At 38.2% G+C, this 58694-nt stretch overlaps 1 protein-coding gene and 1 pseudogene across 3 annotated transcripts; both read right to left on the reverse strand.

The window, feature by feature from the left end:
* Nucleotides 1-8898: 8898 nt before the first annotated feature.
* On the reverse strand, nt 8899-25257 carry LOC127935624 (glycogen synthase kinase-3 beta-like; annotated as a pseudogene).
* Nucleotides 25258-26063: 806 nt separating this feature from the next.
* LOC127935103 (protein capicua homolog) lies at nt 26064-50553 on the reverse strand. 3 transcript variants are annotated; one of them, XM_052532706.1, is made up of 20 exons: nt 50315-50553; nt 43358-47087; nt 42294-42425; nt 41992-42172; nt 40970-41063; nt 40513-40695; nt 39526-39658; nt 39125-39412; nt 37195-37292; nt 34479-35319; nt 33255-33394; nt 33006-33166; nt 31706-31893; nt 31242-31622; nt 30600-30775; nt 30371-30495; nt 29655-29806; nt 29225-29356; nt 29008-29133; nt 26064-28701 (listed from the first exon to the last, which is right to left on the reverse strand). In XM_052532706.1, exons 2-20 carry the CDS (start codon nt 46914-46916, stop codon nt 28430-28432), a joined length of 7362 nt encoding a protein of 2453 aa, XP_052388666.1. In that variant the 5' UTR covers nt 46917-47087; nt 50315-50553; the 3' UTR covers nt 26064-28429. The 3 variants fall into 3 exon arrangements, with proteins under 3 accessions (XP_052388666.1, XP_052388665.1, XP_052388667.1); XM_052532705.1 differs by lacking the exon at nt 50315-50553 and adding an exon at nt 47364-47743; XM_052532707.1 differs by lacking the exon at nt 50315-50553 and adding an exon at nt 47364-47736 and having other exon boundaries at nt 41992-42142.
* Nucleotides 50554-58694: the final 8141 nt, after the last annotated feature.

The following is a 58694-nucleotide window of genomic DNA, read 5'->3' on the forward strand; positions in this document are numbered from 1 at the left end:
GTTAGATGTAGGGTTGGTGAAGGGCCATAGAATATACAGTTTGTACAGTATAAAACCAATACACCTATGGGATGTCCCCACTTTTCACAAATTGTGTGTGTGCAAATTAACAGACGTACGTTTATCCCCACTCCAGAGAATGAACAAATGAAATGCATTCTTTACCAGTCACAATGGTGACAAGGAAAAAAAAAAAAAAAAATTCACTGAAAGTCTGGGGTTCCGCTTCATAAACGAGCCAAACCAATCAGGCCCTGCCTTTTTCTTCTCTGGCTTATGACAAGGACTCCTCCTGCTCCCTGGGGAAGACCTGGTGAGGACTGTAGTATCCTACACGAGGAAGGTCCCTCAATCCCTGGTCTTTCAGTTCTTTATATTTCTGCCAATATCTGTTCAAGTTTACATGGCAGATTCCGTGGGATTTTTGCCACTGCCCTAACACACTTTCCTTTCCTAACTTTCTCTGCTGCTCTTTTTAAAAGACTAGCATCGACTCCAATATCTATTTTTCCCAACCAAGTTCTAGGCAGGGGCGTGTCTAGGGGGAGGCTGGGAGAGGCAGTGCCTCTCCTAGGATAAGCCCTGCCTCCCCGAGAAACGGACTGTCCCTCTGATGATAAATAAACATTTAAAAGTTGATTGTTTTGTGCATTTTTTTCCATCAGTAGCAGATAAGTCTGACCCATAGAAAATCCTGTTTGGCGCTGTTTGACAGTGCGCGCGCGCGCTTCAGGCTTATGGGCTCAGAAAAAGTGCATCATGTGAGAATAGAACGTCAATGAAATGTTTACCTGGCAGAGCCTTCGAGCAGTGGCGTGTCCACAAGGGTGGCACAAATGAGCTTTTCCACTCCAGTTGCCGTCCCAAAACAGCGTATGGGATCGAAGTGCATTGAGAGCGGAACATCGTGATTTTGACTGAAACAGGGTTTTTTGAAAGTCAGAGAATTCTGCGACTTGCGACTGCGATTTCTGCCGAGGGTAGTATATTAATATTTTTGGTTGTGGACGATAAAAATGTCTCCACGATCTGCTTTTGAAGAAATATTGTTGTATTGTGCCGCAGCGCACATTTTGGGGGGGCAACATAAACAACTGAAAAAATTGAGCGCAAGATTAAGCGGTACTCTTTACTTAGCGGTACTCTCACAGGATACTGCACTTATTCACATTTTTTTTAATCCTTACTGCTTATTTAAAAGTTTTATTCGTGTGCTTTTCTGACATTCGGTTTTTCTAAGCACAAAGCGCGACACGAAAACGAAAAAGCCCTTCAAACTGTGCCTGATTACTAAGTTATGTTCTGTTCTAATACTGTCGAAACACACAAGGTTTATGTATTGACTAAGTTGGATATGTCTATAATGAAAGTAAACAACTGAAAGAGGATGGATGTATGTATGCATACATGTCTTAAAGGGACAGTAGGCAGTACATGCTGCCGTGTGAATTAAAGGGATAGTTCCCCCTAAAATTGAATTTCTGTCATTGTTTATACACTCACATGTTGTCCAAAACCTATATTAACTTCTTTCTTGTGCTGAACACAAAATAAGATATTTTGAAGAATCTGTGTAACCAAACTGTTGCTGGTCCACATTGACTTTGATAGTAACATACTCTGGAAGTCACTGTGAACCAGCAACTGTTTGGTTTTCTACCTTCAAAATAACGCTTATGTTTAGCAGAAGAAGGAAACTCATTCAGGTTTTTTTCTTCACTGTCAAAATTTTTAGGGGAGTTATTCCTTTAATGTTAATAAAACACAAAACCCACAGAGAAAAATCACTCAATACTCTTGACTGAAAAAAAAAAAACTTTAATACAGTTGCTTTAGGAATTAGTGTATATAGTGTTTTATTTTTATATTTGTTCATTATTATTTTTTTAATGCTCCTGCTAAATACATCTCTTGTACCTGAAAATAAAACAGTTTGTTTGTATAATATCTGTATTTTTAATGTGTATCTTTGTTCTCATTTTTTAATAACTAAGATAAAATAATGACAAAGATTTCTATCTTCACCCATGCACTTTGGCCTAAATATCCCCCATACTTTTTCATATTTTGTTACCTTAAAATGCTTTATAATAGGGAAATTAGTTTGGCTGTGATGCTCAAACAGCTTGCAAAATAGAAAAACCAACATGACAAAGAATCAGGATAAAATCATGATTTCTAAAAAAAAACAGACTTATTAGATTTTTATTATATCACCCACCCCTAGCTGAGGGAGAACAAACCCATACAGACTCCACAGCCCCGTAAAATAATTATTACATTTGCCTATGGCAAGCACCACTAATCATAAATAAAATTAAATAAACAAATAAAATAAAAATAAAACCATGTTTAAAAATAGTTATGTTGCCTCTGCTAATGACATCATAAACTCAATTCTTATAGTTTCACAAAAATAGCTTTTATTTCAACTCTTCTTACCCCCTGTATAGCCTAATATGTTTTCTTTTATCTAGGCCTACATGTTTATATTTATTCATTTAGCGGACACTTTTATCCCAAGCCACTTACAACCAGAGAATACCATTCAAATACTGTTCTCATACTGTTCAAATGAGCATATGCATTTTTTTTTAACTGGGGCCTCATTCACAAAGAAACTTAGAGGCTAAAAATGCCCCCCCAAACATGACATCCTGGTAACCCCTCTGGTTCTAGGTATTCTGTAGTGTTGTTAAAATCACAAAAATGTTATTGGTTGTATGTAAGGGGATGGTTGTAACACTTTCAAAACACGTGTTACAACCTACCCCTTCACTGTCACCCATTGTTTAGCTAGCTGTATTAGCATGGTGCTTTGAAATTGGCAGAAGGTTGATACACCATTCTTTACTAGAGAAACTACAGTTTGACCTGATATAACTCATACAACATTATCTACAACGGTAGAAGTACTAAACAAAATATTATCTTGTTATTTTGTTTTACTTTCTAACCTCAGAATTAGATTTTCTGCTGTAGCTTCAGGAGAGATAGCAACACAGACTGGAAAACCTCCATGTGGGATTGTAAAGGAAGCCTGATGAAACTGAAATTGTCACATGACTCCTATCTTGTCCCTGATTCATGGAATTGGTAGTGTTACAACTCTCCCCGTGTTACAACCATCCCCGGTCTCCCCTACAGTAACTAAGTAAAGCTACTCCGTTACTGTCCACCACTGTTGAAATCCAGCAGACAGTCTGTTTTCACAAGCACCTAGCCATAACAACCAAACAAGACACAATTAAAACACTTTTAAGATAAACATACATCACAGAAAGCTTCATTTGACTCAACAGAATATATGCGCACACACACACACACACACATTTCTGTGTGCTTACTTAAAAACTATCAAACTAACCTTGACTGACATTTTTCTCTGCAATGTCTTATATCTTATGATATGCTTTGATTTAAAATTCAGAACTTTGCTTTCAAATGTAAATGTTCCATTGTAAACAACAACATTAGAGCTCTACTGATGATTAAGTCTAGAGTGTGTCCACCTTTGTGTGTGGGTCCATGTACATGCTGAATCGACAGTTAAAAAAAAAAAAGCCTCAAGTCCAAATATTCATTTATCACCAATTAACTGTTTGACAAACACTTCCTGCTCCGATGTCCAGATCTGAATTTAAAAAAATCTCAAACAGGCTCCGAAGTCCCGATCTGAATCAGCCGAGTCCCGAACAGGCTCCGAAGTGCCGATCTGAATCAACCGAGTCGCGAACAGGCTCCGAAGTGCCGATCTGAATCAACCGAGTCGCGAACAGGATCCGAAGTGCCGATCTGAATCAACCGAGTCGCGAACAGGCTCCGAAGTGCCGATCTGAATCAACCGAGTCGCGAACAGGCTCCGAAGTCCGAAGTGCCGATCTGAATCAACCGAGTCTTGAACAGGCTCCGAAGTGCCGATCTGAATCAACCGAGTCGCGAACAGGCTCCGAAGTGCCGATCTGAATCAACCGAGTCGCGAACAGGCTCCGAAGTGCCGATCTGAATCAACAGAGTCGCGAACAGGCTCCGAAGTCTCGATCTGAATCAACAGAGTCACGAACAGGCTCCGAAGTGCCGATCTGAAAACTTCGACCAAAGAATGTAAAAAACAACTTTATTTCTCTAATAACTCCACTCTAATAACTCTACAAATCTATGAAAGACTCAGGTCACGTATCTAAAAAATAAATTGCTATAGTAAAAGAGAAATAATAAGAGGAGTGATTCCTGAGGAGTGATTCCTCACGCGAATCTGACGCTTCGCGGCACGTCTCCGCCCCTCACACGCGCGTTTACAGCGCTAAATTAATCATCTTTGCTAATTATTATACATTTACTTCATTGTCAGCTTCAGGTACTTCATTTATTATTGTTCAATTAACTATTTGAAACAAAAAAAGGTAGTATTTCAGTAATAATTCTAAATTATCAAAATAGAATATATAAAATAATGGTTTCTATTTTAATATCCTTTAAAATATAATCTATTTGCTGTATTTTCAGCATCATTCCTCCAGTCTTCAGTGTCACATGATCTTTAGAAATCATGAAAATATGATGATTTATTATTAGAACTATTAATAGTTGTGCTACCAAATATTATTTTGGTATCTGTGATACTTTTTTCAGGATTCTTTGATAAATAAAAAGTTAAAATTAAATAAATAAACTTGAGTAAAAGTACAGATACGTATAATTAAATATTACTACAGTAAAAGTACTCCTTTTTCAAATTTACTCAAGTGAAAGTACAAAAGTACTCAATTTGTTATGTACTTAAGTAAAAAAGTACTGAAAGATAGATGTTTGCAATTTTATATAGGCTAATTTAATTTTATATTAGCACTTTTTTTATTTTTTTATAATCCTACTGCTCAAAATACCTGGGATTTTTTCCAAAATAACTATATGGAGTCAAGATATATTTTTGTTGCTGATATGGACTTGTGTTTTAAAGTGTTTTAAAGTTTGTGGTTTTACAGAAAATCAGTTATATATGACATGATATTAAGGCCTGAAGTTAGGAAGAACATTTTAAGGAAAATATAATTATATTTTCATAATGATTTTTTCCTTCTCAAACCTTGTCTGTGGTGTAAAAACACACCTGGCCAAACGGGGTGCATCTCTTCCCCTCTTTGATAATTACTGTAGTTACCATGTTCTGAACATCACATCCTTTCTTTTTGTCCCTAGATGTAATCTAGATACATATACATATATATATATATATATATATATAGGTGGTTGAATAAAAATATTTGGACATTATTTATCAAAATTACCTCAAGTTAGCACCAACAAGCTTGTTAGCTAGACATTTGAATAAAACTGTTAATATTACGGTAGCGGGGAATTTGGACATGCATGAGTTATTTTATTTAATCTGTGTTAGTTTAAGGATATTTTATTTTATTTAACCTAAAACACAGAGACGCTGATTGATGTGTCTGCATCGTTTGCACTGGAACATTTCAGTGGGCTTAAACAGATCACTCTTTACAGCGGATTTAGCTCCCAAACAACTGACAATTTTGACCCAAATATGATTTTCAGTTACAATAATCAATCCTAAATTTCGACATTAATAACTTAATTTTAGCAACATCAGACGCACGCACGCTCACAAGATCTGCCGGTTCTTACTTCTGGAGACTCGCACTAAACGGTTCATTTGAATCAGTGAGTGGTCGACTCCAGAACAGCTGCAATCGGATCATTCTAATTCGTAAACGAATCGTTTGGTGTGATTCGCGATCCGATTAAAGTTTATTTTGAAAAGACTCAGTTCGTTCATGATGAATCAGACGAATTCTGCGTGTCGGAGCACGTGATATATTATAGGGATTAACGATATGTTTTATGAAATGTAGTGAAGTTAAAAGTACGATCTTATGCTTTGGAATGTAGTGAAGTAAAAGTTACTCAAAATAAAACTACTCCAGTAAAGTACAGATACTTGAAAAAATGTACTTAAGTAGGGGAGACCTGGGATGGTTGTAACACTTTTTTCTTTAGCGCCTAAAATGACCTTTTTCTTTTGGCTACGTCTAAAACTTCTAGGCAAAGTACCCACATGTTTATACTACAAATGGCAACAATTTAAATTTATTCATCTATATCACAGACTTTGTGAGATGATGACAAATACAAGGTGGTCCTTTGTTACACTATGGACACTATGAATGCAAATAAAAATTTCAGTCAATTAACCTATAATTTTCAATGAAAAGCAAAGATGTCTGAAACGCATATGGAAATACTCAATAATAACCCACTCAATTATAATAAGCATGACATTTTAAAAATAACACTATAACAACAGCAACATGTCACTTTGGGCCTTACTGTATGTGCCAATACTGGGAGGCCCATCTTACCCCAAAATTCTATTTTATCCTTCTTCTTCAATCAAATGCTTGGCCCTAATCCTCTTCCGTAATTTTCAAAAAAAAAAAAAAAAAAAAAAAAAATAATAATAATAATATATATATATATATATATAGTACAATAACATCAGCATAAACAGAATACAGACTGAATGCATAGTAGAATTCCCTGATGTCCGCATGCTTACTCAGAGCTCACAGTATTAAACGGTGGAAGAGAGTATCAGATGCATGATGGGTCAGTGCTGTCAGTAATGGCCAACAGCTGAGAGCTGGACACGGATAGAAACACAGATACAAATGTGAAAAAGGGCCGTTTCCCCCGGGAAGCTGAAACTTTCCCTGGCTTTCCATTCATTTAAACTGACACCACCTAGACAAGCACCAGCGAGTCGATCTTTCGGAACAAATTACACTGAATTATTGGAAATGTTGCCAATTAATGTGCAGGTTGTTTCCTGGCAACAGTCTCTTAAGGCTCGCGCACATCAGACAGTGATAATCTGGAAGAGCCAGAGGTGGCTGAAATTATTAACACAATCAGCGTTGCATGCTAATGCGTGCGGTGAGGCCAAGATTTGATGTGCTCGACGGCGCATCAGACTGGCAAAGTTCCTCAAAAATCATCTCCATAAACAGAATTGAATGGAAGCATGTTTATTGTTGACTCTTTCCTACATTTGTGCGATGATGCCCTCTGGTGCATGCTTGTTTTTATTGCTCATTTACAAAAATCTGTTTTGAAAATGTTTTAGGCTGGAAGGTGAAACAAAAATATTTTTAAACTCTTTGTATTGGAAACGGAAGAAGGCTTTGCTTTATCGATTAAAGGCATATTTCAATATTTTTTATTTTTTAAGTCAAAATTTACTCTGATTCAAACCTGTATGATTTTCAAGTTACAAAAAAATAGATGGATTACACAAAAGACCACCATATGTGGAAATTATAATGAGATTATAGAGGTTTTAAGGTCCTGGTTTGCTTGTATTATCTGTGGGAGACTCACAAAATTCTCATTTTGTTCTCCTCAGAGGAAAGAAAATCATGCATGTTTGGAAAGACATGACGGTTTATGGACGATAACAGGTTTTAGTGACACTAGCTTTAGAAATAAGGTCCTGTCTAGTATGTAATGTCCTCACCCTCTGCAACAAACCGCACATGGAAAATCTGACACAAAATAATACTGTGAAATACTGTACTCACCGTTTTTAATTCCCTTGAGGATATTCCTTCACACCAGGTCACTTCCAGACTGCCGGTCCTGTATTAAAAGCTGCTTTGGGCAAGAAAGTATCTGCTAAATGACAAACAACCCTTTTAAAATTAAAAACTAATTAAAAATTTACCAAATACATATTTCAGGGACGGCAAGAATATACATTCTGCATGGTTCAAAAGATTAAGAACAGAATTAAAAATGTATCCGTTTTGCATTTATGTATTATGTATTCCCATTAGCAAACATAGAATTTAAAATTATGATAACTATAAGTTCAACACCACTTTTGCATGTAGTTTCCATTACAAAATAGATTTGGAATTATGTAAATTACATTAATAATTTAAAAATCTGTATTTATTTGAAAAGTCAGACTAAAATTCTAAATAAACTTTTAAAGCAAACAGATTTTGCATTGCACGTTTTCAACGTAGTCTCACACTTCGGGACCCACCAGAAATGTATTCAAATAGATGGTAAATTAAGTCATGCTAAACAGAAACGAATGTAAAAATGAACTTCCAGCAAACACACACTCAGCACTGCCTCTGAAACGTTTCTGAAATGAGCTCAATTTATTCTGACAAGCTCTCTCCATTCATCTCTCTGTCTCAGGACACGATTCCCCTGGGCCAGAACGTTGAGGCAGAAAGTTTTAAGGTTATAGGAAGATACTTTGCAGACTGGTCTCAATTCATTAAACAAGCCTTAAAGGGGATATCATATTTTTCTAACAGTACATGCACTGTACATGATGCCTTGGGTTTGATTGACAGTTGTCATATTAAAGAATAAACACATTCCACTGTCTTTGAGGCTTCAAGCCAAATTGGCAAAACTGCCACAAAGTAGCTGATTCAGACCGGACTGTTCTTTTCATGAAAAACAGAGCATATGAGCATGAAGGCACCTTTGCAAAAATATGCTTAAAAATGTCAGGTAGAGAACAAAGCCTGACCCTGTCGGACATGCACCTCAAGTTTTATTAAAACATTTAAACCTTCACCGATCAAGTGCTGAGCTTATGAACTGACATACAGTACGCTAAACATACACACAAAAAAAGACAGAGCTACGAGAAAAAAAGTGCCCAAGAGAAAGATGAAGGGAGAGAAAGACATCAATGAAAACACAAAAGTGGTACAGCGTCGATATTTACATCTTACACAGGGCTCCAAAACTGAAGTATATTTACATACAGGTGTGTGAGAAACCTGGTCAAACCACACCAACTGAACAACATGAAAAAGAACAGGAGAATAGCACGAGCATAACAGAAGATTGGAAGGAGGGGTAGAGGGTTTATTGAGAGGCTAACATATGTTCTCAAGAAAAACAAAAGATATCAGTCATTTCGGACAGTTTATGAATTGATACAGTTGACTGAGAACATTTGACGTTACAATTTTCAACTCGTGTGCAGATTCACAAACACATTCTAGAACTGTTCTACCACAAATCCTTAGGAGTAGCTTAATCTACTGTAAAAATGGCATAGACAGGAATGTTTAAACTGGAAAGAATAAACAAAAACATACTGAAACACTCAAATATGACGCATGGGTCAGTCTTCAGACCTGACATCATCTAAAAAGTGAGACTGAACGAATGAAGACTAATCTCACAAGCATAAATTAAGCCTAGACCCAGAGCATCATCAACAGTTAATGAGAAATAAATACCTGGGAATATAAAGTCACTTCAGTTCAGTACAACAATAGGCTATTATCTTGCATACCTCTTTCCTTTTCTTATGGTCAACAAGAGCTTTTTTTTACCTTTTCCATACTGGCTTCTCTTCACTGGAAACAACTGCAGATGCTTTCTCAAAAGTCCATTCAATTCATCATCTTAAAAGAATAAATATATTTACTGGAAGGTAAAAGCAAGATATTATTCTCGTTTTTTTTTTAAATACAATAAAACAGTATAAAACCACCACAGTTAGTCTCGCATCTTTTCCTTGACATTTATAACAAGATACACCATTTACCGTGACTGCTTGTTCCCTACGAAATGTATTTTACCTCTGATAGGAATATTGAGAGGGATGAGAGTGTTTCTTCTATACAAGTCAAGGGAAAACATCCACTGATAACTTTGATTTAAATAAATTAAGAAAAAACAAGAAAAAAAGAGAGAGAGACAGAGGACCTGCCCCTAGCTACTGAACCAATCATAATTGACCTCCAAACACGTGTGGTGTTGCATTATGGGTGCAAGGGAGCTTTACTACGGATGTAGGCAGCCAGAGATGACTACCACTATTATCTGAAGCAAATACTAGCAGTATAACTTTGTTGTTGTTTGTTGCAAGGAAGTGTGTCGGAGTGTGTGTGTCCTGTATGTTTCTCAGTAGACTGAAAGTTTGTTTAACAGTCAGCAAACTAACATCGGGTTTCTGCAAAGCGTGGCCCCAGAATCAGTCGGTGAATAGGGTGGAGAGGCCGTGTATGAGGTAAAGAGTGTGTGTTGGTCAGAGGGAGAGATGTGCGCGGAGATGGCTCAGATGCTGTGGTGTGTAAGCTTGTTTTCTGAGTCTCAGCCTCAGGTGCTGTTGGTCAGAGTGGATCCGGGCTGTACAGAACCTTCAGAGCCATCTGGCAGAGAAGAGAGAGAGAGGACCAGACAAAAAGACGACATAGAAAAATGACATTCGTCAGAGTGATCAGCAAACACAAGACATAGACCAACGCTACTTTTGCGTCATCTAAGGGTAACGCCCCTTTTCGGGGGAAAACTAACGGATTCCTGATACAGAACTCGCTCCAGGGACCTTTTGTTTTTCATTGTTTCTGATGTGTACAGGCCTTTCAGACACAATTTCAAACAGATATGGTTTAGTCCTAGCCTGCGAATATTTCAAACGTAAAATCAGTGAACAGCCAAGGTAGCGTTCCTAATGAGAGCTAACGTTAATGACGTAGCTGCTAGCAGCTTCGTATTTCTAACTAGTATAGCTAGTCGACAACAAAACTGTCAATAGCTTAAATCAAGTGAAATATGATCCAAGTAAGCCACCGACTCCTCTTGACATGGCCTCATCGTCTAGTTTATCATACTGTGAGTATGTTAATGACAAAAATAGGTTACTTGGTGATTCCACGAGATAATGGTAACGTTAGATGTCCATATTTGGCCACTGCGTGGGGTTATTAATCCAGTTTTCGACCATTTCAAAGGGAAACCTCTGCAAACACCGTATCCAGTGGCTTCATTAAATACCTCTCACGGTCCTCGGCCGGCAAAGAGAGTGTGTGTGTTTCTGCCATTTTTTCTATCAAGAAACTAGAGCGAGTTCTGTATCAGGGGAATGCGTTTGTTTTCCCCCAAAAAAGGGGCGTTAACCTTCGATGACGCAAAAGTAGCGCTGGTCTATACAAACACTAAATATGTTACAGTCTTTAAAAGCTTGGGGACAGTACTTTGCACTAAACTGATCAAAGGTGATGGTAAAAACATTTATTATGTTACAAAAAGTACTCTCTCAAATAAATACTGTTCATTTCTATTCATCAGAGAATCCTGATTTTTTTTTTAAACCACAATTTTAAACCCAGTTCCAAAAAATATTATGCACCATATTAGTAGGATTTCTGAAAGATCATATGAAACCGAAGAGTGGAGTAAAAGGGCCTTTCGCACCGCTTTAGTTCCAGAACTAAATGTACAGTATTACAGTACTGGGACGATTTTGCACAAACTATTTCCCAGTACCATTTGAAGGGTTGCATTCGCACTGGACGTGTGTACTAGGACGTGATGTAATCCGGTCGACAGCGATGTCATTTGTGCGTAACGTTCAACAATATTAACAAAGAAGAAGAACGTTAACAACAGGAGGATGGAGGACGCTGTGATCGGAGCGGTGTTATTGTTGGGTTTTCGCGGGTTTATCAATAATGGACATGAAATGTCGACGTATATGTAAAGCGACTTAAAGAACGGAATTGAGGATTAACAATCTCCAATGACAACTGGCAGTGCTACATTTGCTACAAGTGCCTACACTTCAGCGTCCGTATATTTAATCGCTGTTCATCATAATTGCAAAATAAGTTGGCACAATGTTTACAATATGTTACACAGTGTTTTAAATCATGACGGGTGAGGGTGTTTCCAAGCGCGTCTGGCCAATCAATGTCTACTTACATCCCAGTTATTACCAGTTTAGCTGGTTAGACCCTAACGATGCTGAAAATTCTGCTTTGCATTACAGGAATAAATTCAATTTTAAAATCCATTACAATAGAAAGCTGTTATTTTAAATTGTAATGATACAAGTTTTTAATCTATTTTGGGTTACATAAATGCAGCCTTGGTGAGCATCAGAGAATTTTCCAAAAAATAAATATATATATTTTTTTTGTATTGAATTGTAGTTTAACAGCAGTTAAATGAATACCCAGGAAGGGCGTTACTAGATCAGAAAAGTAATTTAAGAAGCAGGGAAAGTTATTATCTATGAAAGATAATGAAACGAAGCATTATCCTCATGAATAATTGTGCACTATAAAGAACAGGAAGGCTTTATAAACTTTAACTTAATAAAGTGAGCTTTGATTTAATGTTTTAACAGAGCAATCAGTGAGAAGGATCACAGCATTACCGTTGGATGAAGCTACGGTCTGAGAGCGGGCATGAGGTGGAATGAGAGAGGAATTGAGCTGCGGCTGAATCATCAGCTCTGAAATAAAGAGAAACACACTCTGCTGACAGACCTCGAAGAAGAACAAACATCATATTTTAAGAGCAGCAACATTTCACACAAACTATCTCTTATAAAATAATACATAAACGTCCAAGTACTGCTCCAATAAGCAATAGCAGAGAAAACCAAACCCATAAAAGAAAGAAAAGCAACAGGATATTTTGGAGGGACTAAGTAGAGTGCTGCTAGTCTCCTCTCAATCGCTTCTGTTCTGTAGGATTTCATTTTCTTCCCTGAAGTTCAATTATGTTAGTCAAGGTTTCTAGCATCAAACCTCATTGTAATTTAGCATTACATGATTATTTGCTGCCCTCTCTCTCTAAACCCCAGAATTAAAGGAATGGTTCATCCATAAATTAAAATTCTGTCATAATTTATGCACACTCATGCCTTTCCAAATTTGTATTACTTTATTTCTTCTGCAGATCACAAAAAGAGATTTGTACTAATGCAATTAATTTCCATTAAGCTGTCAAGCTTCAGAAAAGAATGTAAAAGTATCAAAATGATTATGAAGTGCTCCACAGGACTCCCTCTGAAGTCATACAGCATTTGAAACTGAAATCATTATTCTGATCAAAAGTGTCCAGAACAACGTCATACACAAACATGATGGTGAGCATTCAATGACACATCTTTTTTTATTTTATTTAGATACGCCACCTTTAAAAGTCTGGGGTCACCCAACAGTAATATTAAAACTTTTTACAATTTTATTTTGACATTTTAAAATGAAATTAATTCCAATGATGCAAAGCTGAATTTTCAGCACCATTACTCCAGTCTTCAGTGTCACATGATCCTTCAGAAATCATTCTGATATGCTGATTTGCTGCTCAAGAGACATTTATTATTAGTATCAATATTCAAAACAGTTAAGCTGCTTATTATATTTGTAGAAATAAATGTAGAATATAATTTTTTTCAGGATTTTATCAATAAAAGGTTCAAAAGAATAGCATTTATTTGAAACTGAAATCTCTGTGGCATTACGAATGTCTTTATTGTCACTTTAAGACCCCAAACTTATGAATGGTAGTGTATGTAAATAATTGGCTAACCTCTACAGACTGGGGTGTATACGCTCATTCATCATGGCAGGCGTGGATGAGGTAGTTTTATCTTACTGTGTGACTGCTTCAACTCTGTACAAGCTGTTCCTGTAGAGCAGTTTTAATAAATGGTCTGAGTGCACTAGGGAGGGATTTCTGATGTCTCCAATAAATGATTCTCACAGCTGAACTTACAGTAAAGGCGGGTTAAATACCGATCTAGATCCTTGTTCTGAGATGGAATAACATCAGGCTAAAACTGACTCTAATCCCACAGACATCAGTTTTGTTGAGATGACATCTGGCCGCAATCATTGAGAAGTTTATTGCAAAGGATACGCATGAAAGGCTCCTGTGCCTCACCTGTGGTGCTGAAGTTGAAGAGCGGAGGCAGCTCTCGACCGCTGGGCAGACGGGTGCCAGGCTGGCGCAGCTCGTCAAAGAAGGCATGAGCGCAAGCCTGGAGCGGAGTCAGTCGTGTCACTGGTGTGTACTCTAACAGCCGAGAGCACAGAGCGATCGCCTCAGGCGGAGTTCGGGGTTTAAACACCTGTGGAGGAATGACATAAGAAAGAGAAATGTTCAACGAAAAGAAACGGATCTTAAGTTATCAGACAGCTGTTGGACATCTTTTGAACAATCTCCAGTTGAATGCGGTCTATCAAAACATCAGCCAGTTGCTTCAGAGATGTTGAATGGGCTTCTCACTCTTCTCTTCAAAACGGTCCACACTGGTTTGATAAAATGCAAGTCAGGCGATTAGTCAAAATTCATACTGGTGCTGCACCGGTCCAGGTTTTCTGATCACGGCACCATATTATTCATATTTTGCATTGGCATCTGTGATTAAAGAGCACCTATTATTCCCCTTTTTACAAGCTGTTATATTAACCTTATGGCTCATCTGAATGTGCCTGTGAAGTTTCAGCTAAAAACACCGTACAGATCGTGTTGAAAAGTGTAATTTTTGGGGCGGGTCTAAAAAGCGGTGTGTTCATTTACATGAAAATGAGCTGCAACTTCCTGTCTGACTCCAGAAGGGGATGGAGCCTAGACATTTCCGCTTTGCGTATGGCAATAAACAGAGAGGAGAAGCAACATGAGCGAGATGACCAGTATTCAGCTGTACATGTACGAACCGGACAGCAGAAGAAACCGTATTTAACTCATTTGAGATCAAGCACCGATTCAAATGAACCAGAAGGTCTCGAAATGGTAGTCTGAATCATTTATGTACTTGGATATAATATACTTGTATACTTGTGAAACAGCCGGTCGCACACAGACAAAATGGCAGACGTGGCACAACACTGAGAGCTGAGGATATGGTAATACGTGCCTGTCAGTCAATAGCAGTGGGCGGGGCTACCACAATATGATGTCATATTGCAAACATGATCGAAACCACTCGTTTTTTGAGCCTGGTTTGGTTTTATGAAGACTCCTTGTAAAAGTGGATTTTGCATCATAAATGAGCCCTAATTGCAGCTCTTTTTATTGACGCTGGCTTTGTGGATTTCTCTGTTGGTTTTTTGAAACAGGATCTTGAAAAGTGAATACTGAGGTTTGCTGTCACTTTACTGCAGTAAATTTGTGTCGTTTAGACACAAACCTTCATAGTGTTTGATGGTCCCTATCATTCACCTTCAGTTTTTGTGCTCTATCCCTCTTCTCGGATGATGTCTTGCCATGTTTTGTGTACACAGTCAATCATGAAGACTGTTCTTAAAACACCAAACAATTGGACTGTTAACGTTTAAAGGTGCCATGCGCAAAAATTGAGGTAAAAAGATCCAAAAAATTACCTACACGCATCAAAAGAATGAGAAGAAATATGGGCGATGTCATTAAGAAAAATGTCAAGTTATAGTGCTGCAGAGATATCAACCTTAATTAGCATTAGCATTACTAGCCACGGCCCAACAGGTGTCGTAATACCAGTTTCGGCCATAGGAGGCGGTATACGGGCAACATAACCACCAGCCAACCTGTAATACACGAATAACTCGCACGGCTTGTGGGCGTACTTGAACTTGATGTCAATCGTGTGGAAAGTACAGACCAGTACTTCATTTCAGTTCAGGGAAGAGAGAGGAAGGATGGCTGAAGCCCTTGGCAAAAGACCAGTACCCGCTACAGGGAAACAACCGCTTGGAATCACAAATCAAATCCGATAAGAAAAGGAGCCGAACCAGAGTAAACATCGGCACTGCTTTCAATCGCTGGAGACAACTGATGGACCTGAAAGAATTGAGGTTCGACTCCGAACTTGCAACATTTCTTTTGGATTGGTAAGTTAGATGCTGTTAGTATTTCGCTAAAAGTTTGTTTTATATGTTTGTGTATTTTTTTTCGGGAAGTTATAACAGAAATGTATCAAAGTCGGTTCGATAAACGTGCTAATGTTAGCAATGGCTAACCGTAGCTGCGTTTGATAATTAGCTAGCTATAACTTACCAATTTTTTTTATATCATAACTAACCTGCTCTGTCTAGTATGTTGGTCTCAGTGTCCTCTTTGCTTCGTGGTTTTTCTGTGCGTGAGAAAATTGATGTGTGGCATGAAAGCGTGTGAAAAGAGTCAATTGCGTGTGTCTCACGGTGAATGCTTGAGAGTTGGCAGCTCTGGTTACGTTGGTTGGCGCTAGCTTTGATCAGCTGTCTGATGTTTACCAATGATGTTGACAGAATGCTGTCTGTCAAATTAATTTAATTCAAATAATGTGTATATACAACTCAAAATGTAATATGAACAAAACGAATATGAACATATTCACTGGTAAAGGTGAAGAGGAGTAGCGTGAAGATGTCATGTTTCAAAATCACTTGACATCACCCAACGTTCCTCTGGAGGCAAAACGTCCTCTTAGGCTTCGGCTATGGCTGTAGTGTTGTTGTGAAGGTAGGGGCGGAGCATAAAGACTATGCCGTTTCTCGTTTGTTACTCTAGAGTAGACCAATTCACTTTATTGAGGCATACTGCCCCCATCTGGTATGGACTGTGGAGTATGACTTGATTTTTTTGCCAGACATGACAGATGGCACCTTCAAAGTTGATACTGCAAAACGTCCTTTTTGGATGTTTGACAAGTCAGCCATTTTCTTCACTGCTTATACAAAACATTGCTTAACATAACTTAAGACTACACCGATATAGAAACTACAGAATATACACAAAGATAAGATAAATAAACATTAACTGCGACTGCTGAATTTGGTAAATTTAATGCAAGACATTCAAACCGTTCCCTTACATGTCAGTCATGTGATGGTTTCTTTCTGTCTCTTGGACGGAACAAGCAGTAAACTTGCAGACTGTCAAAAGTTTTTATAAGCCAGTTTTGTAACACTGATAACCGATACCGCATTGCTTTGGCTGTAGATGCGAGTCACATATTTGTGAGAGATTTTACCTTGGTCCATGGATGTGCTTTGATCTGTGGGAATTTGAACTCCGTGTAGTTCGGGTTCATTTCACGGATCTGTTCTCTTGTGGGTGTTCCAAGTATCTGAGCGGACACACAGAAACAACTGTGAGGAATGATGGGTTAAGGTAAAAAAAATAAAATGTATGATAATAATAATTTTTATTAAGAAACTTTATGATTGATAAAAAAAAAAAAAAACTAGCATGGATTTTTTGGGTTTTTAAAAGAAGTCTGTTCTGCTCACCAATGCTGCAGTTATTTGATCAAAAAAAAAAAAAAAAAAAAAAAAGGGCAATTGTGAAATATTGTTACCATTTCAAATAACTTTTCTATTTGAATATATTATATAATGTAATTTATTCCTTTAATGAAAAGCTGAATTTTCAAGCTAAAAATCATTCTAATATACTGTTTCGTTGCTCAAGAAACATCTTATTATCAAGGTTGAAAACATTTGTGCTTCCTATTATTGAAGAACCTTTGATACGATTTAGGATGCATTTGTAAGTAGAAAGAACTGCATTCATATTCACTTTTTAAAAATCTTGCTGACCCCAAACTTTTGAACAGTAGCCTAAATAAACTCAGTTTGATGCTGATTAAGTAAAACTAAGCCTTTGGGGACATCATAAATCTTCTTGCCTAACAGTGTGGAACTGAATCTAAAAGTACATCTCAAAAGTAAAGGGTCACTTTTACCTTTATGATCTCCACTAGCTGGTCCACACCGCTGTCTCCAGGGAAGATGGGCTGTCCCAGCAGCAGTTCGGCCAACACACATCCGGCCGACCAGACGTCAATGTTAGAGGTGTAGTCGGTCGCACCAAAGATGAGCTCAGGGGCGCGATAGTATCGTGAGCAGATATAAGAGACATTGGGCTCACCCCTCACCAGCTGCTTTGCACTGAGTGAGACAGATTTGAATTACAAGAAAAACTTTAATCAGACAGTCAGTATGAAACAAATAACAGATTTATACTTCCTCAATAAAACAAGTACTTAATATAGCTCAACACCATAAAAATCTCCCTCCATCCCAGTACAAAAGAGAGTATTTCACCACTATTATTCAAAAGTTTCTGTATTTAATTTTAATTTTAATTTTTAAATAAAGCGGGTAAAAATGAATGGACTAAAAAACTTCTGAATCAAATAACTGCAGGGAAAACAGCTTCTAAATTCAAAACAGCTGTTTCACTTTCAAACAGAGTGATGTGCATCTCTCCACTCCAAATAACCAAATAACCATTTTCAAGCCTTTGAGTTGCCAAATTATTCACTTTTTACAGACACAAAATGCAGTATTCATGATCCCTCAAAAGAAAGCATGAATGCCATCAAGAACCTTACATAATCACAAATTAAATACTAATGTGGTCTGGATTACAGTGCTAGACATGTCTGCCAATCATCCAACGGTTCAAGTGGTTCTCATAAAAACAGCTCTGAAAAAAAGACGGAGCAGCTTTTTTGAGTTTGGCCTGGAGGACAAAGGATCACATCAAAGAGACCATCAGATCGGCATCATCAACATCTGGATGCATATTACTTTTGTCAATGAGCCGTGGACAAGAACAATGGCATTTGCTAACATATTTAACAATGCACTATCAAAAAACAAACATGATTTACAAAGGCCGAAGGCAGGGTGAGATAATGCATCCCCAATTCACATCAAATCTAGACACCAACTAAGGCCCACACTTACAAAATATAATGACTATTATAGTGTAACACCCATTAAAACTGAACATAATGTGGAGTGGTGGACAGGAGGACACATTAGAGAAGCCATCAAATCCACCCGCTCTCTCGCTCTCTCTCAGCACTGACCTGCCAAAGTCACAGAGCTTGAGAACAGCTGTTTCTGGGTCCACCAGAAGGTTCTGTGGTTTGATGTCTCTGTGACACACACCCTGGGAATGGATGTAGGCCAAACTGCGGAAAAGCTGATACATATACACCTAAGAGAAAACAAGAACAACAAGCATAAATCTCTTTATATTAAAGAAAAAGGCTAAATCTTAATCAGCCTCCATTGTTATATTATTATTCATTAATATGTACATTAAACATTATTATTCACTAATTCAGTAATATTCTGACATTCTGGCAAATTTAAAAATACATTAAAAAAATTTTCAAAATCAGAATATTAAGCGGGAATAATGTATGGTGGGTTGTGGGACTTTAATTTATCCATCATGACTTGACCGGACTTGTCGAACAAAGGATGTAATTTTTTTTTAATCTAATATTTATTTCCTGTCCATATGGTTATGTCAGCAAAAACAAAAGTTTGCTCAGAGGTGTGAAAAGTTATTATTAAAGCAATAAACCTTAAGAGGCTGTGTTGATAAAAGACACAATAAAAGAAATATAATAAAAAAGCAGACAATAAAATTTATTTAAAAATTACAATATTTTATTGTTTAAAATTTACATTTATTTACCATGATCGAATTAATTATTCTGCCAACTAATACAATTCTAACTGAAGTAACTTTTGCCTAACTGGACGCTGCTTGTGTTTGCATATCAATCCACACATTGTAAATATAGTTCACCAACAGCATTGTGGATTATAAGACTAAAACATTTTATAGTGAATAAAACTGGTAAGTTTTGATTTGTGTTGCCTTGTCGAAATGTCAAGAATTTAAGTATGTTTGTTCAGTCAACTTTACCTTCACAAAAAAGATAGGAATAATGGTTTTAGCTTTGCTGAATTGTCGTGCCACCCTGTAGACCGTCTCAGGCACATAGTCCAGCACCAGATTGAGGTAAACCTCGTCCTTCTGTGGAAAAAAAGACACATGAGCCTCTGTAGCTTATGACAAACAAAGACCTCCTCAAAATACACTACGTGTCCAGAACTATTGGAAGGAAAATCCTTGTATCCATATTTCAACATTTAACCAAAATACTTCCCAGAAGTGTGGAAGCAGTTATAGCAGGACAAACTCATTATCAATGTCCATACATTCAACAAGCACATACTTCTGTCCATAGAACAGTCTATCAGAATGGAAAGAGTCACCGTTATTAACTACAACAATCTGAACCTAATTCAGCAGATATTCTCATGACATTAGGGATTTAACAATTATCGCCAGTTGACAATCGATTCAAATATGTGACTGTTCAAATCGGTTGAGATGCTAAACAAATCGTGATTTAACTAGGGATAAGAGTTTATATTAATATATATCTGAGGGGAACTTACGCTCTTTAGAAAAGTTTCGATGGTATTTTTTCTTTGCATCTTGCCTCTGTATAACGCATATTAAAGTTAATAAGTGCAGCGCTGCTTTGTTTACAGCAGAAACCAAAGGAAACGCTTTAAGCTCCACCTGCTGGCAGAGAGTGAATCTGCATCTCATTTAGCTCGTTTGCCGTTTCTGTTTCATGCAGATATTTATGTATAGTTTCACAAAACTGAAGTCAAACCAATCTGTTTTTGCTTCAGATTTTGAAATGAAACAATCTAATTTCGATTAAAATCTGCTCATGTTGCGTGTATGCAGCATCTTTGTTTGGATCATGTTTAAAATGCAGTGATTGTCTCTCATTTGAAATGGAAAGAGCACAGACAAAACTTTTGCTTATATGAAGAGATTTATTTTATTTGTGTTATTTATTTATGATTTGGGGCTTGTTTTAAAATTTCTATTTCGTTTTGTTATTTACATCTAAATTATATTTAAATGTTGTTATTTAGCAGACGCTTTTTATCCAAAGCGACTTACAAATGAGGACAACAGAAGCAATCAAAACTGACAAAAGAGCAATAATATGCAAGTGCTATATTAATATATTTCTATAGTGTTATATCTCAATTTCACAAAGAAATGTGTAGCATTTTGTCCAAGCAATAATAAAAGGACACATTTAATTTATAATCAGTCTTAAATCTCATTTTGTAAAAAAAATAAAAATAAATATCGAACCATGAAATCCATAAAGTTTAATGAATCGTTACATCACTACATGACATAATTGACTGTTCAAAAGTTTAGAGGTCACAAGTTGTTTCTGAAAGAAGTCTCTTGTGCTTAAGGCTGCAATAATAAAAAAAAATAACAATACTGTAAAAAAAATAAAAAAAAATAATTATTACTATTAAAAATAAATGTTTTATATTTATACATTATAAACTTTTGAACAGTAATGTATATGTTGATTTCACTTTAAAGTCACAATATAGATCAACAGATGCAACAAATGTCACAGTTCCTTTACCTTCTCTCCACTGCAATAGAAGAAATAGCGCAGCCTCACTATATTGCAGTGGTCCAATTTTCTCATGACCTGAAGTTCTCGATTCTTCATGAACAGAGAAGAAAGACTGTTAAGCACATCTCAAGAATAAGAGAAGTCACAATATTTACAAGCAAGTAGTCACGACAGTACAACTCCCCTACAGCAGCCTGTGTTAAAGTGCCTCATTCGAGGGCACAGTGTTTGCTTTGGTAGTGGACAGCACATGTGGGTCATGGAAATGGAAACAGATGGTGTTGTTGGTCGTATAACATTCTGGTGAGATATTCAAATCAGAATACAGAGTGAAAAGGTCTCTTAACCCAAGACTGCTACCAATTACTATAAAGCATCAGTTGACTGTCAGGTAACATAAAAATAAATGGATTTTAAGTAATCTTTACATATACGACTAGTGGATCACAATAAGTGTTAAAGGGTTAGTTCATACAAAAATTAAAATGATGTCATCAATGACTCACCCTCATGTCGTTCCAACCAAATTGTTTTTTCGATGCTTCAACAAACTCTAACTGACCCTCTGATGTCACATGGACTACTTTGATGATGTTTTTATTACCTTCCTGGATATGGACAGTAGACCGTTTACACGGTTTCAATGGATTTGGTTGGTTTCTGTATTCATTTTAATTTTAGTTTAAGTTTTAGTATTTTGCTATGTGCTTTTGTAATGTCATTATAGAAAATACTTTTCTATAGCTTTCATTTTTAATTCAGTTTTAGTCATTTAAGTATTTCAACTTAAATTTCAGTCAGTTCCCAAGACTACCAAATGTTTGAAAAATATTTTTAGTTAGCTTTTAAAAATTACCCATATACCTAAATATCTAATGCTTAACTGTGTACATGTAAGTGTACAGTGAGTCTCTTTGCTAATTACATTAACTGCAAATAATTTGCTTTTGACAGTTAATATGATGTTTATGCAATGAAAAAAATTAGTTTGTGAGCTAGTTGATATTTAGTTTAATTCAGTTTCAGTTGCAATTAGATTAATTTGTGTGATGCAAAATCAAAATGTAAAGAACTATTAACTTAGAAGTTACTTACTACCTCACTTTGAGTTTTCCTAACTTAAGGTTTACAGTGCTTTATTTAATTTTTTTGGTAGACTAGAAGTTTTGCAGGAAAATACATATTGAATTTGGTACCAAGTAACGCAATTAGGTAGTTATGATTCACTACACAGGAATAACTCTTAAAAAAAAAATGTAATTAAGGAATAACTGACGACGGGCCGTTGAATTATAAAAAAAAATAATGCCCACTACTATGGTTACCACACCTCAAGACATCGATCTGATGAAATATTTAAAAGGATTTGTCTGGTTTTCATACTTAAAGGTAGGATTATTTCTTCCGCATCTCATCCAACGCCTCTTTTGCTGGTTCTAAAAAGTAATTTTAAAGCTGGTAATGGATGATAGCATTCTAATGCATTTATTAATGAAGTTATTAGAAAGAGAGCGAGAGTGACAGAGACACAGAGAAAGAGAAAGAGAGAGAGCTTGTGTGAATCAGGCTTCCTCTGTGTGTCCCTCAACAGTCTTCCGCAGCAGCGTCTCTAAACAGCGCTGTTATTACCTCGCTAGTGAGAGATGTCATGTGTATTTACTTTCGTCTGACAAAGTCATAGTCTGTCATGTTGTTGTTTTTGTTAGTCCTGTAATTTCAGTTATTACGGTTTTACTATGTGAAGTGATATGGAACTGTAATGCGGTCAAGAGAGCGGTCTTGAACTATGAACTACGCCGTGCATTTCCTAGCAAACCTCAGAACTTTCATCAGCCAATCAGATTCAAGCATTCAAAGGCCCTGTAGTATAGACGTTTTCATCGGGCGCACACGCCTGGACCTAAGTTAACTTCCGGTCTGTGTTGTGTATATCGGCCTGGCTGCGGTGCCTTCTACAAACGCAGTTGTCTCTGGTTAAAGTCAATGTGTGGAGTAGACTGAAGTTGGGCTCAGGTGGTTGTGCTGCGAGATGTGTTTTCCATACATTTATTTATTTTTGGAGACTCGCCACAATTTTAAAACTGATCGATTTTCAAAAAGGCTTCGTTGAATAAACATGAGTAACGTTACGTACTGCCCGTTTAATAATAATAATTCCTTACATTTATATGCTTAAATATGAAAACAAGGCACAGGTGTTTTTATATCGCTGTATTTCTGAAAGAAAGACTTGCATGTTATATGCCTGATAAAGCAGCGTGAGAGCGTACCAGCTCTGGTTGTTTACAGCTGTTACTGGGGAAACATCTATTTCTCGTGCTTTTTGTCTATGCTTTAAAACATCTCCTACTGGCAAAGAATGAATTTGCATTTTCATTAAGTCCGCCTGATCCACACAGAAAACATATTTTGTTTGTTATCAAAAAACATCTACTCTAGAGGGACTTGGCTGTTGTTATTGATTCTATTTGGAGTCTACCGGAAGTTAAGTTAGGTCCACAAAAGCGGGCATGCGCAGTAACGTTTGTTTATGTTGTTGCCGTTGAAACCGTCTATAGCAAGTATTTATATGCTTGTGTGTGTAGGACTGTGTCATACCTTAAATCGCTTATCCTGAAGTACCTTCTTGATGGCCACCCACTCCTGACTGTCAATGAGACGTGCCTGATACACCACCCCAAAGGAGCCATTTCCAATCACCTTGATATCGGTGTAGGACACCTCCTGTGGACGGTCCGGGCCCTGGCCTGGGGTGGCAACCACTGTGGTCACCTTCCCACTGTCTCCTACAAAACATTTGATACATTAGATCTGATTAGATCCCTGTGTGTAAACGAACATATATGCGGCAGGACATTTCTGAGGGTGACAATGTTCTCTCATCATCTATATTCATTCAGAGAGTGATGCTGTTCTGTAAAATAAACAGATTCCTACCTAGTACTTGGCATTTACAGGGTTTATTGGTTCAAAACAATGTTAAGAAAATATACGCATATATTTTGACTAAAAAGGTTATTTATTTGTACGCATCACGGTGACTACAAGGTTTCTAGTGGTACAAATGCTGTAGACTGATATGCATATTGAACATAAACTTAAAGAAAAGTCTCATGCAAGTGTACTTAACAGTGTATTAGTGAATCCAAAAGGAAACAGGGCATGTATATCACTAAATGTGCACCTGACCTGTCCTTCACACAGAACATTATGACAGCGAGTGTGTCAGGAAAGGTAGTTACCACCTATTCAACATGCCCTGCAACCTAATAAATTGCCTAGTAAAGCATTTAAACAATCACTTTAATAACAGACACTTGAAGAAACATTGCTGTCAACCAGTTATACTTAGAAGTTTATGACACCTTTTCGAATCCTAGTGTGCTGCCTACTTAGGCAACATTATAAACATTCACACTTAACAACTAACTAGGGTACTATTATGTTTTTAGACATCTTACCATGCTAATATCATGTTATTTTTAGTTTGGGATAACTGTAATACTATTTCATTTGTCAGCACCATGGTATTATTTTAAATATCTGTAAATAACAATTCACATCAATACAGAAATCAGTACCATGTTATATAAAAGTACCATAGTATTAGCATCACTGTACTATGGTAACGCCGTAGGATTTTCTGTAAATGTCCTCTAACGTTACTGGTTTTGAAGCACAGTCAGTTTTTCTGGGTTTATAATTTAAATCAGAATTGCGAACATTTTCCTAGGTTAGCATAGGCTAGTTTCGTTAAGATGACATAACTGTCAGCATCAAGAAAATATGGGTGCGTTGTTTAATTACATACACGATATGTGCATTAAACAGTCATAACTAAGATAACTTGGATTAACGTTATATACTCACTAGAAAGTTTTAAATTTGCGCAAGCAGATGAACTGTCCGCCGAGGCCTGGGAGACCCCGGGCTTTCCTGCGTTGCTCCCCACGACAGCGGCGGATCCGGCGGATGCCGCAGCGGCTCCGGACGCCCCCTGAGGCTCAGCGAACGAGGTCGTCCTGGGCCGCCCGCTGCCGCTCATATCTGACTGAAAGTGAGGCTGTGTGGCGAGGATCAGCGGTTCCCTCGTCGACGTGGCCAGGTGCGGGGTGAAACATTGGGTTAAAAACGAAAGGATGACAAACCTTTTTGTCGCGACCCTCAGCGTTCACCCACTCACTCACGCGCTGAGAACGCGCGCAGCCTCCTGTGAAATGCAGTTCGGGCGCGCTTTATTGATCCGGATTCAGACCTACAGGATCAGGAGTCACACCTGATGAGAGGGACACTGTCTGCCTTTAACTTTATCATGCACGATTAGTTATTTTTGTATGATGAAGAGGATGATGATACTAATAATGTTTTAGTAATAGTAAAGAAATAACTAAAAATAAATATTTAAAAATGAATTGACTTAAAATGCATTTTAATATAGATATATAGATAGATAGATAATATTAAGGAAAAGAGCTATTCATTATTACATATAACATATCATTAATCTGACAAATGTAATAAATAAATATTAAAATAGATAATATAATAATAAAATGCTTTTTCAAAATGCCTTTAATTTTAATGAACATAATAATGAAGAAATAACTCGATATCGAAAAGGGAATCTAATTTGAATTAAAAAATTCAAGATCAACACTGTATATCAATATGCTTTATTCTCTCTCTCTCTCTCTCTGTGTGTGTGTGTGTGTTTATTCATCTAAGCATATTGAGAACCTTCTAAAACTTGAAGAATAATAAAGATAAAAATAAATATTAAAATAGATAATAATAAACCTGTATATTAATATAATAAGCAAATAAAAGTATAAAATTGAACTATAGATATTATTTTACTCATTTAAGTTTTAATTTACAAACAAGATCGGATTCTGCATTCAACGTGTATCTAATAAACACACCCCATCATAGTGAGAACATAAGCATCTAAAATTTCTAAAACACATCTATACATAACACATCACTCTGCGAAAAAAAGAACTACACAAAATCCCAAGCGTTGTGTTAGATCTTTAATTTTTTTTCAATAATCTCTTGTTTAGAAATATTGCACATGGTCAACATGCCTGCTGATGAGTTTGCACTCACCTTCCTCATTCTAAAACTCCTTCTCCAAAGTAAAGACAGTTTATTGGATACACAATCATAAGTTGTACACGCATACATGTGCAGGTATGTGTGTGTGTGTGCAAGCATTTGTCTGTTGAAGCTAAGAAAGGGCAGATAAATTAAGTTAAGAATTGAGTTGAATGGTTATATATGCCAATTTCTCCTCACACACATCAGTAGCCACCGGTTTTCAGGCATATGCTAACAGTCTTTTAATGCAGTGCCAATGCATTTTCGGGAAGGAAAATATAATTAGACTTTTCTCAGGAGTAAGTTTAATTTTTCAGGGTGCATGAAATGTATACGCACATACGCTCGCACACACACAGACATCTATATATCATAGACATATATAGAAATATATAGGTATATTTATACATTTATATTGTCACACATTCAAGTGAAGACTGAGTAGCATTTTTATACTCTACACTCCTTCTCTTTCAGCAAAACCAGACGCAAGAAAGTGCTAGGTTACTTTTTTTTTTTTTAGTTTGTTCAGTTTGGAATTCTCTCTTGATACTCATTGATTTTTTTTCTCTCTACTCTCCTTTCAATACATATTTTTATTACAGCTTGTACAGTGAAAATCTATGGCACTAACAGGTCACTCGTCTACTTCAAAAAAAAAAAAAATCCCCACCCACGTTCTATTGCACCAATGAAAGAAGAGGCAGAGTAAGAAAGAGGAGATCCTGAGAAATGCCGCCCTAGCGCTGGTCTCGAGTCAGCTTTCCCTTGCGAAAAAGTCGTCGCAGACTACAACGCTTACTCTGACTCCAAACCAGTGCTTAAAGTGGCGCTTTCCATCAACACTTCGGTTAATAGTCTATTAAGGAGATGAAAAATATAAGGGCTTTCCTTGCAGGATGTGGAAAGGGAGAATCGAACGCAATGGAACAAAGTTGTTAGTTAGTTTTTAAATATCTAAAAACAAATACTTTCCTGATTTAAATCATGGTCTTGGACCACATATTGTGCAAACACCTGATTGAAATATAAAAAAGCAAGAAAGAAGCGAGGAAAAGAACACACCCTCTTGCCCCCCTCCCCAGCCATCACGGTTATATATATATATACAGTGTACGGGGAAAAGCCTAAGTCGGCGGCCAGAGAAGAGGAGCTAAGAGGCTAAAAAAAAAAAAAAAAGAGTCTTTTTCCTTTTTTACATAATCGCTCCAACACTTAGATAGCTGGATTAGTCCATGCTGAAAATATTTCTAGAGTAAGAAGAAGAAGAGAGGCGCAAGCTAATACAAAAAGATATCAGTCAGTTCCACCATTACGACACAACAACAAAACGACAAAGCATGACTACACGTTGATTCGAAGAGGGGTAGTGTCTCTATTCGTTTGCGTCTTCTTTTCGACGTTTGGACAATATTTTCCTCTCTCACTTTTGAATGTGCTGTGTTGTTGTTGTTGTTGTTGTTTATGCGATTGTGGCGGTCGCCGTGGCCTCTGTTTTCTGCTCTGCTGGTCTACGTGATTACAAGTTTTACGTTTGTTGCTTCTGGGACCAAAAAAAAAAAAAAAACTGTGAATTTACAGCCCGCGCTGAAGAACAGTAACAGCCGATGCATGTACCCCGTCACGGAGGTGTAACATTCGCATGAAGACCCTTCTCCTCCTCCGGCTATTGCTTTCCTCTCGGCCTATACAAATGAAAGTGCAAGCGCATTTGTACACCCTCCCTCCCTCTCCCTCCCACCCCATCCCCGTTTTGGATCGAAAGTTAACGGTACCTAAAACAGTCTAATTTCTCTTCTAAAACATTCAGTCCTTTCGATAAAAATCTGTGCTGGCCCCACGCAGGGGGCTTTACTGAGTGTGTGCAGACAGGCTGGTTTGGTGCTGCCTGTGGTGCAGCATTGAAGGGCTCAAAAATTCTGACAGAAGGTGAAGCCACGCCCTAATGCAGAGGTGGACCAATGACGGCCTAACACGAGTGGTATATGCAAATGAGTGCGACCTCATGCGCTGCATGTTCTAGTTTCTTGTGCAAGTCGTTAATGTGGAAAAGTGATATTATTATGTAATTGCATAAAGTGTGTGTGTTTGTATGTGTGTGTGTGTGTGTGTGTAACAACAGAACATCAACGAAGTGTACGCAATGGCAACGAAATCAGTTCGATTAGAAACTAAGCAAAATCCACATAAGTGCTGTACTGTATATCGCCAGCAGGAATGGGTTTATACATTTCTATAATCCATCCCTACATTCATCTTTCATCCTTCTGTTCTCCTCGTCGTTCTTCATCTCGACTCCTGCGGATCGCCCGTGTCTTTCTTTGGCTCTTCCGTGGCCCTGCCCCTCTCATCTGCTTCGGAATTCTCCCTGGCCATTGGATTGGATGGTCCGGGAGTAGAGGCGGAGTCAGAGTTTCCGCTAGCCACACCTCCCATGGTTTCAGAACTGCCCGCGGTCTGCATGATCTTCTGCCTTACCTCGCGGATCTTCAGCTGCAGGCACACCTTGCTAGGAAATGTTTCCGAGTGGCGAACTTGGAAGGCAGCTGTGGCTTGCGCTGTAACAAAAAAAGATATGCATGCTACGTTCTGCCTTCACAACAATGGCTGATGCTTATTATTTATTCAGAAATCATTATTACATGCAAATTTGGTGCTCAATTATTTCCTGTTATTATCAATGTTGGAAACAATTGTACTGCTTCACATCTTTATGGAAACTATACTATTTTTTCAGAATTCTTTGATGAATAGAAAGTTCAAAGGAACAGCATTTATTTGAATTTGACTTTTTAAAAGTATAAATTGAACTCAAGTCAAAAGTCTGGCTGTGCGATGCTGGGAGATGGCTAAATTAATGTTACCTGAGGGGAAGAAGCCGTGCTCCTGGAAGAGCTGCATGACGAGCGCACGCCGCTGGTCCAACATCCTACGCAGAGAGGAAGGTGGCACGCGGTCAAACTCCTCTAAAATATGCTCGGTCTCTCCAACTGATAAACACAGAAGACGAGAAACACACATAAATAAATACCTTAATGCATGGGTTCACAAGACTGAGTTTAGACATAAAAATGAGCTCACCAGCCCTGTCGAAGGTAAAGATGTCCCCTTCACACTTGGCAGCACTCTTGGGCGTGTTGGGTTCTGAGCTGCAGCTAGACAGGCGACGACTCTTCCTCCGAGGTGAACTGGGGTCGTCGGCCGAGTCTAGATCTATTGAACGGGAAGAAAAGAAATGAAAGGAGGGATCAAAATCACACAAAAAGCTAAAGGTAGGAAAAAAGGAATCTAGATGCATTACCCTCCTTCTCTAGCTCACTTCCTCATCTAGCTGTCTAATAAACCAGGCTTGTATATTAAAAATATTGTTGGCTTTCTGAAAAATTGCTGTTTTGTAAGTCACTTTGGATAAAAGCATCTGCTAAATGCATGAATGTAAATATAGATTTTATGGAGTAAATTGTGGTGTATGAAACTACTATTTCTCATCATATTTCTCCTCTTCTCTGACCTGTAGAGTTCCTCCTCTTCTTGCGGTAGCTGCCCAGGATGGCTCTAGGGGAAGTTGCTAGACTCTGTAGATTGGGAGAGGGCAGCACATCTTCAGGCTTGAACTCCGGCAGCTCTTTAAGACGCTCTTCAAAAGAGGAGCCAAACAGTGCCCTGTGAGAGAGCAAATGTAGTTGTTACAGAATTAAATAATTGGCATATCAGCAGAGAAGTAATGTAAATGGTGTGAGCAGAAAGATGCAAGCGGAAATGGAGGAACGTGTCTAAATAATGTCTAACAATCTGGTCTAAGGCCTGAAAGATAAACAAGCTCAACAATCAAATGTGTTTCAATGCATAGACATAAATGTACACTACAGTCAGTTTTCCCTTTCAGGTCAAATACTGACAAATACTGAATCTTGAAGTGAAGTTAGTAAACTGTAGCTAGATAAAATAATAATATTACATCTGGTTTAATGTTAAATATATTTAAAGTTCTATTGTCATCACCTTGAAAACTATGATGTGTTAATTTTACAGTAAAGTAAGGATATTATGTACATAACCTTGACCACACACTTACAATGCACTGGCCAAGAATATAATACACCTTCGTACATGCACATATTATGTTTTTTGGCTACCTGTTGAAACTGTTATAATCTTCATGTCATTGGCTTATTACAAAGTTTTTTCAAATACAGCTGTTGACTGATCTGGGCTCATGCCACTCACTTGTCGCCAGCATCAGTTGTGTTTTTCAGTGGAGGTGGGCGGAACTTGGTCTTTTTAGCAGATGGAGGGTCAGTCTGCAAAGGGGGTTGTGGGGGGTCCAAGACAGAAGCTTCCCTGCGTCCTGCCTGAAAGAAAATAAAAAAAAAGTGATTTATAGTGTCCGAACTTAATTTAGCAAATTTAGTGAATTCAGAAAAGTTGGACTGCATAACTTAGAAAAGCATCTTACCTCTCGACACTGTTGGTCTTTGCTGTTGGTCTCAGCTTGAGTCTGTGTCTCCCCTTCCATCGCTCTTGCTCTCTCACCTCTCTCTGTTTGAGACGGGCCCCCTCCTATGTCTCGCTCAGACTCTTGCTCCATGTTACTCCCTTTCTTTCCATCCTCCTTCCCTTCACAATGCTGACCTACAGAACATTTTGAACATGAATTTTGAGGGACTGCAAGCACATTCTGTAATGCAAATGCTCATTTAAAAAAATCTCACTGACCCCAAAATTTACAAATGATATATGTCATATTACATAAATAAATACAAAGTTAAAATTTTGGGGTCAGTGACATTTTTTAAATAAGCATATGCATATGCATGTGTATATATATATATATATATATATATATATATATATATATAGATAGATAGATAGATAGATATAGATAGAGATAGATATACACTTTACAGAGTTCTTGTTACACTAGTTACATGTACTTTATTTGCATAATATGCAACAAACCCTAAACCGAACCCTTTTTTAAGTTTGTGTTGTTAATAATTATTAGTTCTTTAATGTATAATTTCACTGTTACAAGGGCACACCTTAAAATAAAGTGCAACCTAATTTACTATTGTACAGTTTATGATGTTACGTTTACCTTTATGTGCGTGCTGCACCGATTCCTCCAAACCACTAGGTGGCATCTGATGTCCATCCTTTGACACCACCAGGTCTCTCTGTTTCTCAGTCTCCTTTCTAGCTTCTGGTCCTCTCTGGTTTTCCATGTGCATGTTTACCTGAGACTGCAGCTGCGCATCTGTCTGCGCGTGTGGTTGCGCAGCAGCAGCTGAAAAGGTCTTTTCTTGAGGCGCTGAGGATGATGTGGAAGTTGCTGTGTGTGGCACGGCTGTCACTGACACAACTCCTCCGGCTAAGCTGACTCTGGGGTAAATGGCAGTCACAAGTTGATGGGTGGCTGTCGAGGCTTGTTGTGATAATCCGCTCGGGGGTGGACATGGAGCCAGGAGGGGTGGCTGACCTGCGGTAGAAATTTGATGATGTTTGTCATGCAGTGTTAAATATGTGTTGGTGGTTTAAAGAGCTATAAGTCATAACACTCACTTGCAACAATAGGTTGAACCAAGGCTTGACCGGCTGGGGCAATTGCAGTAAAGCCAAGGGTAGCCACCTGTGATTGCAAAAAAGATGGACCCGCAGGTGATGGGGCCTGCTGGGTGGAAGAGACTGCAGGTGTTGAACCCAATGGCAAAGGAGCAGCAACTCCAGGACTCGACTGGACATATGTGATCCTGGGCAACGTAAGCACAGCATATAGTTAGGTTTGAGTCACAGTGACTTTACCAAGAAAGACATGTACCTGGATCTTTCTTAAGACTCCTGTCAAAGACACAAACTCCTAACCAAGACACAAACTAAATCAGAGGATAAACAACTGGTAGAGTGGTTTAAAAGTGTTTGTTTTTACACCAGTTTTAGTTTAGTTTTAGACACAAACGTGTTTGTATAAAATATATACAATTAAAAAATACAGAAGATTTCTATCCTCTAAACAACAGTTTCATTGTTAATTCTTGCAGTGTTATTATTATTATGTGTTTTCATTATAATTCATTATTTCATCATTTTTCATCTCATCTTTGTTATCAATGACATGACGACATGCCAATGATTAAAAATGAATGTAAAATTGTATATATTTAATACACTACACTACACTACATTACACTACAAACATAAACTATAAAATATATATTCGATTTGTCTTCCTAAAACATTATTAGTGCACTGTTAAATCTTGCAGAAATTTTTAACAGTATGTTTTCATTAAAATCCTTTCATTATAATTATGCATTTTTTACATCTAATCTTAAAAACATTTTGTTCAGCTAACCTATTTGTCAGTAATTTTCTTATCGTTGGTGCTCATGATATATATATATATATATATATATATATATATATATATATATACACACAGTATGAAAGAAATCTTCTATATTCTTATATAATATATGTATTATAAAAGAATATAGATGTGTGTCTTCTAGAAACATTGTCAGTGCATTGTTAAATCCAGGAACATGTCCTACAGTCAAAAGCGGGTTAGACTGTGTTATATTTCAATGCTCAGGGACCAGTCGTATAAACTTAGCCTCAGTTTCTTAGACAGTGTCTCAAGATCTAGTCTGACCAACTAGCAGTTAAATAAGCAGTAATCAGTCTTATTTTTTGGCTTCAACATAGACTGAACTACATTTTAATGTAACAGAATTAAAAACATATAATCAGACTTAAAGCAATAGAATTTGATGACTTTCTCGTAGGACTAGTCGAAGCCTTTTATGCAGCCTGCCGCTGATGTCTGGTTGCAGCTGTAAATAGACAGTGGGCAGTAAAGTACCTTGTAGGTGGTGATGTCAAGTGCACCGTCTGATGAGGGCTGGGTCCAGGGGCCATGACAGTCACGGTTGGCATAGAGACAGGAAACGAGCTGCCGGTAGCCACTGTTCCTCCAGGATGCACATTTGTTTGGACCACAGGCATTGATGCAATCTGAATGACCTGGAGAGCAAAGAAGGGCATGAATCTGTCGCAAACACAATAAATGCTTCTTGTTCATGTAGCGGGATAGTAACTCAAGCCAATCTACCTTACTTCCTGGTTGAGTGCCATTTTGAACAGGAAGGGATGGACCCAGCAGGGAAATCGGCTGCGGAGGTGTAGCTCCTGTTCCCACTGTTGCCATGGGAACTAACATCTTGTTCGGCAACACTGGGGACTGTGCTTGAACTGTGCAAAGCGATGAAAAGGACTGATACAGTAGAGACCGAGAATAGACTTGATAAACTCATTTCACTAACACTGTGTGCAGAATCCTGATCCGTGTAAGCTTGGGAAACCTTATTCAATATGTTGAAAAGCATAAATAAAGCTCACGTTCTCTTGGATGAAGATAGATTAAATGATTTGCAGGGAACCCACATGGTTTGAAAATAATTTCCCTGATTTGTTTGTGAATGAGTCATTTGTGTAGTGGTTCGACGGAGTCATTGAAAAGAACCAATTCACTCAGAACTCAAATATTGGTCTTGTTTTACTCAAAATGCAATATCTAGTCCAGTCATTCACAATCAGAGGTTTTGCTCGGTTAAACTATTAAAATGAAACTTGAAAATATTAGAGCTTTTTTATTTTAGAAAAGAGAAAATTTATTAATTTCAGATTAGATGTCAACATTACTTTTAATACTAATTTAATAATAATAATAATAATAACATTTATTCAGCAATTATATATTAAAATGATCAAAGTAAAAAATAAAAAAAAGCAAAATGTTACCAAAAAAATTTGTTTTTACTTTCTTGAACTTCAACAAAAAATCCTGAAAAAGTTTCAGTTTTCATAAAAAGCACAACTTTTTTTTTTTTACAGTGCTAAAGACAAATGTTTTTTGAGCACCAACTCACAATTATTTTAATGTGATTTCATCACATAAATGATTTACATTGTAAAATGTATTCAAATAGAACACATTTATTTTATGATGTACTATTCCTTAAATTTTACTGTTTTAAACTATTTATTATTATATTTTTTATTAAATAAATGTAGCCTTGGTGACCATAAAATATTTTTTTTTTCAAAAATAAATAAAAACAATTATCCTCTTTCTGAATGGTAGTTTACACTGATTGACAGAAAATAAATTAAAATTAATGTATACTACTTACTATAAAAAGATGCATGAGTTTTAATATTTGATTAATAGCCATAATTTATACAGGCCTGAAAAATACATTTAAAATTGGAAATTTGAATTTAACTAAACATGTGTCTGATTTCTTCACCACAATTTAACTTCTCCAAATCTCACCTCCACCTCCTGGGCTGACTCCTCCCACTGCTGGGACCGAAGCATATCTTATTCCCTGCCCCGCACCTGAATGTACACCATTGGCCAGGCTCACGTGGGTGGGTGTGGCACTGGGCAAGGTAAGGATGCTGGAGGCCTGCTGGGAGGAGGGACTGCTGGGATTGGCAGCTGCAGGCAGAGTTGGAAGGATGTACTGAACCTGTGTTACAGGTTTCCCGCCACTAGGGGCAGCAGGGAGGAACTGGTGATGAAGTAGGGGAAAGGGCACTGAACTGCTACTAGGGGCTCCGTTGCATGGAGTAGGTTGCGGTGGGGTGATGAGCTGAACGGTGGGTTGGTTTGGGAAGGCTCCTCCCAGGACTAGGCCAGTAACTAAGCTTCCTTGCCCATTAGCTTTGGGGGAAGAGGAGGGAAAGTACCCACCTCCTCCTGCTCCGCCGGCACCAATCAGTAGCTTGGGCTTCCCGTCTGGAGGTAGGGTCCCAACAGCAACGCCCCCTTCAGCTGGCTTGCTGACGATGGAGATAGGGGTGCTAGTGATGGGACGAACAACACTGGTCACCACGGTGGGGGCCATCCTGACAGCGCCTTGTGAATGGTACATCCTGGCTTCATGTGGCAAAGTGGCATTTATACCAGTAACGGAGGCCGAATTAACATGGAACGGAACCTGCCCTCCACCACCTCCTCCTTTCCCTTCTTTGGGCCCCCCATTATCCAGCTTTGCGCCACCCATTCCTCTCTTCTCCTTCTTCTCCAGGTTCTTTTCATGCTGTTCTTTGTCATCTTTGTTGACAGTTGGAGACAACCCCAAAGAAGAATGGACTGGTTGGAAGTTGTGCTGAAGAGAAGAAGATCATTTGTGACATAACATCACTATTTTACAGCACACTGATCATTTGATTCACATTCTGATGTTTGTGCTGGATTTGATATTGAAGACATGTTGGAAAGCAGAAAATTGCTGCCCCCACAGGAAGGCAACGAGGCACATCTGAATTCAATGATCGTGTCATATCCAGAGTACTGATATACCTTCATCTGATCGATTTGTGAAGGCAGCATAGATATATTCTCCACTGCCACTATAATCCCCATTTTTGTCAAACTTTTCCACTTTTGCCGTAACTTCTAGATAGAAATGAGTATTTATAGTAATAGGCCCGGAAAACAGGTCTCTTCGCTTCCGCTTGTCGGGGAACCTGCTTACAGCCGTAATGAATAATAGTGATATCTATGGACTTTTAAGATAAGCATTTCAACTAGCTAAAGCTGTTTTTATTGTTGATGTTTTATTAAATATTTTGATATATATTTTGATATAAAATAATAAAAAACGCTTAGATTTCATTTCGCATATGTAATGGACATTGATTATGTAAATGTACTTTGAAGGCATCTTGAGTAAAACTGCTTCATATTTAACGAACCATATGCAAAAGCCTGAACCGGGAGCGGTGAGACCAGGTTTACACCATACGCATAGCCCCTATTAATCAAAACAATCACCAAAGCTCTCTAATTTGTTGTAGAATCTATTATGTTGCCTCAGAAGTTTGTCCGAAATCAGTTCCAGGAGGTACCTTCATGCTCATTCATTATTTTTTATTTTATTTGCATTTCCTAGGAAAAGCTGCATGAAAATATAACAGAAAAAATTTGAGAATACAGGTTTGGAACAGGGTTATTACAGTCAACTACAACTAAAACCAAAAAAAATTCTTTGTTATTAAATAAATATAAAACGGAAATCAAATTAATTAGTTTTACTTGATGCAAAATTATTATTTTTTAAATAGACATGAAAAAAAAATGACAAAAACAACAATTTCTTTAAAATTAAATTACTAATCAGAAATTAAGTTTTTATATATTTACAGTAGGAAATTTACAAAGTATCTTCATGGAAACACGATTTTTACTTTATATCCTAATGATTTTTGGTATAAAAGAAAAATCTATATTTTTGACCCATATAATGATTTATTTTTTTGTCTATGGCTGAGAATAAACCCCGGAGACTTAAGACTGGTTTTGTGCTCCAGGGTCAATTATATATATAAAAAATAAAAACCAATCCAAAATACTGATAAAAGCATTAAGAGTATTTCAATGTTACTAAACTAATGCATGTTTGGCATGATATGAGTGAGAATAAATAATAACAGAATTTAAATTTTAGGGTGAAATATTCCTTAAAGGCAACAATTTGGTCAGTGAACCATCTAACAGAAGGAACGCTCAGAGACATCTGCTGCCTTGTGGGTATATCCATTGGCGTGGAAAACCTCACGAGGAAATCCTGAAGAAATAATAGTTTCTTGCCAGACGACCAAAGACACAAATGTTGAAATAATCTGGTTTTATAAATAATAACTAGATGAAAGCAAATATCATTGCTGTGGTAATGAGGCTTATGTAATCTAAAGCATATTTGGTAACAAAGAGCTTGATTTCATATATACAGTATAACTATTAACTTCCCTCAAGACAACATAGGACAGCTGGATGCGGTTGGCAGGTGAATAACACTGACATTTTTTTAAAACGTCAAGACTTGCTAACAGGGAAAGTGTGTTTTGTCACCATAAGAATCAGATTTCCAAAGGAATTTGGAATTTGCATGTAGCACATAATGTTTATTCATTAAAATAAATCAATAACTGAACTACACCTGATGTCATACCAACTACTCATGTGATGTATTAAGTGTTACCTTGCTGTCAGCTTCGTCTGCATGCTCGTTTTCGTCATCGCTGTCTGTCACTCTCTCTTTACACTTCAGGTCAATGGAGCCGTCTGCAAACGAGTCTTCTGTGGAGGAATCACACGTTAGCTGTGAGACAAGCGCTTGCAAATCACACACCCATGGGACTGACAGCACTGAGCAGCGAGGAGATTTTGCCTTTCCAAAATGAATTAATGAAGTTTGGATGGTGGTGGTGCATCAGAGAGCACAGAGCTCGTGGGAGACACATACTCAAGAATCAGTCAAGACTGACTAGTAATGAAACAATGAGAATGGAACGCAAAACACTTGTAACATCAAAACCCAATCGCTGTAAAATAATCACTTTCTGATGGTAGGTGCGTTCCACGTATAACAGCATTATCTACAGATCAGGGTTTTTTGGGGTCTTGTGTTGTCTACGATGCATCCAGTAATTCAGTCATGAAAATGGAATTTACCATATAATGTGGAATGTCTTGACTAAATTTGGATCAATAAAACAGAAGTACAAATGTACAAAAATCCCGATATGAAGTAGTGACTGTGAATATTAAACCACGAAAAGACTGCTATTTAAGTCAGTCATGTTCTGCGTGTCTGTGTAATTGAGTTGTGCTGTTTCACCTTCCACACTCAAGCATGTGTGAAGCTTGTGTTTTCAGCATCTGCTGTCTCACTATATGAGGACATTCAACCTCTTTTGTGTGGCAATTTGTTTGCCTAAAAAATTAAAGGAACTGTTCAAATTTCATTTGATTACATTTGAAAAGATTCATTCAATTGCTAAAGTTTTACATATTCATTTGACTACCACTGTTTTTAATAGTCAACTTGTAAAACACAGAATCCAGAAAAATTAAAACAGACAAAATAATTTTGTATGGAGTACAATTTAGAAAAATAAAAAAAAAGTTTTATAGGGCTCTTTTATTTAAACTTTTAATAAACTATTAGTTGTAAAATCGTTATGAATTCAATTGATTTGATTCTTTTTGATTATAAAAATTCAGCTAAACCATTAAAAATGGAATCCAGGAAAATTTAAAATGTAAAGCAGAATTTTGGAAAAATAAAACATTTCATAGGACTGTAAAAAAAAAAAAAAAAAAAAAAAAAAAAAATTATATATATATATATAATAATAATAATAATAATAATAATAATAATAATAATAATAATAATATATATATATATATATATATATATATATATATATATATATATATATATATATATATATATATATATATATATATATATATATATATATATATTTATTTATTTATTATTTTTATTTTTTTCAATTTAATCCAAAAAATAATCAGAATTCAGGAAAATTAAATCAGAGACATTTATTTTTTGGGAGGGGTTTACATCACCCGAGGTTTCCAAACTCGCAAAAAAAGTGATACTTCCTTGTGCCAACACTTTATAATAACTTACATTAATACAATATTTAATGCTTGATAGATTATTAGTTAAAAAGTTACATTTCTGAAGAAACTATGAATGGAGCTTGCATATGCAAATTATACCACAACGATGTTAGGAATTTTGGATGGTTGCTAGGGCATTTCAGGTGGTTGCTAGGGTGACCAGTGTCGCTGCTAGGTATTATATTGGCAAAGATGTGTCCATTTTATTTTTAAAGTATGGCAGTTTGTACTGTAACTTGCATGTGCAAGACTTTCCATGTCATTCACTTCCAGCTATTTGTAGCTTTACAAAACAGATGCTCGATATTGCAAACCTGTATTTTAATGCATTATAAACAAATTGGTTTGTAGTGCGAATAATTTTCCCATTCACTGTACTTTGTTATTCCTCCAGTTATGTCAATGAGAAGTCACACATTCACTGAAAATAGCTTACATTTGTGTTGCAGAATTAGGTGGATATGATGCACGTAATTTACCTATGACATCATCATCCCCCTCTTCACAGATCACCATAGGCTCTTCATCACTGCTCACATCCTCACTGGTTCGTCGAGGGTGAGCAGGGGGACGGGGATGAAACAGTCCCGCACTTTCCTGAGCTCTCTCCTTCTCCCTCCTCTCCAGAGTATGCACAGCGCTCTGGGAAAAGGCTCGAGGCCGTTGAAGCTGCCCTCCCATCGATCCTCCGTGACCGTCAGACTGAGGTGAAGTCCAGCTGGGCCCTGCTACTTTGTGGTCGGTCCCCTGAGGTGTGGAATGGGCCTCTGGGGAGACAAAGAAGGTTAATTCAACATCAGTCGTGTTTCACACTACTATGCACTCATACTTTCACAAGACCAACACACGCCCACGCATATAAACAAACTCCCACACAGACCTGTGCTTTCAGACACGCCACGCTCACAAGCTTCTTTGGCCCCTGGAGTTCCCCGGCCCTCAGAAAGGGACTTCCTTCTGTCCTTGTTACACCATTTCCAATCAGGGTGAGCCCGGAAATGAGCCTCCTTCACCTAAAAGACATCAAGAGTAAGACAGGAAGTTATTAATAAAGTAACAGCCTTAATAAATAATAACTGTGCAACACTTTGATCATGCACATATTCTGATTTCTAATAATTTCACATGAATTTAATGTAAATGCAAATGCAAATGTTTTCATCTATGATAATTTCATTTAATATATTTGTAATCACTATATCGTATTATAAAATTATGAATGATTTATTTAGATTACACTACCGTTTCGAATACATTTTTCAAAATATATTAATGTATTTAGCAAAGCTTTATTCATTATGCATAAAATGTATCCGAAATGACAGTAAGTTATTTATTTTGTTAGATTTCGATTTCAAATAAGTGCTGTTCTTCTGAACTGAATAAAAATGTATCATCGTTGACACAAAATTACCAAGCAGCATAACTGTTTTTAACACTGATAATAATAGTTAGGAATATTTGTTGAGCAGCAAATCAGTATATTAGAATGATTTCTGAAGGATCATGTGACACTGAAGACTGGAGGAATGATGCTGAAAATTAAACTTTATTATTGTTTGGGTGTATTTTTGATCAAACAAATGCAGCCTTGATTAGCATGAGAGAGCACGAGTGTAATGTTTTAAAAACATTTAAACAATTTAATAGAAGTGCATATTGACATTAAATGGGCCATCAACCACCCTGCTTTCCAGATATTTGCATCTACTGTATATCGACCACTGTAAAACTGATATCAGTAATTCAAATGCAAAACCACATTTTTACTTAACGTTACGTCTTAATTTCAAAGGAAAGACAGCAGAATGGAATGACATCTTCCTCTTATGAAGTATTTCACAATATTTCACCAGAATGACTGTACCTGGAAGGCAAGATCATGATACTTCTGCTTCTCTTTGGGTCCCAGTGCGTACCACCATTCACCCAGTATTTTACTGACAGTACGGTTGTCCTGGTTGGGGTGCCGCTGGTGAACCAGGGCACGGTGCCGCTTACTAAAGATCATAAATGCATTCATTGGCCGCCTGATGTGGTCCTTTTCCCTCTTTGTGGTTTGAGAGAGAAAGAGACAGAGAGTGTACATATTTATAGCACTTTTAACAGAAGATAATAAGGGAAATTAATGATTGCAATGCTTAATGATTGTAAACTGAAACCCTTGACAAGTTTCCAAGGTAATTGTTTCTGCTCTCACTAAAATCGAGAACGCAGACTGTCGGGTGCTACTCAAAGCAAACCAAGCAACTGACAAAATGTCTTGCTGTTTGTCACTATTGCAGCCGACCTGGACACGAATAGACTTACAAATAAAAACGTACCTTCTTGTCACCATCTTTTGGGAGTGCACTGAGAGATTGTGTGCGTCTTTTCACTGGGCTGATGGATGGAGCATTGTCTTGAACTGGAAAAAAACTGAAAAACAATATAAAAATAAAATAGAGAGAGAGAGAGAGAGATAGAGAGAGAAAATTGCATCAAAAACAGTTTCCAGAAAAAATTATTGTGATTTATTTTTAATAATTTTTTTTCCCATATGTGTATATTTTATTCTATTTCATTATGAACTGATATTTTTGAAAATATTGTAATCTTAAAGGGATACTCCACCCCAAAATGAAAATTTTGTCATTAATCACTTACCCCCATGTTGTTCCAAACCCGTAAAAGCTAACTTCGTCTAACACAATTTAAGATATTTTGGATGAAAACCGGGAGGCTTGTGACTGTCCCATAGACTGCCGAGGAAGTTACACTGTCAAGGTCCAGAAAAGTATTAAAGACGTCATCCAAATACTCCATCTGTCATGGACTTTCCTCTCCTCTGTTTCTCTCCACATATAATGAGCTGAACGCAGGCAGTGTACACTCTTCTGTATCAGCGGCGCCACAAGTATACGTTTTTTGTACATATATTGATGCTTTGATTTGAAAGAAAACAGCGCAACCTTGTGGCAGGGCTGACTTAGAAGAGCGTACGCAACCTGCGTTCAGCTCATAATCTTCAAAATGACGCTACGATGATATGGAGAGAAACAGAGGAGAGGAATTGTTGAATAAAGCCATTATTATTGTGTACAAAAAGTATTCTCTTCGCTTCATAATGTTATGGTTGAATCACTGATGGCAGATTCTGACGATGTCTTTCATAGTTTTCTGGACTTTGACAGTGTAACTTACTTGGCAGTCTATGGGACACAAATCTTAAATTGTGTAACAAACCTTTTACAGGTTAGGAACGACATGGGGGTAAGTGAATAATGACAAATTTTAATTTTGGGGTGGAGTATCCCTTTAATGTTCGCTTTTATTGTCAAGAGGTGAGATGCAAACAGATATTTACAGGTCATCAGCATCACTCTCGGTCTCACTGTCACCTCCTCTCTCCACGGGTGGGTCTTCAGCAGTAGGAGGGGGGCAAGACGGCGAACCTCTCTGTGGTGCTGGGTGTTCAGTAGGTCCCTCAGTCACAAGGGCAACTCCACAGCGAGGTTCTGCAAGTTTATTCAGTTTCAAAACTTCAACTGAAAACATATATTGTGAATATGATTTTGTGTATAGTCTATGCAGTTTCATACAGGAAAATGCTGTAATGTCTAATTATAGTGTTTCTGGGTTGTTTTTTGTTTTTTTTGCAAATGTTACCTTTGCCCTGATTTACAAGTGTTTGGCCATCTGCAGGCTGCATTGACATTTTTGTTTGGTTGGTCTCCAGAAAAGGAACCAACGAATGCCACGCAAACACTGGCACAGAACGGGGCTCCACGTTGGTCCAAACTAAATGAAGAGACAGACAAACCTTTTACATACACGCAAAACTGTTTCACAAAACCTACAGCCTCTCTATTCTCTTAAGAAGGAACTGGTGAAAAAGCAACTTTCTGTGTCAGACTGAACCTGAATGAAAGCCATTCATATACATACAGTACATCAGTGATTTGTAAAACAAAGAAAGTGTGTAACTGTCCAAGGCATCTGTCATTCCAGTAAAGTGTGTATCTCAGATTAAGTACTCATTAGAATCAGGGCGGTCCAATCACCCTCTAGCCATGCATGCCTGGGCAAGTTCCTGTGTATCATTTTAGACATGCTGCAACTGTCTAAAGAAACATTGACCCTGAAAGCACAGTGCATTCATTCTTCACTACACACACCCAAACACACCTGCTGCTGACCAGCATACCAAAGTCACTCTGAGCCCCCTTATTTTTGCAGTTTGTCAGTCTTGAGAGGAAATAGAAAGTGTTCACTGGTTTCCTCCAATTTACAAAACAACATATTCTGGCCAGCACAAATTAATTCAGAAAAAATGCTATCTTCTCTTTAATAAAAAAGAAACCTATAACAAACTGTGCAATAAATTAATTTTGGATAAAATGCATGTAAAAAGAACTGCCTAGATAATTTGGCATTGGAAGAATTTGGTAGATTGAGATTTGTTCTGAAACATGTGAGAATCTTTTTCAGGGAGAAGGATTCATTTAATGCATCCTTGATTGATAAAAATATCTATTTATTTTTTTAAACCATACTGATTACACCTATTATGCCCTAAACCTTTGAATCATAGTGTACACATAATAAAAAGTTGGCATGTTCACATTTTAAATTGGATTCATTCATACTTTAAATTGTGAGTGGCATCGGTAATCAATAATTTACAAATGTTAGTGCTCTAATTGGTTTTATTTATATGTTAGGTCTCTTACCAGTGCCAGGTCGTCCCATGATGATGTCTTTGCGAGGAGCAGGGTGAGGGGACTCGGCTGGAAGGATGAGGGGCAACAGAGCTGTGGGTGAAGGATGGCAAGCCACAGGCTGTGGGAGAGCACCACCTGCATCTGCAGTTCCACCTGACTTCCTCTCTTGCTCTTTATATCCTGAGCCTAATAGTGCAAGGGCAGGTCCAGTGGTTGCATTAGAAGTGGACACATTCAAAGTGGCAGAGTTTGAATGAGCGAGATGTCCAGGAGCCACAGGTGTCAATGACTGAGAGGAAGTCACCAAGACTAAGGTGGGAGCAGGATTGCGAAGGAGAACGGCTCCATTGGTGGCAGCGCCATTGATGGGCACAGGGGCCTGGAGGCCCATGGCATGGTGAGGGGGCTGGCTGTGCTCCCTAGAGCGTGAGCTTCCTCTACGGCTCAGGGGGCCATCACTGAATTTTGCCAGTGGTACATCAGGGTTACGAACGATGACAGGCGAATCACGTAGGGGAACAATACGACGTGAGCTGGGATCCTGTGGCAGGGGTGAGGGTGGTGTGGGAGAAACCAGCATAGGGGGTGGAGTGGATGCGGCAGAGGATGAGGGTCGACTTGTGACACTCCTCTGTCGAGGGAATGAGAGAGATGAGGGGGTGGTAGGCTGGCTTTGGGGGGACAGAACCCTGAATGCTGCTGTGTTGAGGCTGAGGCTGGGGTCATTTAACTGGGGATCAGATTTCGCATAGTCTAATGCACTGGGCAGCGGGGGTGGTGGGGCATCCAGCTTACGTTTACTGGGACTCATGGGTACAGTGAATGTCAGGTTGGTCTGAAAGGTGGGCATGATGCCAGAGATGTAGCGCTCACGTTCTGTGCTGGGAGTGCCAGGGATTTTCGTGCCACTGAGATGTCGAGGGCGGCGAGGGGTCAGAGGTGCTGTGATGGGGCTGAAATTAGCTGGGCGGAAGCCAAATAGTGTGGGTGAGGGGGATGGCGCAGGTGAGAATGGTGACTGATTGGATACAGGTGAAAATGAAGGTGTGCATGAGCGCGAGCTGCCAAGTGAAACCAGCATATTTGCAGCCTCGCACTCATCAAAGTCAAAACGGGACATGTCACGTGGAAGTTCTTGTGGTATAAGAGAAGTCATCACCAGACGTGGTCGAGAGTCCCCGCCACGGCTGCTTGCTTCACTGCTGTCTCGTGAGTTGTCATCCCAGTCATACTCGCTGCTGGTGCGTCCACTTAAACGAAGGTCAGGTGTGAGAGTGCCAGTGCTACTGGCACCACTCCGGTCACGGCCAACCCCGCCTCCAGCTTCCATCTCTTTGGTGCGCATGGAGAGATGCCGCGAGCAGTAGCCGCGCCTTTGTGACTCCTTTGAGCAGCCTTCACGTGAGCACAGTCTGCGCCACTGTTTGCCATTGAACTTCTTGCGGATGCCTGTAGGGGTGCATACCACATCGCCCTTCTTGTACTTCTGTTGAGCGGCTGTGAGGGGTGTGCGGGAACGGGAAGAAGAGGACGAGGATCCAGAGCCACCCCCTGAAGCACCATGCGAGTTGGAGCTGGGGGTCTTGTCCAGGGACCCTCGAGAAGAAGTTTGGGGCAAGGGAGGAAGCTGGGATGTGGAAGAGATGACTGGCGCACCTGTGGCTGAGTCCAGGCCCAGGAGCATAGGGGGGTGATTTGGGTGAGGAGCAAGCGGCAGATGGGGTGCAATCGGGGTGCTAAGCCCTCTCACCACAGAAAGGTGAGGGCTGAGGTAGTTTGGTTTAGAAAGAATGGGCCGATGCTGAGAAGGAGCCCCCAGACCTTTGCTTCCCATTGCACTAATGCCACCATCCCTTAGCTGGCTAAGACAGCTGACTTCCAAGTCCACCCCATCTGGGGTAGATGAATGAAGAGGATGAGACTTTTGCCTCTCCCTCTCCCTCTCCCTATCTCGATCTCGTTCCCTTTCTCTCTCTAAGTGCCTATGCAAATCTCTCTCCTGGTCTTTCCCTCTGTGTTGTTCCCAGTCTCTGTTTGAGGCTACACTGAGTACAGATGTGATGGCAGGGTTAACGGCAGAAGACAAAGAATGGGGTGAGCTGAAAGGTACAGTCACAGGATGCAACAAACTCTGAACAAATGTTGGTCTAGTCAGTTGAACCACCTCCTGCTCCACTTCCATGTCATCTCTTTCCTCCCACTCTCTTTCTCTTACCTGCCTACCATCAACCCCTGGCTCTGCTGGCTGGGGTGGCTCTAGGTCCCATGGAGGAACCAGGAGGCGGAGATTTTGTCGTGAGACCCAAATAGCCTGAGCCCTTCCATCATCCTCTACACCTCTCCTCTCCTTTCTCTCATCAGATTGATCCTCCCGTAGCTGAACGCGGTATGGGAAAGACACTGCCGGGTGTGGATCGACTTGAGTGACTATACCCTCTCTGTACCACTGTTGCGCTCCCTCACTGCCCTCGTCACCTCCGAAGGGGACGCAGACTCGTGTGCCTATAGCCACCGGTGCCAAACCTGGAAGTGACGCATCAAGAATAAGGTCAACAGAATCAGAAGCCACTCTAAAAGGGTACTTGCATATGGTCTTTTCTCCATTCAGCTGCACCTCCACAGTCCCATGCTCCTCGCTAACTCTCCGCACAACTCCAGCACGAAACACTCCAGACATTTCTTGGCCCCGATCGTGAGGCCAGCCTTCCCCTAATCTGGGACCCTGTCGGGCCAGAACTCTCTGATTTTTCAGACCTTTGGCAAGGACTCCAGCTAACCCAGATGACAGGCTCTCCTGTGAGGATGCTGAAGTGTTATGTGCTTGTGGCTTTTGGGAGTTGGAGTGAGAATCACGTCTTGAAGCTGTCACTTCTAGGTCGGCTGAGTGTTCACTGGCTGTATCAGTTGAGGAGCAACGCTGTGGGCTAGATGTGCTCACCCCATCCCTCTCTCTGCACTCACCTGCAGTTCTACCTGTAGGCCCAGTTACATTGTTGTGTCTGTACCCAGTGATGCTGTCCTCAACCAGCTGGCTTTGACCTTGTAGGTCTGTGTACGCAGCAGAGGCAGCTGGGCCCTGGCTAGCACCACTTGCATTATGAGAGCTGCTGCTGCTCTGTGGGGGTGTGCTGGGAGTGCTGACGTTGCCATGGTTTCCTGCACAGTGTTCTGAGATGTACTTTTTCTTGGGCACACGGGTCTTAAACGTGGCCGTCTTACGACTAAACAAAGGGTTGGGGCTATTGCTGGCACTGGTCGTGCTACTGTTGCTGTCACTCTGTGTTCCGCCAGACTTGGAGCTCCCGGGGCATTCCTCTGTTTTCCCAAAATCCACTGCTATACTGAGGACGCCATCCTTTTCTGGAGACCCACTTTTTCTCAGTGGCCCTTCCTGCGATGAGTCAGAATTTGAGGAGAAATGTCTCTTGGGAGAGGTAGGTGAAATTTGGGTTTGTTCTTCAGTTTCTCTCTTCTCTTCTTGTGGGCTACTATCTGCTGGCCTCCTCTTAACTCCTTTGGCGCGAGTGGATGGGGGCGACCGCCTTTCTTGCTTTTTAATGGGCTTCATCTTTTCTTGCTCTGAGAGAGTCTCTAATCCTCCTGATTTCCTGCGAGTCCCAGCCTATCAATATCTTCCACTCTGTTTCCCTCTTGCATCCCGCCCCTTCTCTGTCTTTTTCTTCTGTTCTTGTCCAAGCCTCTTCCTGTTTGCGCTGTGCTTTCCTTCTTAAATTAGAGCCTGCAATGAAACACAGCACATGAGGTGGATCAGTCTGTTATACAGAACTACAGTTCTCATATAGAGAAGGGAGTATGAATACAACATATACAATAAAAAAAAACAATTAGTGCACAAAATAAAGTTGTATGTTTAGTGCCTAATCTTATCAAAACATCTCTATAAGTGTGAAAATGCAAAACATAGCCCTGAAAAGTGGATATAACAACTTAACACAGAAAAAAAAAAAAAAGAACACAAATGAAAAATGCTTGCCCAGACAAGTCACACACTCACTTTGGTTTTTTGGCTGGATCAGAGGAGGCGGGGGAATTCCTTGTTCAGTGGTATTTTTGTGACTCTAAGGCTCTCTCTCACTCGCTCTTTCAAATGACCTTTTTGCATTCGTTACAGAGGCAATCCACCCCTACAGTCCTCACTTCCTGTCACAGCACTACAACATCTCAATGTACAATACCATCCTTACACATTACTACTTACACATTCGTTCCTCCTACCAAAACACCCTTTTCTTCACCATCCAAACATCTTACAGTGTGGATTGTGTTTAAAACCCATTTAAAACCTTATCAACCTTAACGTTTGTATAAATATATTTAGACACTTCAATACACTTGCCACAAACCATTTTATATACGCCTTACATATTACAAATAATTCAGTGTAATCAAATGACAATTAATTTAAACTTTGAATATCTCAAAAACTGCATGCAGGTTTTATGAATATAAAATATGACTGACTGGTCTTTGTTTAATTACAGATGTGCATCTACCCTGATAGCACACGTACAGCATGGAGACGTCTATTTGACATCTGCATTTACATCTACAAGATGTATTTTTTTAAAGTGTTTGCTCATCTGCAATACATCTGTAGGACATTTCATATCAGACATCAAACAGACGTTTAGAAGATGAAAACTGACATCTTAAAGACGTCTATCAGATGTTTGTACACAGCAGATGCTTTCCAGATGAAGCGAGCTTGCAGATGTATGTGTACTATCTGGGTAATATATTATGGTTAAAGGTCAGAACATGAATGACCTCTTTTGATAAGCCAATGCATGGTGCCATTGACGAAGACGTAACAGATCATTTTAGGTCCGCAATGAAAAACTGTCCTATTCTTGTGAGCAGAAACCACAGTAACCACACTGCCATTTGCACTGTAAGACAAGTTTGTAGGCAATATGCAAATCGAAGATATGCAGTATATTACCTCCAGTAAGAAAATTATACCATAAAACAGTGTACTAAGACCTGCTAAGACTTTTATTGCTTTGTCGTGTAGCTGAGTAAAATTTTTGGGTCACTAAACTATTCCAGTGCATATAAGATAACACAACATGTAAATAATGAAAGGTTCTATTTAAAAAGGCACTCAGTTTTTATCCCAATAGTACCACTTGTTTGGATGTTATACTGACATCACTTTTTTTACACAATGCGTCCTTATTCTGTATGGACTTGCACAATATGTGCTTTCTAAAGTGCCATACATAAAATAAACTGTTTATATGTTAATAAAATAAACATATTTTATATTTTATAATCACTGTGTTAATTTAATATCATTTTATGCTTTATAATGTCATTACAAGTAGTAGTAAGTGTCAACTCTGCATGACACAATGTGTCATGTGATGTCAACATGACAATGCTCAATTGCTCATAAGGTGGAGACCCGTTTCATGTGAATTTTATATATATTTAATGATTTTGAAACTCAAACCATAGAGATGACACCAGCAACATCAAGATTATGGTTTTGATTCCCAGAAAAATTTATGAACTAGTAAAATGTATACTAATGCGCTGTAAGTCAATTTTGACGAAAGGTCAGCAAAATACGTTAAATTAAACCTGTTAGCTTTGACTCACATTTTTGAACATAGACTTGAAAGTGCATGATCCAAAACGATATTTTTATAATTCATGACCTGAAAACATTTTGTAACATGATTTTGATGCACCATTTTCATGGTAATGCAATGTTTGAATTTAAAATGATGAATTTTGAGATTTTAAGTTTTCAAGTGATATATAGTTTCTGATGATTTCTAAAGTGTGATAGAGAAAAAAGCAACAAAGACGACTCTTTTTTTCTAGACAAAGGTCAGAACTCCTGTTATGATGTAGGTTTTTGAGGTGCACTCTTGCCATAAATTAATCTATTACTTTTCCTACATAATTAAAAAAAAAAAAAAAAAAAAAAGATTTCCAACTACCTTTCCAACGATATATAGATTGTCATGATTAGATTAGGATTTAATTGTAATGTAGTGAAGTAAACTTAGGCGGCCGGGTGGCAGTTAACAGGTTAAATATATAAGAGTGTGTGTGTGTGTGTTTGTGTATGTGTAAAACTTTTTGAACTGGCAAAAAAATAAATTAATAATGACTCGCCAAAAGCACACTAATAAATGTTCCCATCCAACAGCAAGTCTCCAAATAAACTCAAATGCCCTGAAACAAAGTAAAAGAACTGTCTGCCATCAACAATGGTGCTGCTGTCGTCGACTTGCGAAAGTTTTGCTGAGTAGTACATACACCGCCGTATCTGTGTCAAGCGCTTTTATTGGTCGTAGTGCCTTACTCTACGCTTACAACCACCTACGACACAGTCGAGTGCTGTAGGCCTCCTCCACAACACAAGGCCGCACAGCAGCTTCCGTCTCCCTGAAGCTCCTGAATCGAGGGCGACGTTGCCCGTGATATAAAAAAATAAGAAGAAATAAAGAAAAAGAAAAAACAATCCTTCTCAAATACACAAATAAATTTAGGCTATAAATATGAAAACATCCGAGTTAAATGTACTGAAGGCACCTGAATATATATTATTATCTTAATATAATCAAGATTAACTAACAGAACAATCGCCATATGTTAATGTGAAAAGCTATGGATATACAATAAGCAGTGACAGTCTCTGAAAGGTACACGAATACACAAAAGCAGTTTGTTGAAGCTGTAGCTTTAAATATTTTCAGGAAAAAAAGTTTTTAGGCTGACTGTGCACCTCCACCCCTCCCTTTCAATGTGTGTGTGTAACGTTATGTTAAAATGCTTAATGTTACTCCGCCATTTTACACAATCCAGTAAGAGGAAAGTAAACAACTGACAGCGAAACGTTATAGATGCGTCCGCGACGTAAAGGTAACACACAGCGTTAAATGTATAGGAAGATCACTGCAGTAATGCAGATGAAAGGTTTCAACTCACCCCGTGAATATTTACAGTGCCGTCGAAATGGTGTCGAGGCGAAAGCCAAGCCTATGAAACCACGGAATCCACGAGAAAGCTTTTGCAAAGAGTGTTTTTCTTCCGCAAATGAGAAAAAACTCCAGCCGTTGAGGTTCCAGGGTACTCTACAGTCGCAAAATGGTGAATGAAGCACTAAGCCTTGACAACCAGCGCTCTCGACCAATCAGCGTTCACTAAAGGGTACAGTAGCCTGTCAGCGCTCGACTAGCCGTAATGAGGGCGGTGTCATCTGTCAAAGTCCCGTTGATTGACAGGTCGCTCAGACCAATCGCGCTATGGGAAAACAAGAAACAGCTGGTCGATCCCGAGACTACATCGGCCAATGGGATTCAAAGGGAGGGGCAGCCGAGGGGAGTAGGTGGGCAAAATCGAGAATATTAATAATTTGCGATTTCAAAATACTTGATCGAGGCATTATTCCAAATCAAAATATAAATCAATAAAACGAAAATAGCATAGTAATGTTAACAAAATATAATAAAAAGGACATTCATGAATTGTAAAACTGCATACCAATACAACAAATGACAAACGCCTAGTCGTTGGTTAGTTTACAGAATACATCTTAAAAAAAAAAATTCTTAAAGAAGATATAAAATATACTAAATCTGTTATTGGTATATATATATATATATATATATATATATATATATATATATATATATATATATATATATATATATATATATATACACCGAATATTTTCCAAGTCTGAGTAGGCCTACGTGACAGGTATTTTAGCATATATATATATATATATATATATATAGGCCTATATATGCTAAAATACCCGTGTACTCAGACTTGGAAATCAGTTTTCTGCCTGTTTATTATGGAAATAATCATATTTAAGAAAATATTATATATATATATATATATATATATATATATATATATATATATACACACACACACACACACACACACACACACACAGGCGCAAAATTAAACCAGACAAAAGATGCATCTGCGCTGCGCAGACCGATCTGCGTATGACATTAAAGTAGGCTACCGCGAGAGTGATTGGAGTGCAGGCGACTCTCTGTGCTTTTGAATTGCTTTCGCGGTACTTTGATGTCACACCCCGATCGTTCTGCGCAGCGCCGATGCATCACGAACTAGCCTAGAACTTCAGTAACTCCTGTTTCATTTTACACTTTCTATACCCTCTCGAATCCAGCCAATCGCGGGGCTCGCGGTCTTGAGCCCGCCTTACACCGGCAGCGTCATCAAATCTACCTGTGATTGGTCAAGCTGCAGGGGTCTCCAGACCAATGACCAAGCCATGTGATGAGCTCATAATGCCTGTTGCCATCAGTACAACCAAAAAGGAAGGGTCGAGAGTAAATTAGTCTAAATGAGGAATTAAAATGCATAGCCACAGAGTGTAGCAGACATAGGTTTCTGCATTGCAAATTCAGTTTTTATCATTGTGGGTGGCCTCCTTCAAGCCATATTTGAATAAACGTGTGGTTTCAACCAATGCAAATGGTGTGTGTGTATAACTGCACGCTATGGAGATGATCAGTTTATGCATCACAGCTCAGCTGGACCGTCAGGCATGCATGCAATAATGACATGCAATGGAAAATTGCATAACGCACACACACACAAACACACACTTAAGTACTCAGTCATCCACACAGAGACCGTGATCTCTTAGTAAACACCACACCCTGTTTCTGTTCTTCTGTTAAAGCTCACGAGAAGTCCTGCAAGGGGTTGACGTTCAGTACAGATACGTGAGCATTTGTCTGTCTTGTGTGAGGTTAACATTTAACTACGAGAAGAAAAAAGTTATGTCAGTGCTCAAAGGCCAGTTTCGGCCTGACCTATAAAACAAAGTGAAATCGAAAGGGAAAGGGAGGCCCAAAAGTGGCATATTCAGTCATAATGAGACTTTCAGGTTGACTCAGTACACACTTTGATGGGGATATTATGAAGTACAAAGAAAGGGTATGAGGCCTTCAGAAAAAGGGCTGAGCTTCAGAAGGTGCCAATTTGAGCTTTTGACTCAAACAATGAGGAAACAAACAACCACTCTGGTCTGACTTAGACACAGACACTCAAGAAGAGTCTGAAAATGTAAAAGTCTTTAATTAATACCAAGAAGTGCCTCATTAGACAATTCACATATAAATAGACCCTATAAACTTTCTTAAGCACCAAAGCAGTACTTTTAAAATTAAATTCACGTGTTCATGCAATTATATACGTATATATATTTTTTACAATACAATATATATATATATATATATATATATATATATATATATATATATATATATATATATATACAATGTGATTGTATTTAAACTATTTTAAAATATGTATTATTATTTTATTTATTTGATTAATTTTAAAATATTTATACATTTATTTATTTATTTATTTATTTATGTCTCATTTATTTATATAATCTGCCTTACAACTGGAATCTCTTTTGTGTTCTCTGTTTCTTTTATTTGGATTCATTTAAGTCAAAAGCCAGTCACTGTCAATCAATCTAGTCAAATAGCACAGATACACACTGCCGCTTCAAAGCACACAAACAATCATAATTAGAGACAAATTAGGCCTCCTTGTTACAACCAACCACTGGTTCATAGTGCCTGATTTTCAAGCAAAACTTAACCTTTGACCTACCCTTAGCAGGTCAACGAGCCCTCACAGCAAGTGTCCAGGCTTCACTGTCATGCAAGCTGTGTGTGTGCCCCTGACTCCTCCACCCCCTCTTCTTTTGTAAACCATTTTATTATTTCAGGGTGAAGAAAGAAAATCAGATTTATATGGTGTAAAGTGATTAAAAACCTTGACAGAGTATGCAATGCAAGGAAATGTGTGACATTTGCATAGTCCTGGTTCCTGCACTGAAACTACCAGGGCAGAGCATATCCACAAACTCATAGCGAATAACCAAAAATATATATTTATATATTTATTTATATTTATATTTATTTATTTATTTAGCACAGTGGCTAGATTAACAAATAACCAGACACAACCCAGTCTACATATTCCCTCAAGTTTAATAGTAATGACTTTATGATTCTCTTCAATGATAAAATAGATAGCATCAGAAATACAATTACAAATGTATTCTACAGCATAATACTTTAGCTCATTCATCACACCCAAAGATAATCTGCAACATACACTACAGGACAGGAAGAGCTAAATGAACTTTTTACTGCATCTAAATAAACAACATGTTTATTAGATCCTGTACCCATAAATTACTGAAAGAGTTGTTACCTGTAGCAGAAGAGCTGCTTCTCAAAATTATTAACTCTATCTTTAGGTCACGTTCATTCAAGCTGGCGGTTATCAAGCCTCTTATTGATCTTAGTGCTGCGTTCAACACCATAAATCATGACATACTCATAGATCAATTAAAAAACTATACAGGTATTCAAGGGCAGGCTCTAAGATGGTTTAGATCCTACCTGTCCGATCGCTACCATTTTGTTTATTTAAATGGGAGACATCTCAATTATCACCAGTAAAATATGAAGTGCCACAAGGCTCTGGCCTAGGTCCAGGGGCGGATCTACCGGGGTGGCATAGGGTGGCAAATGCCACCCTAAAAGAAAGCCTTGCCACCCCTGCTGCCACCCCAGTTGGCAGCAACGAATTAAAGGTTATGGCCAATTTGAAAATTTACGATCGCGAATCTTCCGTGATTCGTGATCCCGCTCTGAACTCCCGAACTGTTTCAAATGATTTGCGATCCCCAAACTGACTCAAATGATTCGCGATCCCCATAACTGACTCAAATGATTCGCGATCCCGCTCCGAACTCCTGAACTGATTAAAATTATTTGCGATCCCCAAACTAACTCAAATGATTCGCGATCCCTCTCCGAACTCCTGAACTGATTAAAATTATTTGCGATCCCCAAACTGACTCAAATGATTCGCGAACCCACTCCGAACTCCCGAACTGATTCAAATGATTCGCGAACTCATAACTGATTTAAATGATTTGCGATCCCGCTACGAACTCCCAAACTGATTCAAATGATTCGCGATCCCAAAACTGACTCAAATGATTCGCGAACCCGCTCCGAACTCCCGAACTGACTCAAATGATTCATGATCCCATAACTGACTGAAATGATTCGCGATCCCGCTACGAACTCCCGAACTGATTCAAATGATTCACGATCCCCAAACAGACGCAAATGGTTCGCGATCCCGCTCCGAACTCCCGAACTGACTCAAATGATTCGCGATCCCGCTCCGAACTCCCGAACTGACTCAATCTGTCTAGGGCACCAACTCCCAGAGGGGGCACCATCCCAGTTGCTCAAAAAAAAAAAAAAAAAACTTCCTCCATTCTACCATCCGCGCTCGCGACCGCTGGCACCTCATGTTTGCGGCTGAATGTTCATAATTGATGGATGAATCCAATCCAGCGAAGAGAAAGGAAAACTACACGTAAATAATACAATTTATTCGTTTAGTTTTTTATTTGATGAAAGTTCTTTTTTCACCCCTATAGTAGGTGTTTTTTTCATCATCATATTTGAGGAAGGGGGGCACAACAATACAATCCTGCTCAGGGCACCCATTTGGCCAGCAGCGGCCCTGAAGGTGTTGTTATAACGTCTCTGGGAATGTGTGCTCTACTACACACACACACACTGAAGCACGCATGGTGTTTTCAGCTCTTCACTATATTAACACATGATGTAGGCTACACATGTGCACGTCAGCGCGCTATGAGAGGATTTCACCATTTCATCAGATAAAAACTATCGTCATTCATTCGTATCGTATACACAGACTGACAGAAACGGCAATGTCTTTACTTGTCATAACTTGAAGACATTCAAACAAAAATATAACACCAAAATAAAAGTTTGGTCTAACTCGAAGAAATTATGTAAGAAATTGCACAGTAGCTATATAGCCTACTTTAAAAAAGATATACTAAAACATTATTTTAAAGGAATATCACACAAGTTTTCATAGATGTTTTAATTTAAACTTGCCAAAACAATTACACCATATTTTTTAAAAACAATTTCTAAAAGTACATTTGTATTTGTGCCTTTAATGTTTATTTATTTATTATTATTGTCAGCTAATAAAACCTATGTTTCAGGGACCATATTCATATAACATCTAAGTCTAAATGTAGCTCTTGACTGATTGAGTTAGATGGTGATTAACACTAAACTGTAGAAAATCAGTTGAGTCTCCCCAGCTGGAAATGTCATTGGCTGTTAACATCTTGTGTTTCTTATAATAAATTGACATGTTAATAACACTGAATCTTTTATAATGCTCTTAACGACATGTCGATGCATACTGTATGCACTAGTGAGTGTGGTGGTGCTTATGGGGTATGGTCACTTATTCCTTATATGAACGGTTTCAAATGCAAGACATTGATTGCATGAGATTAAGTTTGTAAATGACAGCCTGTGCACTTTTGTAGTGTGCACATATATTTATCATCAAACTGTGATAACTGTGACTAAATTCAGTATATATACATCTGCCATATGTTGCCACCCCTCAAAAATTCCTGCCCCCTTCTCGCCACCCCATCAATATTTTTCTAGATCCGCCCCTGCCTAGGTCCTCTGCTATTTTCAATATACAAGTTGCCTCTTCGTAATATTAGAAATAGGGCTGTAGCTATCGAATATTTTAGTAATCGAGTATTCTACCAAAAATTCCATCGATTAATCGAGTAATCGGATAAAATGTGTTTTTGCTTAATTAAAGTGCAATATTAATTATGCGAGAGAAAATAAGACTCCTGGGGCTCTTAAAATGAACAAATAAGTTTCCTTTTTAGAATTTTTTTTTTACTTTTTAAATGCATAAAATGCATTGCATACATCAAAAATAAACATTTAATTATTACCCATTGTTTCTCTGTCTGTACTCGTAATGTGAACAATGACAATAAAGTTGACAGATGAATTAAGTTCATTTAAGTGCCATTCAGTTGGGGTTTAAAATAAAGCATTTTCTGAGATGCACATTAAACATTAAACACATAAAACATTAATTAAATTTATCTTTTAATTATTAAAAATTAAGCAAACTTAACTTTTTGGTAAACAAAGGGGATTTACTATTAAAAATAAAACATGGAAGAAATGTTGTGTGATTAAACCTTAAAAAAAAAACGGACTTTTATTTTGACGGGTCGACGTACCTTTACAGTTCTTTGTATTGTGATGTGACAACGGTCAAATGCTCATGAAGTGACTGTCAGTGCAGTTCTGGAGATGTTGTTCATGTGTTCACATCCTTATTTAGTGAGACAGTACGCGCGCTTCAGTGTGTGTGATAAAGGAACTCGCGCTTCTGCTCCATTCATTAACAGAGACACGCAGAACATGCAGGATTCATATTTAAATAGACTGTTCCGGCTTAATATTTACAGATATTAGTCCATATTTGATTTGATGTAAGTGCAATGACATATTTTTGATTAATTCATTTACAATTTGTCAAATTTCGTGCCATTCCGCATTAAACTGTTAAACTCCGTTTTTATGACTGGATTCCGTGATTCCCTCCGCGTTTTCTGCATCGCGGAAATCATATGGCCCTAGTTGTTGTATGCCAGCTCTATCTTGCAATGGACACACGCCACGACGTTCTCTTCACGTTTGTCCGCGCGCTCTAATCAAAACACTGCTGACTCCTTGCAGTATCTCGGATGCAGCGCTTGCGTCTCCTTCCACTTTGTGGGTGACTTAAACGCAATGTGTCACATTAAAAAATCATTGCGAAAGAACCTGACGTGAGATTTAAAATAAATTAAAAGAGGCTTCGAGGCAGAGGAATTTGCCTCGATCATTTTTTGTAATCGAGTAACTCGAGTTACTCGAGGAATTGTTTCAGCCCTAATTAGAAAATATGAGATTAGTTTCCACTGTTATGCTGATGATACTCCGCTATCTCAACGAGACCAGATGAAACTTTTCAATTATCTAAGCTAACAAAGTGTGTTAAAAATGGGACCAATAAATTTATCCTATTAAATTCAGATAAAACAGAGCTATTACTTATTGGACCAAAAACAGTAAATAGAATCTAGTAGACTACAGTTTGCATCTAGACAGATGTACTGTTACTTCCTCTTCAGTCAAAAATATGGGTGTTATATTAGACATCTTGTCTTTTGAAAACCATATTAAATCATATCAAAAACAGCATTCTTCAATCTTAGAAACATTGCCAAGCTACGAAACATGTTATCTGTTTCTGATGCAGAAAAGCTAGTTCATGCATTCATGACCTCCAGACTGGACTATTGTAATGCACTTCTAGGTGGTTGTCCTGCTTCTTCAATAAACAAGCTACAGGTAGTCCAAAATGCAGCAGCTAGAGTCCTTACCAGGTCAAGAAAATATGATCATATTACCCCAATTTTACAGTCTCTGCACTGGCTACCTACTAAGATCCGTATCAGTTACAAAATATTATTACTCGCCTATAATGCCCCTAAATAGTTTAACTAGTGTTCTACCAAGCTACAACCCATAACGCTCCCTAAGGTCACAAAACGCAAAGTCCACTAAAGGAGGTAGAGCTTTTTCTCATTTGGCTCCCAAACTCTGGAATAGCCTTCCTGATAATGTTCGGGGTTCAGACACACTCTTTGTGTGTAAATCTAGATTAAAGACATCTCTTTAGCCAAGCATTCAAATAATGCATCTCATAATCTTGGACTGCAGTTACATCTGATTAAATGTGCATTATTATTCTTTAGCTTGTGTTAAACTAATTAATTTTACTTGTTGGAACTGCAGCTATGCTAATGATGTCTCTATTTGTTTCTTCAGTCTGGATCCAGAAGTGAGAGAGATCATGCCAACCCATACAGAACTAACAAATTTTGCTGTAAGTTTGATTGCATCATATAATAATTGCTGTTAATTGTGTGAATCATCTGTTTGATTACATAATTTTTTTATACATTTCTTCCATATGCATAAACTGACAGTCACCACTGATAAGCTACTACTAAATATTGTAAAAACTAAATTTTCTGTAAAGTTGCTTTGCAATGATTTGTATCGTAAAAAGAACTTTACAAATAAACTTGAATTGAATGTCATGATACATATTTTGGGTGTGTTTTATGTGTTAAGATACATTATCAAATATATACTTTTGGCTATTGGAACACTAATATTACCAATTTCAGAAATTATAAATAGCATAATACCTAAAAACGTTTTTTAAATTGTTAATTTAAAAACGCTTTGGAGTAAACCCATGGCATTAGGTTTCTGGGTTGGCCTATATATATTGACATCAGGGCTGAACTGCTCTGAAAGGTAAGGAGCTTCATTTTTACTTG

This window comes from Carassius gibelio, chromosome A19 (assembly GCF_023724105.1).
Source record: "Carassius gibelio isolate Cgi1373 ecotype wild population from Czech Republic chromosome A19, carGib1.2-hapl.c, whole genome shotgun sequence".
NCBI classification, from domain to species: domain Eukaryota; kingdom Metazoa; phylum Chordata; class Actinopteri; order Cypriniformes; family Cyprinidae; genus Carassius; species Carassius gibelio.

Coding starts and splice junctions, on each gene's coding strand:
- LOC127935103 (XM_052532706.1), bottom strand. CDS start 46,916: ATGAAGCCCATTAAAAAGCAAGAAAGGCGGTCGCCCCCATCCACTCGC. Junction 31,894..33,005: donor TTGACATCACCACCTACAAG/GTACTTTACTGC, acceptor TACGTTGCCCAG/GATCACATATGTCCAGTCGA. Junction 29,134..29,224: donor CTTTACCTTCGACAGGGCTG/GTGAGCTCATTT, acceptor TGTGTTTATCAG/TTGGAGAGACCGAGCATATT.